The sequence below is a fragment of the Lepus europaeus genome, chromosome 17, assembly GCF_033115175.1.
Source record: "Lepus europaeus isolate LE1 chromosome 17, mLepTim1.pri, whole genome shotgun sequence".
Classification (NCBI taxonomy): domain Eukaryota; kingdom Metazoa; phylum Chordata; class Mammalia; order Lagomorpha; family Leporidae; genus Lepus; species Lepus europaeus.
The window spans coordinates 83,737,367-83,809,455 of NC_084843.1; the positions used below are offsets into that span (position 1 = coordinate 83,737,367).

Consider the following 72,089-nt stretch of genomic DNA (forward strand, 5'->3'; position numbering starts at 1 on the left):
TGTTTCAGTTGCTACAACAGCTAATATAGCCGAGGCAGCCAATCCAGTCAAGGGGCGGTTTACGCCCTAACCAATCACCGCCTGTTGCCATGCGGGCTCCCTTGCCAGGCGGTTTCCGAAGCCATTCCTGAGGCTCCATTGCCCGGTGGTTTCCCGGGGGGTTTCGGAAGCCATTCTGAGTAACTGACTTGCTTGCCAGTGGCTGTCTTGGCAAGGCCTTCTCATTCCAGCACACGCACCCGAGTTACAGTTTCCCGAGAGTTTCCTGGAGTCCACGCCTTTTCTTTACCCGCGTGGATTAAGTTTCTGTTGGGTTATCTGAGTTTTTTAATACTGATTTCAAGACTTCATTAACGTTTCTTTGTCTCATTTCTCTCATTGATATTCATTTCTTCGTTGATATTTTATGCTTTAAAATTATTCCATTTCTTGGTACTACACACTAACACCCTTAATTATATAGATTGCTCTTGTACCCAGTGATCTTGCTTAATCCTCCTATGAGTCTGTATTTGTTTTTATGTATATATATAATCATATATGATGGTGTCATCCACATATATCGACAGTTTTCTGGCTTAAAAATTGAGCCTTCTCCCTGATATTACCTATTTCCTGTTTAGTTTTCCTGACTACACCTCCAGAACAATTTTGAAGAGACAGTGAGAAGAGGGAACCTTGTCCAGGTCTACTCCCAGGGAAATATGTATTTCAATGTTCTGTGTTTATTATGCTGTTATGAGTTTATTGCAGGTGACTTTAACATAATAATGAAATTTCTCCTTTTTATTATTCTGCAAAAAAATTAAATTGATGCTAAATGCCGAATTTTATTAAATGCATTGTAACATTTAATCAAACATTATCATGTGATTTTCTTCTTGTGGTTTTCACCCACATGAATGATTTACATGATTTAAGTAATTTTTGCATCTTTTAGTATATGCTGCTTGTTGTATATGTAGATTATATATATGGCTAAACAAAACTATTTTGCTTAAAATATTTGTGTCTGTATAAAAAGAGATTTTTTTTTAATGTTCCTTTGTATTCCATGTCCTGATCTGACCATGTCATCTATGGAATGCTTAATTCAGAAAATAAAGTCAACATATTTCCTGCTTATTGTCACTGTGAGTAAATCTGGGGAATTGAGAAAGATTTTTTTTTTCCCCGAAAGTTTGGAAGGTTCTGTAAGTCTGGACCTGAAATTTTGCTTGTGGAATTTCACTGTTTATTTCTTATTTTGATGCAAACATTGACTTATTACTTGCACACTTTATAATGGTTTAGTAGAATTATACAAACACATTTTACCCATCCACAATATTCAAAAAAAGAGCTTGCATTTCTATACCTTATAGAAAAAAATGTTTATGTTCCATTATATAAAAGAGCATATTTTTCTGGTTTGAAGTAGTATGATGTACACACTTTTCTAGCAGTTTTTCTTGTTTCTTTTTTACAGCATCATCTTTGCTGTACTTTTGCTGATGGCTGCTAGATTTTAATTTATTTGCTTCCCTATTTGATAACATTAGTGATTCTGATTTCAGCTTTTCATTTGTTTTGCTTTTGTTTTTTCCTCATGTAACATTAGTAAAGGATTCAGGAATATGACACAAAGGTGGATTAAACATTAATTTTGTGTGTTATTTCTGGTTTTTTTGGTTTTTGTAACTACAAAGCTTTGCTACAAATTTATGAATTTCATTCAAATCAATGATCTATATATGATTTCCTAAACATAACTGTGGATTATTTAAAAAGTAGCATCATAATTACATTCCTAACTAGAATTAGTATGTCTGTTTTTATATCTTTATGCTGTATTTTAACACTTTGTAGTATTTAGATTATTTTGCTAGGAAAAAAATGGCTCAAGTATAAAAGTAGTTCCTTTCATGTTAAGACAGTATACAAAACTATAAATAAAATGTATACAGTGAATTATCTTTTAAAAAAACATTGATTCAGCTTATTTAGTTCATATAGAAGTTTCCTATCATGCAGTATGTGGGTTTCATAAATGGATTTCCAAAATTTGGTGGCTTTTGGTCTCTTTTTTTGAAATCTTACCCTTAGGTATTTCAGAAAATCTTCTCTTTAAAAAAAAAAAAGATTATTTATTTGAAAGTCAGAGTTACACAGAGCGAGGAGAAGCAGAGAGAGACAGAGAGAGAGAGGGAGGTCTTCCATCCAATGGTTCAATTCCCAACTGGCCACAATGGCCGGAGCAGCGCCAATTCGAAGCCAAGAGCCAGGAGCTTCTTCCAGATCTCCCACGTGGGTGCAGGGGCCCAAGGACTTGGGCCATCTTCTACTGCTTTCCCGGGCCATAGCAGAGAGCTGGATCGGAAGTGGAGCAGCCAAGTCTCAAACCAGCGCCCATATGGGATGCCGACACTTCAGGCCAGGGCATTAACATACCACACTATAGCACCGGCCCCAGAAAATCTTACTATCTGCGAAAAAAAAATTCTCTTTGACTTCTGAAATGGTAATTGGTGTTACATTTTTCTTTAAAGGATTTTTTTATTTTTTTAATTAAATTTTTAAATAACTTTTTTCCTTATTTGTTTCTGTTGAAGATTTTACTACTACAACCTTACCACAGATATTTCCTTAATGCCTGTCTCTATTTTTCCTTGCCATGATTGAATGTTTTACTGGGTAGCACGTTTTTGTTCTTAAGAAGGGAGCCAGAATGATTGTTTTTCAGTCTTCTCACATATTCACTTAAGACTATGAATTTCCTCTAAGAATTGACTTATATAACATCTCCTATTTCCAAATCCTGTACCTGCAGGCCTTGTCTGATTCCCAGTGTCCACAGTCCCACATTCCAGTAGCTATGAGTGGCTTTGTGTATCTCTAATCTTGTTCTTGGAACTCATGTTATCTGTAGTTTCAACATCTCATGAGGCTGGGACCCATGTTTGTCTTTGTATGATTTTCATGTTAAAAGTCTTTTTCATCAGGCCAACACTTAAAAGCCACTATTCCTTGTTCCAGAAGCTTGTACCAGCTGCATGAGTCTCCATCCATTTTATCTACAGCACTTCTTTCCTCAAGGGCCTCTTTTCCAGTGCCTACATCCCATGCCAATCCTCATGTATCTCCAGGCCCTATGCATGTAGCCATGACCTGCCTCCCTGGTCCATACAGTATATGTCAGGACTTCTGTGTTACCAATCCTTCTGTCTACAGAGTGACTTTGGTCCTACTCTGGATTAACTTAATACCCGGTTTCTAGCTTTTGGAAGCCTTTGAGTGCCACTGTGCCCTTTGCCTAAAGCTGTGGCTTCCTTCAGGTGCCTCTAAGCCATTTACCTATAGACAGTGTCTTCCTTTGTCTCTGGAAACTGCATGATCCAGCCCCTCCCTTTTCTCTTGTATCTTGATGTCCACAGTCTGCACCCTAAGGGGCTTATGTGTTATCCCTGTTGAGCTTAAGCGTCCCCACTTTGTGACAGTTTGGTTTTCTGTTCACCAAGGACATTTGATTTCAGACAAGTGAAAGCCATTATGAATAAAATTGCCACACATATCTTCATGCTGAATGGTGTGTAGGTATTTGTTTTCACATCAGCTATGTAAATAGATATAGAGATCTTTTCTGCATTTTATGGTGATACTGTTGTAGTGTTTGCAATAACATCTCCAGATGCCTTGTAAGTACCACTATGCACTCTGACCAATAGTGAATGAGATTTTTGGCTATTCTGTATCCTTGCCAATTTTTGGCACTGCCGTGTTTATCTGTTTATTATACCCATCTTAAAAATGTGTAGTTGTCGGGGCCAGACTGTGGTGTAGTAGATAAAGCCGCCGTCTGCAGTGCCGGCATCCCATATGGCGCTGGTTCAAGACCTGGCTGCTCCACTTCCAATCCAGCTCTCTGCTATGGCCTGGGAAAGCAGCATAAGATGGCCCAAGTCCTTGGGCCCCTGTAACCACGTGGAAGGCCCAAGGAAAGCTCCTGGCTCCTGGCTTCGGATCAGCGCAGCTCTGGCCATTGCCGCCAATTGGGGAGGGAACCATCGGATGCAAGACCTCTCTCTCTGCCTCTGTGTAACTCTTGACTTTCAAATAAAATAAATACATCTTGTTTTAAAGAAAAGATGGGCTGGCGCCACACCGCACTAGGCTAATCTTCTGCCTGCGGCGCCAGCACTCTGGGTTCTAGTCTCTGTTGGGGCACCGTTACTGTCCCGGTTACTCCTCTTCCAGTCCAGCTCTCTGCTTGGGCCAGTGGAGGATGGCCCAAGTGCTTGGGCCCTGCACCCGCATAGGACACCAGGAGGAAGCACCTGGCTCCTGGCTTTGGATCAGCACATCGCGCCAGCCGCAGCAGCCATTTGGGGGTTGAACCAACAGAGGGAAGACCTTTCTCTCTCTCTCTTTCTCTCTCTCATTAACTCTGCCTGTTTAAAAAAAAAAAAAAAAAGATGTGTAGTTGTCTGTTATTTCTAACTTGCATTTTCTTAATAAAAAATTTGTTCCATTATCTCATAATTGTTTAAAGTTCAGCATATTATGTTCTTGTTTCTAACATGTATATATTACATGTAAAGATAACACTTCATTCATTTGCTCAATTTGAATAGGAGAATTATCATCATATTGTTGAGTTTTAAAAGTTCTTTATGCATTGTGCTTTCAACCCTTAAAGATATACATTTTGCAAATATTATCTTCCAGCATATGATGTATCTTCCAATGTTTGAACAGGGTCTTTTGAACAGAAGGCATTTTTAATTTAGCGCAGTCCACGTTATTTTTTTTTTTATGGTTCAGCATTTATTGTTGTATGTAAAGCTAATCACTAAACTGAATTCTTAGAAATTTTCTCCTATGGTTTCTATTGTAATTCATTTATTTTTTTCATTGAACATAAATTTTTTTTAAAAGATTTATTTTGTTTATTTGAAAGACAGAGTTACAGAGAGAGGTAGAGACAGAGAGAGAGGTCTTCCATCCGCTGGTTCGCTCTTCAGATTGCTGCATCGTTGGAGCTGTGCTGATCCAAAGCCAGGAGCCAGGAAGAGTTTATTGACAAACATGAAATTTTTGTAGTTAAGTTTTACACATACACCTAGGTATGTAAATTAACTTATCATGACCTTCATATCCATATTGTTGAAGAATAAAATAGAGGGTCAAGAATGGTAGAAGAAAGATTTCAAGACTGTCATATTTCTTCTTTTTTCTTTTTGCCACTATGCAAATACTGACACTTATATAGGGAAATTTCTAGAAGGTTGCTTTGTGGAAAATTGTCTTCTCAATAAAGGGAAATCAAATCTAAGAGAATTTTGGCACAAATATTGCACACATATACTGCCACACATGCTCACTTTAACAAACGTACTCACAGGCTCATGCACATGATGAAGACATAATAATAGGCTAGGTGTACCCTGATGCTGTGGGTTAGGTGATTGTATTTGGGAGTGAATACTTAAAAAGCTATTTTTTGTCATAGGTGTTTGTAGTTAAGGCATGCAGGGTGACTGTATGGATTCATGAAACAGGATTATGAATGTATGTTTGCTGGGCACTGGAGTGTAGAGGGATTATTGGAAAGGATTGGGTTTATTGTTGGATCCAAAGAGCGTGTTTTTAGAGAAGCAGTTAACAGGATTTTGAATACATGGACTTGACAATGTGGATGTGTTAGATTGTATTATTGAGATTGAGCTCATGAAGTCTGTTTAGAGATATACAGGAAAGCATTTTCATATGCTTTCTTGTGACATGAGGTATATATTTTGACAAAATGTCCAAGTTCTTCAAAGCATGTGTGGGGTAGGGGGTGGCATTGTGATGCAGCAGGTTCAAACATCACTTGAAATGTTTGCATCCCATGTCAGAGTGACAATTCAACTCCAGCTACTCTGCTTCTGATTCATTTCCTGCTAATGCATCCTGAAAGGCAGTAGTTGATGGCTGCTTGGGCTTCTGCTACCCGACTAACAGATGTGGATTGGATGGGATTCTAGGAACCTTACTTGATCTTTCCCAGCCCTGAATATATTTGGGTATTTGGAAATTGAGCTAGTGGGTGAGAGATTTCTTCCTGTTCCTCTCTGTCTTTCAAATAACCAAAATAATAGTTTTATTGTGGTCTAACATAAGTGTTCAAAAAGTCCACAAAAAATGCACATTAAGAAAGAACTATTCATGGATTTTAAAATTTTTTATCCCCACATGTCTTTGAAATATTTATTTTTTGAAAGAGAAAAAGATCTCTCAACTGCTTGTTCACTTCACAAAAAAGCACAATATCTGGGGTTGAGTCTGAGCAAAGTAGAACTTGAGCTACCACCTATTGCCTCCTAGGCTCCCATCCAGAAGCTAAAATGGTAAGTAGAGCCAAGATTTAGACCAGGTATTCTGATACGGATGCAGCTTTCCAAAATGGTGTCTTAACTGCTAGGCCAACAGCCTGCCATAAAACTGTCGTTTATTTCCATTTTGCATTAACTTTTCAAAGTGCCATCATACATCATTTTGGGGGCCTCTGATATACACAAGTTGAGATTAGACCTTATAGTGGAAATCTCAAGTGAATCTTTAGGCATTGGCACCATAGAGATACTAAGACAAAACTGAAGCAATTGAGTCAGTACCTGAGAATGCCAAGATGACATACAATCAAAGAGAACCAGAGCTTGGATGACTCTTGCCCTATGGCAGTAATATTGATTGAGGGGACCTTGCAAATGACACTAGGAAGTGGTGACTAGATTAATTAAAGAACTGAGATGGGGTGCCAGCATTTTGGTGTAGCAGATTAAGCCACTGCCTGCGAAGCCAGCATCCCATATTGAGCATGGGTTTGAGTACTGACTGCTCCATTTCTGATCCAGCTCCCTGCTAACATGCCTGGAAAGGCAGAAGAGGATGATCCAAGTGTTTGGGACCCTGCCACCCTCATGAGAGATCCAGAGGAAGTTCCTGCCTTCATTCTTTCTGTTTAGTAAAAATGAAGCAATATGATGAAACCAAAATATGTAGGGAAAGGTTTGAAATATTTATGCAGCATATATAATTGTTGTGGCTATCTAAATATAATATTTATAATATTTATTAATATCACTTAGAGAATACTGAATCAAATTTGGGAAGTGAACTATCAGTTAAAAAACCTTTCTCTGTCTCTCTAGCACTCTGTCCTTTAAGTAAATCAGTACATCTTAAAAAATGAATCTGTGAATCTTCCAACATACCTAATTACAAACTAGATTCCATAGTTGCCCAGGCAGAAATTCAAATACAAGGTGGTGGGAAAAAGATTGGGATCAGATTGAGGAACCAACATCCAAACCCCCAGTATGGAAAACCAGGCTTACTGAGATCAACATCCTTCAAAAGGTAAGAACACAACTCAGTGTGTGATGGGTCCAAGGCTGCAGTTCTAAGATGGATGATGGAGGGAAAATGACAGTACACGAACCCAAGAATAATGAAATCTAAAAACAGAGTAATTTCTTGGATCACTGTCCACATGTGACATTTTTCAGATTGTTCTAGGTTTGGGGTTAAAGGGATATGGTTAATAATATATTTGAAAAGTAAGATAATTTACATAGAAAATTATAGTTTTTATTATGTAACCTGGGGATATGAATGTACCCTTTATAAGTAGTAGTAAAAAAAAAAAAAGCCCTTCTGAGTTTTGACATAGAGGAGGTTGGGGGTTCCCTCCGTTTACTCCTTGGAGCACTCTGCATGTGCATGTGGATTGGGTTGGGGGCCCCATTTAAGAGCTGGTTTGGGGATTCATGCCTGGTACGCATGGGAACCATGGAAAGACAGGGCCTCAGGTCGTTAACCTCCTTGCTCAGCTCTGCCTGCTGAATGCTCAGGCAGTCTCTGAGAGAGAGTGAGGAAGAGGAGGTCGCTGAGTTCTTGGCTATGAAACATCAGAAATTAGAGACCTGTTCATTTCCTACATTTGCTGACAGACGGCATGTTTCTAATCTTGGCAGGAAGCTTGCAGTGCACTCAAGACATGTTCAAAGATACGAGTTCCCGTTCATTTTCTCAGGAATCTGTGATACTTAGTGAGTCACAGACGGAGTCACACTCAAAATCCCAACATTGACACTGATTCATCCTAAGCAATGTAACTTTTCTTGAACACAGAATACAGCATTTGTCTTTTTCTCCTCTAGATCCATTTTGGAGGGGGAGGATACTTAAACAAATGATCTAGTCAGTGACTGTGATAGGCTGAAGAATGTGACTCTGCAGGATTCAGAGGGCCAAAGATGGACACCTATACTTCTGTATGTCTGTGCCAAACAGGCAATGATCAACTATTTTTCCCATTTTAAAGGTAGCAAGTTTTGATTTTCTAAAAACACCATAATGATAAATTAGCCTTTGCACTAATGTCATGAACAAAGTCTTGTAGTAAAATTTATTCTAATTAGACACCAGAAAAATTTGAGAATGCTTTCCAGAGAATGTGTCTACATATGTGAACTGTAGGGTACAGAGATCATTTTTGAAACACTAGAAAATCTGAACCCATCAAGAGCCTTCAGTTAAAGTGTGAACAGAGACATAGGATAAAGATCCTGAAGAGATGACAAGAAATGATATTGTGAGGTCCCACAGAAAGCAAGAGGAAAAGGCAGTCCAATAACATAAGAACAGTGCGGCGATCACCTCCCCTCACTATAGCAGTTCTGGAGCCACTGGCTTGTGCTGTTACCACATCCAAGTTCTTTGGAGATGAGAAGCCTCACTTATGATCCCAAATGTGGATGAAGCTGTTCAGGCCTGGATAGCGATGAACAGTGCTTCAAGGTGATGACATTTGATGAAGACTACATCTATCACTTGTATTTATTGAATCCTATAATATTCTACAAAATTAAAAAATTATTTTACAAATGAGAAAAGTGAAGTTGAGGCAAATTAATATTTATTAATTGTCACATTTGCTAAAAAGCAGGTAATGGTTATTGTTTGCCTATTGATTTTGTTTGCCTATTGATGAGTTTTTGGAAATTCATGGGAGATTTTAGTTATGAAATAAATCCCAAGTAAAAATTTTAAAACCACCTCTCAGGAAATCAGAAATATTTTAATAGATTAGGACCAGGTAAAATCAAACCATCACTCATGAGATTTCCTATGTAATTGGAACTACTTTGTGTTCAGAGTATGTGCAAGAGTGTCAACATGTATGAAAGGCAGCGTCTAAGGCAAGAGACAAACAGTTGTCTGGAATCTCAGACACAGGGGCAGATTTCAACACAAACTCTACCATCTCCAGTGCTGGCAGGTCTACTGAAATCTTCTGTGTATTGGTAGGGAAGGTTCTGTTCAAAGCAGAATGTCTGATGTTTCAGAAATCAATGACCTTTATGTATATGGCTGTAGACTTCACCTAAGAAGAATGGGCCTTACTACTCACATCCCAGGGTAATGTGTGCACACCACTGTGATGCGGGACATCTTCAGTCATCTTTGTGTTGGTGGGTGAGCTTGTTAACATGGATTGATTTGTTTGAATAGTACCCAAAGTAGCCTGTCTATATCCAGTTTATTCTCTGTCCAGATTCGTATTTTTATAGCACTTACAACTGCCTCACTGTGAATTTTCATTCAGTTACTCATGTCTGGAGCTGGCACTGTGGCATAATGAGTGAAGCCACCACCTGCGTGACAGCATCCCATATGGGTGCTGATTCAAGTCCCAGCTACTCCACTTCTGATCTAGCTCTCTGCTAATGTGTCCAAGAAAGCAGTAGAGGATTGGCTCAAGTACTTGGGCCCCTGCACCCATGTAGGAGACCCAGTTGAAGCTCCTGGCTCCTGGCTTTGGCCTGGCCCAGCCCTTTCTGTTGTGGCCATTGAGGAATGAACCAGCAGATCTCACTCATTTCTGGTGTGAGACCCATTAAGATGCAGCCTCTGGATCATGACCTTGTGTCTCCTGGTGACCTATCCCTTACACTAAGAACAGAGCTTGATGGGCAATGAACTTTTGTTGAATGAATAAAACAAGTTGTTCAGCAAATACTTTTATGGAGCTCATGCTTAATTGCTCAGTTTTCAAAATAAAGTTCAACCACCTGGGAAGCACATTACATGTGAAACACTGACGATCCTACAGTCTGTTTTGCATTTGTACCTGAGCATTAGCAGCCAGAATTCCTTTCTGTACTGTGAAGAATAATAAGAGTTCTTTCTGCCCTGTTTAAAGAACCCTATTGTTCTCAGCGTTCACAGATTCTCTTTTAGTGACCTTCTACTACACCTGGTTTCTCCTTGTATCCATCACTGGACCTGAAGGATATAGTTTCCAGCTCAAAAATCAAAACAGTTGTACTGGGTTATGCTCGAGTTTTCCTTTTGCATTCTTCCTTAAGCAAAAATTTGACAATGGGTAGATTAACATCTACATATGAGATTCTTTTCTCAAGGTATTGATTTCTATTTTTATTTCATTGCATTTAGGAAAGATACTCTGTATGAGTCTAATTTTCTTAAATTTGTGAACATCTAATTTCTGAAGAGGTGATCCCACCTGGAGAATTAGCAATTAAGAGTATTGTGCTGCTGTTATGTGGAATGTTCTCTGAATGACCTAATGTGTCCAAATCTGCTGTCTTATTGATTTTTTGTATGGATAGTCTCTTTTCTTTTTTGTTAAGATTTACTTATTTATATGAAAGATAGAATTACAGAGAGGCAGAGGCAGAGAGAGAGAGAGATGTTTTCCAACCGCTGGTTCACTCCCCAAGTGGCTGCAATGGCCAGAGCTGGGATGATATGAAGCCAGGAACCAGGAGCTTCTTCTAGGTCATCCATGTGGATGCAGGGGCCCAAGGGCTTGGGCCATCTTCCACTGCTTTCCCAGACCATAGCAGAGAGCTAGATCAGAAGTAGAGCAGCCAGGAGCTGAACCGGTGTCCATATAGGATGCCATTACTGCATGTGGAGGCTTTATCCACTACTCCACAGCACCAGCCCCAATGAATGCTCTCTTTTCTGGGAGGTGAGGTTTTGACAGTTCCTGCTACTTAATCCACTGCTGTCTGATGGCCTTTCTTGTGTGTGAATATTCTCATTGAGTATTTTTCAAACGGCCGAGTTCACTATAGCTGAGGTTCGGAAGGAATGTCTCTAAAGATGAATTTGTATAGAAAATGAAGTCTGTACACATAGTGGGATGTTATATAGCCACAGAAAATAGGGAATTCCTGTGATATGAACTTTGAAGACATCATGATATGCAAATAAGCCAGTCAAACAAAAATTCTATAAGATTCCACCAATATAAAGTATTTAAAGCAGTCAAAATCCTAGAAAGTAGGGAATAGCATTTTGGTATAGCAGGTAAAATTGCTATCTGTGACACTAGCATGCCATGTGGGCACTGGTTGTCACCAGCTTCTCCACTTCTGATCCAGCTCCCTGCTAATGGCCTGGGAAAAGTAGTGGAGAATGGTCCACATTCTTGGGCTTCTGCCACCCATATGGCAGATCCAGATGAATCTCCTGGCTCCTGGCTTTGGCCTGGCCCAGTCCTGGCCATTGCAGCCATCTGGGGAGTGAACTAGTGGATGTAAGCTGTCTCTCCCTCTCTCTGTTATATATATATATATATATATATATATATATATATATATATATGTATATATATATATAAAAGAAATTGACACCCAGAAAGTAGAAAGGTGGTTATTGATGGCAGGAGGGGATGAAGAGGCTCTAGAGATCTGTTGCACTGCAGTGTTTATCTGTGTGTTTATAACTCCTGAACTGTACATGTAGATGTTATGGATATAAAGTTAATATCATGTGCTTTTACCATGATAATAAAGGCATGGTTTTCCTTGTGAGATGCAGTATCTACATTCTTTTCTACCTGACCCTAGAAGAAATGACTCCCTTTGTGCTCTTAAGTTACTCTACAAGTACACATAGGTATGGCTGGCCACAGGTCACTCCCAGGTGAATATTTGCAGATTCATCACTGGTCTATGTAGGAATATTGGGAGACTCTGATTCCATTTCTCCTGTTGCTTTCCCAGTTTTCCTCTACTTATTTATCAAATTCTCCTTTGGTGAGGATCCAGGAAGACAGAGAAGTGTCTTAGCAATGCAGCAGCAGTGGAGTAGGGACTTGCTTTAACAAATGGAACCCCACTGAAAGTAAATGGGAGGGGCCGGCACTGTGGTGTAGCAGGTAGAGCCGCCGACTGCAGTGCTGGCATCCCATGTGGGTGCCAGTTCAAGTCCCAGCTGCCCCACTTCTGATCCAGCTCTCTGCTATGGCCTGGGAAAGCAGCACAAGATGGCCCAAGTCCTTGGGACCCTGCACCCACGTGGGATACCTGGAGGAGGCTCCTGGCTCCTGACTTTGGACCAGTGTAGCTCTGGCCATTGTGGCCATTTGGGGAGTGAATCAGCAGATGGAAGACCTCTCTCTGCCTCTGCTTCTCTGTAACTCTGACTTTCAAGTAAACAAAGTCTGTAAAGAATAAAAAAATAGAAAGAAAGTAAATGGGAAATTTCCTGAACTAGAACTTCTAAGTGCACCCAGAAATACTAGTTCTAGTTCTATGTCACTAAGGCTCTGGTAGATGTAGAGCAGGCCAGGGAATAATCAAGAAATGATACACTGGCCAGTGTGGTTGATCAGTGGGTTAAGCCACTGCCTGTGATGCTAGCATCCCATATGATGCTCTGGTTTGAGTACTGGCTATTCCACTTCTAATCTGGCTCCCACAGCCTGAGTATGCAGTGGATAATAAATTCCAAGCTCCTGGCTTTTTTTTTTTTTTTGACAGGCAGAGTGGACAGTGAGAGAGAGAGACAGAAAGAAAGGTCTTCCTTTTTCCGTTGGTTCACCCCCCAATGGCCGCTGCAGCCTGCGCACCGCGCTGATCCGAAGCCAGGAGCCAGGTGCTTCTCCTGATCTCCCATGGGGTGCAGGGCCCAAGGACTTGGGCCATCCTCCAATTTACTCCCTGGCCACAGCAGAGAGCTGGCCTGGAAGAGGGGCAACCGGGACAGAATCCGGCACCCTGACCGGGACTAGAACCCCGTGTGCCGGCGCCACAAGGTGGAGGATTAGCCTATTGAGCCGCGGCGCCGGCTTAAGCTCCTGGCTTTAAAAGGCCTTACCCAATCCAGGCAGTTGTGGCCATTGGGAGAATGAATCACAGGATGGAAGACCTCTCTGACTTTCCCTCTCTCTAAAACTCTGCTTTTCAAATAAATCATAAAGTGTTTTTTTTTTTTTTTTTAATGATATCCTGGGTCTGGCAGGTTAAAATCCTGGCCTGCAGTGTTTGGCATCCCATATGGGCACCAGTTGAAGTCCCAGCTGCTCTACTTCCAATCCAGCTCCTTGCTAATGCTCCTGGGAAAGCAGCTGAGGATGGCCCAAGTTCTTGGGCCTCTTCACCTATGATGGAAACCCGAAAGAAGCTCCTGGCTCCTGGTTTCAGATCGATCCTGCTGTGGCCATTGCAGCCACTTGTGGAGTGAAACAGTGGATGGAAGCCCTCTCTCTTTCTGTCTCTATCTCTCTCTGTAGTTATTTCAAATAAATAAAATAAATCTTTAAAAATTGATATACTTCCCCACATTTATACTAACATTTCATTCTCCATTAAGGCTGTTCTTAAAGAGAAGGAACATGAGAGACTATGATTCTTTCCCTCTATCTCATGGCACTGGTAAGGAAATAATCCCCTCAGTGACCATGGCAGTGACTTCAGTGGGTGTAGTGTATGGTGAACAGCACAGACAGAGCTGAGTGGGAGCAGAAGTTCATTATGCAGTGGGGAGGTGGATGCTCTTCAGTGAGTTAAATCAACCCAGTGTTAGAGGTGTGGGGAGAGGGCTGGGCAGAACTGAATACAGAGAAATGAGAGGGTTAAACTAAGGAAAAGGAAATCACATATTTATGTCCATTGATTTTAAAATTGTAAACATTTTATAAGGGATATAATGGAACATTTTGTTTAATTCTTAGAAAAACAAATTTACCTTATCTCCCTTGTACTCAACAAACCAAATTTCCTCTTACTAATTAGTGTTTGTTACGATTTTAATTCATTTTACTTATTTGAGAGGCAGAGAGCAGGAGCTCCCATAATTCACTAGTTCGCTCCCCAGATGTCTGTAATCACCAGGACTGAGCCAATACTGAAACTGGGAGCCAGGAACTCACATGGGTGGCAAGATCCCAGTTACCTGAGCTATAATGTCTGCCTGCTAGAATATGCATTAGCAGGAAGCTGAAGTCAGGGGCTGTAGGCAGGTATCAACCCCAGGCATTCTGGTGAAGGATTAAGGAATCTTAACTACTAGGTCAAATGTTTGCCCCGCGTTATCCAATTTTTTATAATACATGCAAGTGGGCTGGTGCTGTGGCACAGCAGGTAAAAAACTGCCATCTACAGCACCGGCATCCCATGTGGGTGCTGGTTCAGGTTCTGGCCATTCCACTTCTGATCCTGCTCTCTGCTGATGCACCTGGGAGGACAGCGGAAGAAGGCCCCAGTCCTTGGGCTCTGCACCCACACGGGAGACCCAGAAAGGCTCCTGGCTCCTGACTTTGGACTGCTCCAGCTCCAGCTGTTGTGGCCATTTGGGGAGTGAACTAGCAGATGGAAGATCTCATTCTGTCTCTCCTTCTCTCTCTGTAACTCTGCTGCTAAAATAAATCATTAAAAAAAAAAGCATGCAGTTTATGGAAAATAGTATAGTTGTTGATGGGCATTTAGGAAGTAATAGAAAATTGGGGTTATGTGACAATAGTTGAATGATTAGTGAGGTGACATTGACAGCTCTCTATAACCCATTTAGCAGCTAGATTAAGGTATAAGGGGGATAAAGATAACATATTTGGAACCACAGGGACGGATAAGAATGGGAGGCCTCAGCATTTCTAAACCAGTCTCTGGGGTCCAGGTCTGTCTTCTGAAATGCACCTTGTTTAGTATTACCAGGGTGGTGTAGAGATGAAGGAAGCTGGATCGGCTGCTCCCTGTGTTCTATATTTACACTGCTCAACCTGCAGAACACTGGACACTGCTTCATTATCCTCTGTCATCTTAACAAAAGTAGACAATGCTTGGGATGCCACCATGCCATATTGGAGTGCCAGTTTGAGAGCCAGCTTCCTGCTAATACGCCTGGTAGGGCACCAGATAAAGGCTCAAGTGCTTGGTACTTACTACACACGTGGAAGACCCACTAGGTGTCCCTGGCTTCTGGCTTGAACCTGGCCCAGCTATGGCTGTTGCAATCATCTGTAGAGTGAACTAGCAGATGGAGGATCTAGCCCTCTCTTTCTGCCTTTCAAATAAATGAAACTAAGCAAATAAACACTAAAAACTAAAACTATGCTCTTGAGATTTTTCTTATTCTGGAGAGCTTACTTTGTGCCTAGTCCAGACCTTCTTGTTAGTTTACAGCAGCTGGAATAGGCACTAAAAGACTCTCTGGATGTTTTTCAATTCAGTTTTCAGACAAGTTTTCCATTAGAACCTTAATGGCCCCTGTTTACTTTTTTAAGACTTATTTATTTGAAAAGAAACATTAGAGAGAGAGTGAGAGAGTGAGGGAAAGAGAGGTCTTCTATGCACTTGTTCACTCCCCAGATGCCTGCAATTGCTGAGGCTGGGTCAGGCTGAAGCCAGGAGTCAGAAGCTTCTTCCAGGTCTCTCATATGGGTGCAGGGGCCCAAGGACTTGGGCCATCTTCCATTACTTTCCCAGGCCATTAGGAGTTGGATTGCAAGTGAAACAGCTGGGATTTGAACTGGTGCCCATACGGATGCCAATGCTGCAGGTGGGAGCTTAATTCTATGCCGTAATACTGGCCCCCAACCTTGTTTAAATGAACCAGAGTGTTTGTGTCAGATGTAGCGTTTCCTTGGGTAATGCTTTTACACATATGTTGCACACTTATATATACATTCATTTATATACTCCTGTTTGGGAGATTTAAAAGCTGTGTTTATCCATATAATTTAGTTGTAACGTATAGCTCTACACATGTAAATGTACCTATATAAAATAATCTGCACTGTGGTATCCTACATGGTATAACAAATCACCCACAGATGGAGAAACATGTTTTTGAATAAACTGTATGCATTTCATAGATCCTCCATATATTTTCATTGTAATGTTTACATATATGTTACCTTCATTTATGCATACTAATATATGAACACATACATATTTGTGTTGTTGTTACTTATTAATTTACAGTTGCTTGTGTGTGAGTTTATTTACCTAAGAGGAAATTTTTGAGGGAGAAACCCATTAAGATCCTTTACCAACACTGAAGCCCTGAGTGTTACCTGGAAGCTTCCTAGGGCTGAGAGCCCAAGGGTCTCTGACCGGCCTGAGTCCTCTTTGCCTTTAGGACACACATCAACATCCCAGTACCACACCTTTAAATACTTGGGCCTGAACCTCTTGGCCTGAAAATGGAAGCCCTCATTACCTATACTCTTCATCCATCTACTTTTGAATGGGGAGCTCTAACATTCTGATTTAAACCCACTGATGTTGCTCCCTCCAAAGTCTCACTAAACAGACATCTGATCTATCCTTGGGTCTGTAGAGTACATGGAAAAGGAGTCCTCAAGGCACATCAAAGCTGTGTGCACATCATCAGCACACAAAGCTGATTCCCAGCTTTGTCCAGTCTAGATAATGAGCAGGCAACCTCCCATCCAAGAGCAGGGGGGCCTGTGGGAGACCATGTCTGCATCCATGTGGACATGGAAAGAAATTACTGGACAAACAACGTTAAGTCTCCAGAGTTAGCGACTCTTTTTTTTTTTGACAGGCAGAGTGGATAGTGAGAGAGAGACAGAGAGAAAGGTCTTCCTTTTTGCCGTTGGTTCACCCTCCAGTGGCCGCTGCGGCTGGTGCATCGTGCTGATCCAAAGCCAGGAGCCAGGTGCTTCTCCTGGTCTCCCATGCGGGTGCAGGGCCCAAGGACTTGGGCCATCCTCCACTGCCTTCCCGGGCCATAGCAGAGAGCTGGCCTGGAAGAGGGGCAACCGGGATAGAATCCGGCGCCCCAACCGGGAGTAGAACCCGGTGTGCCGGCGCCGCAAGGCAGAGGATTAGCCTGTTAAGCCACGGCGCCAGCCAAGAGTTAGCGACTCTTACCCTGGCTCTGGGATACTTCCAAAGTTCCATAGATATCTGAAACCCTGGTAAGCTTGTGCGCTTACTTGAAGCCCTCTTCATTGCTGTGTATTCCCAGTGCCTCCAGGGCAACCTGAGAACTCACAGCAAGTTCTCCTCAAGGTAGAACCTGAGCTCCATCCTCAGCATTGTGAGGCTACACTGCAAATCCTATTACCTGTTCAAAATATGGCTTCTTATCCTCCTGCAGCTATGTGTAAAGGAAGCCAGCATCATACTGGGAATGTTTTAATCTTAGCTAGGTCTGGTTGAAGGGCCAGGCTCCAAGTGTTTATGTCAGCCAGAGGTCAGCTGGAATGAACAGCAAATTCTCCTGGAATGTTTTCTGGCAAATATTTTACCAATAGAGGAAAAGAAGGCTCACTGGCCTCTCTCTGAAATAAGCAAACATGGTTGTTTCACATTTTGTTTGTTTCTTTGTACTAGGTTTCATTTTCTTTGTATACTGATTATCCATTCTGTAGATTTGACTGTCTATTTTCTTTCTATTCTTATGTTTAGAAAATACATTTCTTTATATCCATGTAATTTATTTCAAAGGAATTTATGTGTTTATTCAGGTATAAACATACACATATATATTTATGGCCTTCCTATATCCCCTATGGTGAAATCCCATGAATTTTAATCCTTAGGAGTACAAGCATCTAGTTACATATATGAGACATAAATGTTTTACTATATTAAATCCATACACACACCATAAATATACAACAGAAACATTGCCCAAAGGGACTCACAAGATAGCAAACACACACACACACACATTCATTCATTCATTCATTAAAGAGATGGACCGGTGAGGCTCTCTTGATCTTTCCTGGCAGCCAGCAGGGGAAAATATCCAGGGAGACCATTCACTTGGAGTTCTAGCTGGCTCCCATCTGCAAGGAAATGCTACAGCCTGGCCTCCTGTACCTCTGCCCAGCCAGAGGTACAACATTCTTAGTGAGATGATGGCTTCCCTGAGGTTTATTTACATCAGCATAAGAACATATCTTTTGAACAACCAATAGAATTGGGGATTTTGTCTTAAAGTGCCAATTTGGCTGGAGCTAAGACTCTACCCTGAAGAAAACCCCAGCCAATTCTGAGTTCTTAGAACCCCCTGAAAAAGTTGTAGATACACGGAAGGGCAGATGGCACCAGGGTGCTTTCACTGGCTGATGCCCCACGTGGATCAAGATTTGACTGTGGCTCCTAAAAGCACCTGATGCTCTCCAAAGCTGTCTTCAACTTTTCAGCCACATTGCAGGAAGATACGAAATCCACAGCGCCTGGGAATGGATCAGATCCTACTGCAAAAGAAAAGACTGCAGACAGTCAAAAAGTATCTAAAGGTCACCTTTTGCTTCATGTTAATACTAAGGTCTCCATTCCAGAAAAACTACGCCTCACTGCTCTAACGTACCATATATGTTGGGACATGCTGCTGAGCTGTATCTGCATGTTCTTGTACACACCTATGTGATGCCAAAAACTTCCCCACTAATATATTCATTCCCTGCCCCCAAGAATTAATGCTACCAATTTTCCTGGCTCATGGAATCATGACTTCAGAAATTACTTACCATGGTCTTATTTGCACAAGTTACTTTGCATGACAACTCCCAGTGCATTGCTAAGAACTCACTAGGAAATAGGACCAAATTTTGAGTGGCCCAGATGGGACCTCACCCCTCAGCGCTGTTGGCCTTCTAACTCCCCAGTTTTTAATGAACAGAGCAGAGGACAAGGCAGAGCACCTAGGCTAGCTTGTTCATGCTATTGGAACTTGGGGATCAGGCCCCATTGTGTTGGTTCTCTCCACAGTGCTTGAGCTCCAGCATCAGTGCCCCTCAGGATGCCCATGGGCTGCACTGAGCATTTTTGCTTGGAGGAAGTCTCAGCAGACTCCCATTGTATCGGTATAAGAGTTATATCTTTGAGTAGTCTAGCAATATCTGTGTAGCCCCTGGCTTCTGAACTCTGAAGATCCCACAAACTAGGTAAAGGGACACCCTCATAGAGCAGGTTAGAGTCCCTTTAACACATTTAACCAGTGACAAAGCAAGGGTTTGAATAGCTCCAAAGTCACCAAGATACATTGGGGGCTGGTGTTGTAGCATAGAGGGTAAAGCTGTTGCTTGTGACACTGACATTCCTCATGGGTACCAGTTCAAGTCCTGAGTACTCCTCTTCCAATCTAGCTCCCTAATGTGCCTGGGGAAGCAGCCAAAGATGGCTCAAATCCTTGGGCCCCTGCACCCACATGGGGAACCAGAACAGTTCCTGGCTCCTGGCTTCAGCTTGGCCCAGTAACTGGGCCCTAGTCATTGCGGCCATTTGGAAAGTGAACCAGCAAATGGAAGGTCTTTCTCTCTTTTTCTCTCTCTGCCCTTCAAATAAATAAATTAAAAAAAAAATCTTAAAACAAAGTCATCAAGATACTTACCGTCATCTCTGGTTTGGAAAGTTGTTGTGGATGCTTGACACTTTTTCCTTGTCTTTTTTTATTTTTTCAGGCTGGCCTCTCAGGCAAGGTCTCATACTTTCCGTGTTTCTTTCTTGGTACTCTGATGGAACATGGCAATCTGCCACTTTCACTTCCTCATACGCTGGCTCTAGTGTTTGCCCCCTACCATATTCTGTGTCTCCACTTGCCCAATTCGCTATCTCATTTTGAGGATGTTGTTTGTCACACTCATGAATGGTGTAGTCAGAAAAGAACGGCACAGAGGGTTGCCTTTCCAGAAACGCATAAAGAATTACAACTACCTTCCTCCTCTTTTTTTTTTAAGTCAAAGTCACAGGGAGGCTGTCCTTCTGAGTTGCTCTGTCCCAGAACTGATTGCTGACTTTAACTTCTGGAAGTGCCTGGCTACTTGAGAGAAATGCAAGCACCAAATAGACTTCTTATTTTTATATTTCAGGGACTGGAGTGACCAGTTCTGTGTAAAGGATCAGGTCAGTATCCATATTCAGAAAAAATCTGGCATCGGGACAGCAAGATTCATAATTTGATTTTGGCAAAATCTTGTCATATGTGTATAACGTTTAAAAGTTGCCCTCAGGGGACAGGCATCATGGTGCAACAGATAAGGTACTGCCGGAGATGTATACATCCCAAATTGCAGTGTCATGCAAGCCCTGGTTATTCCACTTCCAATTCAGGTCTCAGGGAGCATGTCCAGGAAGCAATGTACTTGGGTCTCTGTGAATAATGTGGAAGACCCAGAAGTGCCAGGCCCATGGGTTCTGCCTGGCCCAGTCCTTGCAGTTGTCACCTCCTGGGCAATAAAACAGCAAGTGGACCACATCTCCCTCTCTCTGTCTATTAAATAAATAAATAAATAAATCTTTTTCACGGGAAATTAAAAATAATCTCTGAGTAAGAATTCTAGAATAGAGGTGGCTGAGTCTCAGGATGAAGAGAGTATGTTGGACTGCATCCTCCAGAATTTGAAGACCTTTGGATAATCCCATTGACAGGGAAGCAGATGATCTTTCTCTGTAACATGGCCTGACTGCAGTGTTCATTAGAAGGTAGAAAAAGACGGGCAGAAATGGCACTCTACAATTTAACAGCACATTATAATTGGACTTATGCTGTGAAAAGACTAAGGGTGGGAAGAAATCCCCCATGTGCAGAGCTTTATGGCATTCTATCAGCATGAGGGATTGCAGAGAAAATGTAAAATTTATGAACTGAAGGTTGAACCTCAGATTTTGAAAATGTTCCCCATAGTACAAACACTTTAGATGGAAAGAATTGCCCTCCAGGCTGCAAAGCATGGGATTAAGAGAAGCTTACATGAGGGTAGTCCATGCTCAGACTTCAGCTTCAGCTCCTTCACAGCTGGTCCAATGCCCACAACATGCCCTTGATAGTGCAGGAGGTCAGGGACCCAAAATTTCTAACCCCAGTGGACTTGGGGTCAAATCTGCTCTCTTCATCAGGTAGTCTCTTGGCTATAAGTTCAGCCATCCCCAAACCCTTTACCCTTCCCTGCCGGACAGTGCCACTAGACTAGGAACCAACTACTAGCTTGGGATGCCACCTCTGAGGCAGGTGCTAGTGGTAGAGGTAACCTGCTAATGCCCATGTGCCCTTTTCCATAAATGATTCATGTAATTGAAAGACACACACCAGAGGGTGGAGAACTGAGCCGGAGGAATTTATTAATCAACAGAATGGATTTTCTCTATATACCATCTAACTTAGCAGACATCAAAGTCTGTTGACTCCTCTCCCTTCTGAGAAGTTGGCTGTTCTGCGGAAAGCCAGAGAACAGATAAATACCAGCCAGAATAAGGGTTTAGGAGATCCAATAAAGAGGTTGTGTCAGGCCCAAGGGTCCCTGCCACCCATTTAGGAGACCCAGTGCTGGCCGTTGCAGTCATCTGAACCAGCAGATGGAAGATCTCTCTTTCTCTCTGTAACTCCGACTTTCAAATATATAAATAAATCTTAAAAAAAAAAAAAAAAAAAAAGGTTGTGCCAGAGACCTGTCTTAAATGGGATTCAATTGACCCTGAGGAACAAGAGAAATCCCGAAACATTAGAAGCCTCTCACTGAAGGCAATGTGGCTGGTCAGTCACCCTCCCAACAATTGAACTCTTGAGAGGTGCAGCAGGACCATGGGAAAATCTCATCATGTTTTTGCAATGGTTGCAGGACTGCCTCAGACAATATGCAAAGCAGGAGTCTGATGCCCAGAGCAGTGCACTGTTTTTGAAAAGATTTATTTAAAAAAAGATTTATTTATTAATGCAAGAGGCAGAGAGAGAGAGACAGACAGACAGAAATCTCTAATACACTGTCATTCTAATTCTAATTCTCCAAATGACATTAGCCTGGGTCACATCAGGCCCAACCTAGGAGGCTGGAACTTGACCCAGGTCTCCCACGTGGGTGGCAGGGACATAAGTATTTAGTCCATTTTCTACTGTTTTCCTAGGCACATTAGCAGGGAGCTGGATCAGAAGCAGAGGAGCCAGGACTTGAACCAGCATTCCAATACGGGAAGCAGCAGCTTAATCCATTGTGCACAACTCTGGCCCCAGGGCAGTGTTTCTAAATACCTACTGCACATCCAAGAGTACCCAACACAACTGGAGAAAGCCTCAATCATTGATGTTACACCCTGATGCTAAACCTACTCATTCGAGATGCCCTTTAGTATTTAACAACTGAGATGTGACTAGTAAGAAAAAGAAGGCAAAAAAGATGCAGAGACAAGCTGCCCTATTAGCTGCGGCCCTTCAGTCTGCTGAAAGTGATGTTATGGAAGAATGACAATGGCCTCCACCAAGGAACCAGAAAGAAAGCCACCAACACAGCTGGAGGATAATCGGTGTGCTTACTGCAAACAGGAAGGCCGCTGGAAGCAGAAATGCTTGAACTGTCCCCAGAGAGGTGAGGAATCAGACAGGACTGGGCCAAGCCAACTTCCTTTGTCTGAAAAGAAATATGTCAGGGCCATGGGGCTTCCCAATTGGCTCCAGACTCCAGATTACCAGATCTTGATTTCCCCTGAGGACCCCAAGTAACCTTAGTTGGAGGCAAAGTTACACTTATGATTAAGACTAGAGATACATCATCTGTGTTAAATATCCAAAATGAAGATCTTTCTGATAAAAGATGTAATATAGAAGTTGATGTTGTGATACAGCAGCATAAGCTGCTACCTACATTGCCAACATTCCATATATACACTGGTTTGTGTCCTGGCTACTCTACTTCTGATACAATTCCCCACTAATGTGCCTGAGAAATCAGTAGAAGATGGCCTAAATGCTTGGGCCCCTGACACCCATGTGGGAGACCTGGATGAAGCTACCGGCTCCTGGCTTCAGCCTGGCCCAGCCCTGGACATTGTGGCTACTTAGGGAATGAACCAGCAGATAGAAAATCTCTGTGTGTGTGTGTGTGTAATGCTGACTTTCAAATAATAAATAAATCATTTTCTTAAAAGATATAATAATAAAAGAATATCAGGAAAAAGACTAAGATTTCTAGAGCCTTCAGTCTATGAAATAGGGGTAAAAAATGTTAATGCATTCCCTTATGCTTATATCAGAATGCCCTGTTCCCCTTTGGGAAGAGACACTATCTAAATTAGGAGCCTCATAAACTGGGAATAAGTGAACATTTAGATCCAAGTCCCTCAAAGTTGAGGGTTTCTGCTCAAACTTACTACAAATACACCAGTGCCTGAACAAGAACAAATTCCTAGAAAGGTTGTAAGCTGAATTAATCTGTACAAGTGGGCACAAGACTCAGTGGGATCAGTGACCACTGCCAGTCCAGTAAGAGTAGAATTAAACAGGTGAATCACTGGTCCTGGGTAAACCAGTGTCCCTTGACAGCAGAATCTATAAAAGAAATCCTTGCTGTAATCAATATTCCCATGCAATACTCCCATTCTACCTGTTAAAAAGCCAAGACAACAGATGGGCCTTTGGCATAGTGACTAAGATGCTGTTTGGGGTGGGCGGGCGCTGTGGCACAGTGGCCTAAGCCTTTGTCTGAGTCTCCAGAATCCCATATGGGTGCCGATTTGTGTCCTGGATGCTCTCTTCTGATCCAGCTCTCTGCTATGGCGTAGGAAAGCAGTGGAAGATGGCTCAAGTGCTTACGCCCTGCACCGGTGTGGGAGACCTGGAAGAAGCTCATGGCTTTGAATCAGCTCAGCTCTGGCCATTGCGGCCAACTGGGGAGTGAATAAGTGGATGAAAGACCTTTGTCTCTGTCTCTCCCTCTCTCTGTCTGTAACTCTACCTCTCAAATAAATATATAAAATCTTTAAAAAAAAAAAAAAGATGCAGTTTGGAAGCCAGCATTCCATATGGGAGTGCCTTGGTTCGTGTTCCAGTTCTGCCTCTGATTCCAGATTCCTACTCCTGTGCACGCTGGGAGGCACCATGTTTCAAGTAGGTACCTGCCACTCACATGGGCGATGAAGATTGAATTTCCAGTTCCTAGACCCAGCTGTTGTGGGCATTTGGGGAGTGAGCCGGCAAATGGAAGAACTAACTGTCTTTTTTTTTGCCTTTCAAAGAAAAATAAATAAAACCCGTTTTTAAAAGTCATTCAAGAATGAAAGACTGTAGATGTGTTCATGATCTTGGTACTTTCAGTAATACAGTCCAGGCATACATCCTACATACACCCTATAATATCTAATCCTTACACCCTACTGGCTAGCCCACCCATGGACAGCAAGTTTTATACAGTGCTGGATTTAAGATAACTTTTCTACTTCCTTTTTCTTTCTGAATCCCAAGATATTTGCTTTTGAATGGGAGGAACCATTCTCTCACCAGAAGTAATAATACTGCTGGATTGCTGGTTTGAAAATTCTCCTCCTATCTTCAAGGAAACCCAGGGTTGGTATTTAAAGGAATGAAAGTGTACAGAACTATACTGCAGTATGCAGATAATATCCTGATCGCTGCACCTACTAAGGAAATCCCTGATGAGAACACGATAGTCATGTGCAACTTCAGAGCCAGTAAGAATATAAATTGTCTAAAGAAATGGCACAAATATCTAGAGAAACTATAATGTATTGTTTATTTTAAAACATTTCAAAGACTTATTTATTTATTTAAAAAACAGAGTTATATATATAAAGAGAAAGACAAAGAGATTCATGTACTGGTTCACTTTTCAAATGGGTAAAATGCCAGGGCTGGGCCAGGCTGAAGAGAAGAGCCAGGAGCTTCATCTGGGTCACACACATGGGTGCAGGGGCACAAGTACTTCAGTCACCTTCTGCTGCTTTCCCTGGTGTATTAGCAGGGAGCTGGGTCAGGAATGGAGTAGCTGGGACTCAAAAGCACTCATATAGGATCTCAGTGTCACAGGCAGTGGCTTAACACACTGTTCCACAATGCCAGTCCGAGGATTTATTTTTCTGTGGACAATACAGCCTTTTTCACTAGGAAAAAAAAATGCTAAGTTGCTATTTCAAAAATTCACTAGAAGGGCCTCTGCTATAGTGCAGAGGGTTAAAGCCCCGGTCTGCAGTGTCGGCATCCCATATGGGCGCCAGTTCAAGTCCCAGCTGCTCCACTTCAAATCTAACTCTCTGCTGTGGCCTGGGAAAGCAGTAGAAGATGGCCCAAGCCCATGGGCTCCTGAACCTGTGACAGAGACCCGGAGGAGGCACCTGGCTCCTGGCTTCGGATTGGTACGGCACCAGGCATTGTGGCCATCTGGGGAGCCTGTGCCTCTCTGTAACTCTGCCTTTCAAATAAATAAATAAACCTTTAACAAAATTCACTGGAAACTGAGGATTCTTGAGGATGGCTGTCTTTTGCTAAATTTAGATCCCTAATCTGGTCTTGTTAAACCTGAGTATGGTACACTACAGTGCCGAAAAATGGATGCTTTTCAATTGAATTGGCTGAGTGATCAAGCATTCAGTACTCTATTTTTTTTAGATTTATTTTATCTGAAAGGCAGTGTTACAAGGAGAGAGAAGAAGAGATAGAGAGAGGTCTTCCATCTGCTGATTTATTACCCAAATGGCTGCAATGGCTGGGGCTCAGCCCGGCCAAAGCCAGGAGCCAGGAGCTTCATCCAGGTTTTCCACATAGGTGCAGGGCCCCAAGCACTTGGACTTTCCTCTGTTGCCATCCTGGGCACATTAGCAGAGAGCTGGATCAGAAGTGGAGCATTTGGGACTAGAATTGGTGCCCAGGTGGAGGCCCGTGCTGCAGGACTGTAACACAATGATGGTTCCTCAATATTCTATATTTTTTAAGATTCATTTTATTTATTTGAAAGGCAGAGTTACAGAGGGAGAGAGAGAGGGAGAAAAAGAGAGAGAGAGAGAGAGAGAGAGAGAGAGAGAGAGAGAGAGAGAGAGATTCTTCCATCTGCTGGTTCAATCCCCAGATGGCTGCAGTGGCTGGAGCTGGGCTGATCCGAAGCCAGGAGCTTCGTCCAGGTTTCTCATGTGGATATAGGGGCACAAGAACTTGGGTGATCTGCTGCTGCTTTCCCAGGTGCTTTGGCAAGGAGCTGGATTAGCTGGGACTCGAATGGGCACCCATGTGGATGCCATCATTGCAAGCAGTGACTTAAACTGCTATGCAACAATGCTGGTCCCTCGATATTCTTAAAAGCCTGTTTTTGGAGCACTTGTATTAGCAGTAATTAGCAGGAATTCAATAAACTGATTTTTACACGTGTGAGAAACAAGAAAGAAATGGCTGCACAGGTATTAAAGCAAATGTTGGGACCTCTAAAAAGAGTGGTATCCTCCTTCTCAAAGCAGTCAAGACTACAGGGCAAATGCATGGCCTTCATGTTTGTCACTTATATCTTATAGTAGAGAAGCTGACTATGGGCAATTTAAGAAGATAACAATCCTCCATCACATTTCCAGTCCACTAGAGATTAACAGATTATCATTGACTATTCCAACATGAGGATTACAAAGGCCAGCCATGCTGATAGACTCCTCCCAGGGTAGTCCTGCCTGAATTCAATGGGTGCATTACCTATGTGTTCCAAGAGGTGATTGACCAAAGCTACAGGAACATCTTGAGTTTACCATTACACAATGCCAAGAATATATTGTTTTTGGATGGTATACTGGACACTGAAGAGCACATTAGGCAATAGTGTCCTGTATTCTACTGTAGAAGCCAAGGGATTCACAAAAAGCACCCTATCTCAAAAAGCAGAAAAACTGTATTAAGTGGAGCTTAAGAATAGGAAATAGGAAAAACAAAAATAATATATACAGTGTCTAAGTATGATTTCTGTCATCCCTGCTCATGCGCCTTTGGGAAACATAGAGGCTTCTAATCAGCAGCAGTGAAGAAATTTAAAATGGACAAGAAATGGCAACAACAGCATGGTCTGGGCTGGGCCAAAGCCAGGAGCCAGGAACTCCATCCAGCTCTCCCACACACTTGGGCCATCTTTCAAAGCTGGATCAGAAACAAGAATAGTTGATACTTGAGGGGGCTGGTGCTGTGGCGCAGCTAGTTAACGCCCTGGCCTGAAGTGCCGGCATCCCATATGTGTGCCAGTTCGAGTCCTGGCTGCTCCACTTCCAATCCAGCTCTCTGTTGTGGCCTGGGAAAGCAGTGGAAGATGGCCCAAGTCCTTTGGCCCCTGCACCCACGTGGGAGACCTGGAGGAAGCTCCTGGCTCCTGGTTTCTGATCGGCGCAGCTCCAGCAGTTGTGGCCAATTGAGGAGTGAACCATCGGATGGAAGACCTCTCTCTCTCTCTCTCTCTCTCTCTCTGCCTCTTCTCTTTCTGTGTAACTCTGACTTGCAAATAAATAAATAAATCTTAAAAAAAGAAAAAAAGAATACTTGATACGTGAACCAGCACTCTATTATGGGATGCTAGCAATGTAAGCATGAGTAAAACCTACTGTGCCACATTACCAGCTCAAAAGTATTTCCATTTAAGCCTGCGCCACGGCTCAACAGGCTAATCCTCCGCCTTGCGGCGCCGGCACACCGGGTTCTAGTCCCGGTCAGGGCACCGGATTCTATCCCGGTTGCCCCTCTTCCAGGCCAGCTCTCTGCTGTGGCCAGGGAGTGCAGTGGAGGATGGCCCAAGTGCTTGGGCCCTGCACCCCATGGGAGACCAGGAGAAGCACCTGGCTCCTGCCATCGGATCAGCGCAGTGCACCAGCCGCAGCGCGCCTACCGCGGCGGCCATTGGAGGGTGAACCAACGGCAAAGGAAGACCTTTCATTCTGTCTCTCTCTCACTGTCCACTCTGCCTGTCAAAAAAAAAAAAAAAAAAAAAAAAAAAAAAAAAAAAAAAAGGACAATGTAGAAAAGTACTTCCATTTAAAATGAAAGGTTCAACATCTAAGGTAACAGCTGAGATTCACTTGAAATTTGAACAATGTTTTTTACAAAGCAACTATCCTGGTCTGGATATAGTTTCATCACCCTGGAAATAAGTAATGAAGGACAGCTTGCTCACACTTTACTACCCCCTCCATTTTCTGTTCTTATTTCTAGTCTGTCCTGTACATACATTTAGAAGACAGGAGTGAAAAAATAATAGCATATGTCCTCAGGTGGACATCATGGATGTAGTCTGGCTATATAAGAGCTCTTCAGGGATTTAAAATGGAAGAAATCACACACAACGTTTAGATCTCTAGATATGTGTCCTAGCATCTCCAATGTCAAGCTGATTCACTATTTAATGTTGCCACTTTATTTTCTTTGAGGGAGAAACTGAAAAATAGATGGATGAAGTGAGGTAATCCTGAGTATGATAAAAAATGACATTGAGTTAAAAACTGAACTGGGGCCAGTGCTGTGGCATAGCCCCCGCCTGCAGCACTGGCACCCCACATGGGCAGCTGGTCAAAGCCCAGCTGCTCCCCCTCTGATTCAGCTCCCTGCTATTGAACATGGGAAAGTAGCAGAAGATGGTCCAAGTGCTTGGGCCCCTGCACCGACGTGGGACAACCAGGAGAAGCTCTAGACTCCTGGCTTTGGATTGGTCCAGCTCTGGCCAATGGGGCCATTTGGGGAGTAAGCCAGCAGATCAAAGATCTGTCTGTCTGTCTGTCTGTCTGTAACTCTGCCTTTCAAATAAACAAATCTTTTTTTAAAAAAATAATTTGTTTATCTGAAAGGAGAGAGAGGGAAAGAGACAGATCTTGCATCTGCTGGCTCACTCCCCAAATACAGAGCAGGACTTCAAGTTCAATACATCTGTAGCAAGCTAATGTTTAAGCTGATAACTTTGTATGGTCCAAAAATGATGCTATAAATAACCAAAGGGGGCAGCGCCACAGCTCACTTGGCTAATCCTCCGCCTGCGGCACCGGCACCCAGGGTTCTAGTCCTGGTTGGGGCACCGGATTCTGTCCCGGTTGCTCCTCTTCCAGTCCAGCTCTCTGCTGTGGCCTGGGAAGGCAGTGGAGGATGGCCCAAGTGCTTGGGCCCTGCACCCTCATGGGAGACCAGGAGGAAGCACCTGGCTCCTGGCTTCAGATTGGCGCAGCGTGTTGGCCGTGGCGGCCATTTGGGGGGTGAACCAATGGAAGGAAGACCTTTCTCTCTGTCTCTCTCTCTCACTCTCACTGTCTAACTCTGCCTGTCAAAACACACACACACACACACACACACAAAGGGTCCTTGGCAGGAAGAAAAGGTTCACTATCTCTTTGAAGCTGGCCAAGGAAGGGAATAGATTCCCCTGTAGAATCTCTAGGATGAAATGTGGCCATGCTCACATCCTGATTTTAAACACATGGTAACTCTATTGGGCTCCTATATAACCATAAGGAAATAAATATGTTGTTTTGAGGTACTCAGTTTGTAATAATTGGTGACAGCAACAATAAGAAACTCATTGAAGGCAGGACTCTCCTGAGCACTATTTGATAATGAGCTTCTAGTGCCAGGAGTGCACCCCAGTTATAGCCATAACTGAAAAGGCCCTTCAGATTTGCAATTCCTTCAAGGTGGTACAACACCAACCCCAGCTGAGACTCACAACATTCATGAACAGTGACTTGTCAGAAAACTGAAAATTAAGTCATCAGACTTTAAGAAATTAAAATATTTTGACTCACATTAAAAAGCATCTTTGAGGGACCGGTGTTGTGGCACATTGGGTTAAGCTCTCACCTGTAAAGCCAACATCCAATATGAGCACTATTTCAAGCCTCAGGTGCTCCACATTCAATCCACCTCCCTGGTAATGTGCTTGGGAAAGCAACAGATGCCCACCTACTTTGTCCCCTGCCACCCACATGGGACATCAGATGGAGCTCCAGGCTGCTAATTTCTGCCTGGCCAGGCCCAGCTGTTGTGGCCAGTTATAGTAAACCAATGGATAGAAGATCTTTCTATCTTTGTAACTCTGCCTGTTAAATAAATAAATCTTTTTAAAAAGCACCTTTGATACATTTGCAGGCCTTATTTCATTTATTTAAATCACAAATAAAATTGCAAGTCAAAATAATTTCACATGGGGCCGGCGCTGTGGCGTAGTAGGTTAAACCTCCACGTGTGGTATTGGCATCCCATATGGCTGCTCCACTACTGACCCAATTCCCTGCTAATCGCCTGGGAAAGCAGTGGAGGATGGCTCAGGTACTTGGGCCCCTGCACCCACATGGGAGACTTGGAATAAGCTCCAGGCTCCTGGCTTTAGCTCAGCCCAGCTCTGGCCATTGTGGCCATTTAGGGAGTGAACCAGTGGATAGATCTCTGTCTCCCTCTCTCTGTAATTCTGCCTCTCAAATAAGTGAATCTAAATAATAATTTCACATGATATAATTTACATCTTTTTAATGAAAACTGTAGGGTAAGCAATTTTATTTCTAACTTTCTCAACAGTATCAATTTCTTTTTTAAAAAATTATTTATTTTATTAAAAGTCAGAGTTACAGATAGAGAGGAAGAGACAGAGAGGTCTTCCATCACGGGTTTACTCTGCAAATGACAGCAATGGCCAGAGCTGAGCTAGACCAAAGCCAGGAACCAGGAGCCTCTTCCAGGTCTTGAATGTGGGTGCAGGAGCCCAAGCACTTGGGTCATCCTCTGCTGCTTTCCCAGGCACATTAGCAGGAAGCAGAATTGGAAGCAGAACAGTTGGGGATCAAACCAGAGCCCATTTGGGATATGGCGCTGCAGGCGATGGCTTAACCTGCTATGCCACAGTGCCAGTCCCAACAAAACCAGTTTCTTTACCAGGACATCCATTCATAACTTATCACTAGAAGGGAATTTAATGCAGGACAAAACAGGGTGAGATATATTTTTCACTATAAAGAAATAGAAAAAGTGGTACAGCAGGTTAAACCACCACGTGGGACACCTGTCTCCCACACTGGTGTGATGGCTCCAGTCTCAGCTTCTCCGCTTCTGATCCAGATTTCTGCTGATGTACTTTACAGGTGACAGATGTTGGCTGAAGTTCTTGTTCCCTTATCACCCATGTGAAACCCAGATGGAATTCCAAGCTCCCAGCTATGGCCTGACTCAGCACAGCAGTTGCAGGCTTTGTACACTGAACATGTAGTTGGAAAATTCCTTTCGGTCACTCTGACATTCAAGGAGACAAAAATAAATAAACTATTTTACAAAGGAAATATAAATACCAATTTAAGATTATCTAAAAATAAATTCACCATGTTTAACTTCATAATTAACAGCTCAATAGTGTTGTAATTCTTTTTTTTTTAGAAGGCCTTTTTTAAATTTTATTTTTTATTTGACAGAGTTAGTGAGAGAGAGAGAGAGAGGTCTTCTTTCCGTTGGTTCACCCCCCCAAATGGCCACCACGGCCGAAGCGCTGCACCGATCCGCGCTGCACTGATCCGAAGCCAGGAGCCAGGTGCTTCCTCCTGGTCTCCCATGAGGGTGCAGGGCCCAAGCATTAGGACCATCCTCCACTGCCCTCCTTGGCCACAGCAGAGAGCTGGACTGGAAGAGGAGCATCTGGGACTAGAACCTCACGCCCATATGGATGCCAGCACCGCAGCCGGAGGGTTAACCAAGTGATCCACGGCACCAGCCCCGTAGCATACTTATTTTCACTCATGACTACATGATAACATTCAACTTGAAAATTCTGCAGATATCCCTACTTGAGCCCTGTGCCCAAAAGTGTACTTTAAATGACCTGGGCTGGGATGCTGGGCCTTTAAAACTACCTTCCTGTGTGATTTTACTGTAAAACAACAGCTATGAACCACAGTTTACTAAAAAAAATTAGAGAATAAACATCCAGGACATTCACAAAAATAGCATGCAAAGTAGATGTGTGCAGCCTGAACCTCAATTTCACTCAGGCCTAAGTAGTAGGGGCAGAGAGGTGTTCCCGTGTGTTTTGTCTCTGAAGCAAGTTTTTTTTTTTTTTTTTTTTTTTAAGATTTCCTACCATTCTTTTTTTTTAAAGAATTATTTTATTTATTTGAAAGAATTATAGAGATAGGTAGAGCCAGAAAGAGAGAAGTCTTCCATTTGGCTGATTCACTCCCCAAATGACCGCAACGGTCAGAGCTGAGCTGGTCTGAAGCTAGAAGCCGGGAGCTTCTTCCAGGTCTCCCACGTGGGTGCAGGGGCCAAAGGAGTTGGGCCAACTTCTACTGCTTCCCCAGGCCATAGCAGAGAGCTGGATCAGAGGTGGAGCAGCCAGGACTTGAACCAGCGCCCATATAGGATGCCAGTGCTACAGGCTGGGGCTTTAACCCACTGTGCCACAGTGCCGGCCCTGAAGCAAGTTCTAACTCTGTGAATACTATTTTTGAAATGGGCTCAGAAAACACATCATAATATGCACAAATACGGTTCTATGATTAGCAATGTCTTCCATGGGATAGTAGAGTGGGAAATTATGTTAATCGTTTCATGAATTTGTCACCTTTGGGACCAATGTTGTGCAGCAGGTTAACCTGCCACCTGAGACACCAGCATTGCATACCAAAGCACCAGCTGGAGTCTCTGGAGACAGCTGCTCTGTCTTCTATCCTGCCCTTGCTAATGTTCACAGGAGAGCAGAGGAAGATGGCCCAAGTGCTTAGGTTCCTGCCACCCACGTGGGAGAACTAGATGGCGTTCCACAGGTTTCTGGTTTTAGCCGGGCTTGGCCATGGCTGTTATAATCATTTGGGGAGAGAACCAGCAAACAAGATCTCTTTTTTTTTCTGTTTCTCCCTCTCTATCACTCTGCCTTTCAAAAATAAATCTTTGAGAAAAAATAATTTGTCATTCTGACCTACACAATCATTCTTTAATTTCTCACTATTTTTATTCTTGTTGATGGCTTGCCTACTCTGAAAGTAATGTATAACTTGCCTCCATCACTGACACCATCACAGTACCTTTTTTAAATACATCCATTTAATGTGCAGAATAGGGGAAAAAGGACTTCTTGACAATAAGCATATTCCACACTTTCTAAATCTATGAAAAATCACAAATAATAACACCCAAGTTGCTCCTTCTCTACATGAAAGAGAAACTCCAAAATCTGTTCTTTAGGAATACATGGAGAGAAAGCAATACCTTAAGAGCAACACTAACTACCATTTCTCCCCTTCCCTTGTACGATCTAAGGATATGGAACATTTGACACCTGTGAGAGTGAATGAGTAATTAAATACTACATAGAAGGCAGATTTCAAAACTAACTGAAGTATGAGAAAATTGGCATAAACTCCAATAGTAAGTATAAATTTCACCATAGGGTATGCTCCATACTTGCTTATCTATTCCAGTGGCATCTACTTTTTTTGTCCAAGGTCTTCTGCTGGACTCCAAAATAGTTAAACATCACCAGGGCCTTGGTGATGGAAAAGATTTACTTTGTAAACAAAAACAGCTTTCTTCTTTACTGAAGATCAAAACTGTCTTCTTTGCTACTTGCTTTTTTTTTTTTTTTTTTTTAAATAATTTATTTGAAAGGCTGGGTTACAGAAATGCAAAGGCAGAGAGAGAGAGGATTCCATCTGCTGGTTCACTCCTCAAATGGCCACAGCAGTGTGAGCTGGGCCGATCTGAAGCTAGGAGCCTGGAGCTTTTTCTGGGTCTCCCATGTGTGTTCAGGGGACACTTGGGCCATCTTCCACTGCTTTCCCAGGCACATTAGCAGGGAGCTGGATCAGATGTGGAGCAGCCAGGACTCAAACTGGCACCCATATAGGATGCCAGCACTGCAGGCGGTGCTCTCCCCACTACTCCACAGACCAGCCCCACTACTTGCTTTTTAAAAAGATATCAATTTCCTCACGTATGAAGAGTCACCAGGCAAGAGGAAGCACTGATGACTGACGCACAGTGTAGCGAGTGGTTAACAAAGGAGTCACCTGCTTAACCCCTGTCTCAGCTACAGAATAGGCCAAAAGGATCAAGGTTATAAACAAGAACTCATGACCAACATACAACTTCACAAATGTTTTTGACTGGCAATAAGTTCACGTACTCATTTATGTGCTATTATTGAACCAAGAATCCCTTCCCACCTGTAAGAGGCCTCTAAGGAAAAGATCTTCAAGGTAGTACAGAGATCTCTCAGGAGACTGCATCAAAAAAGAAGATGTGGAATACAATTAGGTGAACAAAATCTAGTAAGACATGATTGGTTTGGACAATCATTGGGGTAAGTCCTTTACCACTCTTTTTGACAGGTTCTTTCATCTTAACAATGAGAACGAGAACTTAACATAGCTTCACTTTTTTGCTTTCCTTTTCCACACTACCTGTAGCGTTCCGTACCTTTCTGGCATTCTGGACCAGGAATACAAACCCTCCCTAAAATCACTAGTTCCATCTCTGCCAACATTTTCAAGTTCATCAAACAGAGTCAATGTCTGAGTTTGGCCTGAACAATTTTTTGCTTTTCTAATTCTGCAAGAAGGGCCTCCTTAGTACGTAACTCATTCTTATACTTTTGCTGTAACTTTTCAGTTTCTTGTTGGAGAAGCTGGATTTCTCTTCTTTTCTTTTTTTAAAGATTGCTTATTTATTTGAAAGTCAGAGTTACATGGAGAGAGAAGGAGAGGCAGAGAGAAAGAGAGAGGTCTTCCATCCACTGGTTCATTTCCCGAGTTGGCCACAATGGCCAGAACTGGGCCAATCTGAAGCCAGGAGCCAAGAGATTCCTCTGGGTCTCCCACGCAGGTGCAGGGGCCCAAGGACTTGGACCATCTTCCACTGCTTTCCCAGGCCATAGCAGAGAGCTGGGTCAGAAGTGCCACAGGCAGGACTCCAACTGGCGCCCATATGGGATGCCGCAGCACCACAGGCGGTGGCTTTACCCACTATGCCACAGCCCTGGCCTCTACATGCTGGATTTCTTCCTCACTAAAAGGATGCATCTCTAGAAACTCATCTTCAGGAAGTAAGATGTTTAGGGAATACACAAAATCAGCTGCAAAAACAGCTGCTCCATTTTGCAAAAAAGGTTATCAAAACGTCCTTTCATGAAGCAAAGATATTTCTCTTGTGATAAGGCTCAGAAAAATCAAATCACGTTACTGCAACATAACCTGGGCTTCACCAACGTTCCTCCAGTTGTGGGCCAAGCCCCATGTTGTGAGCTTTGGCTTAGGCTCCAGAAGGTGTTTTTGTTTGGGTCTGTTCCAGGAAATGTCTTCTGTAAACGTGCCTGCCGCTTGCTGAAGAAAACAGCTGAAGACATTGTATTAAACAAGATACAGTTTAAAGGCCTGGACCTTAAGCAACCGTTATTTTTCCCTTCTGTAAAATGCTTACAGCTGCATTGGATAGGGAAAGGGAGGGTAGGATTTGGAACCTGATTGGCTAGCAGGTCCAGGACATGGGCCGTGGAAATAAGCCATGCAGGATGTGATTTGAGAGCTTTTTTAAAAACCTTCCCCTGCTCTCAGCAGCATGGCAGTCTCCCAGATTCCAATGGGAACCGTCATCGCCAGGCCTGGTTTCTAATAAAGACTCTTCTTATTTTATCTCTGTGCCGGGGTATCTCTAGCACTCTGTTCCACTCTGTGCATTTACCAATCTGGACTGGGCTGATCTCACAGCCTGGGATTCCATTAAGCTTCTTCAAAATAACCTGTTTCACAGCCTACGTTACTCCAAACAGGTAATCTCAAAATGCAATGTAAATCCTAAGTATGCATGTCTGTGGAGTGAACCCAGAGAAACTGGGCCTCATCGGTCACTGGATCGAGAGCCATCTCTGCTTATTTTGCTGTTATTTTTGATTGTTAACTATTGTTGTGACCTGCAGAGCAATGAGGTCCATGGTACAACACCTTCCCACCACTTCCTTTAAACTACTGGTTGCTGTTGGAGATGAGCAGCGGTGAGTGCTGCTCCAAATGCTGACTGTTATGCGACTCCAATAACCAAAGCCCAAATGTCTTTTAAAAACTCTTCCTGGCTTATTTTTCAACCACTCTGCATAAATGGCAACACTTAAGTTCGGTTTGCAGAAGTGGCTGCTTAAAATCATTTCCATAGCCAGTACTATCTACAGTTAATGTAAAGTAGTCATCCAGTTATTCAGTTACTTTACCCTCATTCAAGAACCTGAAGTGCTTGTTGCCAGAAATATTCCTCTTTATTACCACTCTGTATAAAAGAGCTCTCTCAGGTTGTTGAGAATCTGTCTTGTTCACCTCTACAGGCCTCAGAAGGCTTCAGCACAGGAAAAACACTAGACAGATGCTTTGGGGCTGGTGCTGTGTTGTAGCAGATTAAGCCTCCATTTGCCCCACCTGCATCCTATACAGGCTCCAGTTTGATTCCCAGCTGCTCCACTTCTGATCCAGCTCCCTGCTGATGGCATGGGAAAGCCGTGGAAGATGGTTAAGTGCTTGGGCCCCTGCACCCGCGTGGGAGACCAAGAGGAGGCTCCTGGTTCCTGGCTTCAGCTCAGCTCAGCTCTGGATGTTGTGGCCATTTGGGGAATGAATCAGAGGACGGAAGACCTCTCTCTTTCTCTCCCTCTCCCTCTCCCTCTTTCTGTAACTTTGCCTCTCAAATAAATAATTCTTTAAAAAAAAGTATCAAATCAATGAATTAACAAATAAATAATGCTTTCTTAAGATTTATTTTATTTATTTGAGAGGTATAGTTAGAGAGGGAGAGAGAAAGGTCTTCCAATTAGTGATTCACGCCCCAAATGGTCACAATGGCTAGAGCTGGGCTGAGCAAAAGCCAGGAGCCAGGAGCCAGGAGCCAGGAGCTTTTTCCACATCTCCCACCCAGTTACAGAGGCCCAAGCACTTGGGCGTCTTCCACTGCTTTCCCAAGTAATGGCAAAGAGCTAGATGGGAAGAGGAACAGCCAGGACATGAACCAGTGTCCATATGGATGCCGGTGCTGCTTAGCCTACTACGCCACAATGCCAGCCTTCTAAATAATGCTTTTCAAAGAATTCTTGTAAGAGGGCCCTCCAAAATACTGAAGTACAGTTCTTCATTAAGGGACCCTTCCCTTGCCGAAAAAGGAACTAATTCCTTCAACCCTGTTGTAATCATTAACCACTCACAAGTTGTTTATTGAGAGGAAAGTTGCTGTTTCTTTCAAAAGGTAATTCCTCAGGACAGAAGCATGCAAGACCTGCCAATGGAAAGATATGTGATACTGAAGATCACAAGAGCAGATCACCTGAGAACTGGCAGAGGCACAGCAAGAACAGAGGTGCACCAAGGCCATTCCCCAAAGCCCAAGCTCTCGCCTGAATTTATCCAAGCTTCTGTTTCTGTACCTATGGTAAGCCCTTTGTGAGTTGGAGGCAGAGAGGTAATTTGGAGCACTGGCCCCTACCTCCTATGCTGGCCACACAAATAAATTCTTTTTACAAAAGTTGCTGTCTCTTATTTTGGCTCACAAAGACAATAGGTGACAGATGTCCTTTATTCAGTACAATACTAACTCTGACACTGAATATTGGTAAGATGGATAACTTTAAAAATCATTTTCTCTTAAATAATGTAATTTGTGATTTATTATAAATGCCCTAAAATGAATTAGGTCTCTTGGCAAAGAAACATCTTTGCAAAGTTTTCCTGATATGAACTTCTAATTTATTGAGATATTATGTGAGAATACTAACAAGTAAGATGTGCTGAGTTGAGCTGCTAATTTTTATATTTGGGATCACAGACCTACTGTAATTTCTTCTCAAATGCTTAATTTTTTTAAAAAAAATTAATTTATTTCAAAGGCAGAATTAGAGAGAGGCAGAGATAGAGAAGTCTCCATCTGCTGGTTCACTCCCCAAATGGCTGCAATGGCCGGACCTGGGCCAATCCAAAGCCAGAAGCCAGCTTTTCCCAGGTCTCCCACAAGGGTGCAAGGGCTCAAGGACTTGGGCTATCTTCTGCTGCTTTCACAGGCTATACCAGAGAGCTGGGTTGGAAGTGGAGTAGCCAGGACTCAAACCAGTGCCCATATGGGATGCCAGCACTGCAGGCGGCAGCTTTACCTGCTACGCCATGGTACTATTCCCTCAAATGCTTAATTTTTAAACACTTAAAATTAATAATTTTATGAAAGAGAAGACTAATGCTATAAAATAGGTTATTTAAGAATGTTGTCTTTGTATATTTTTGGAAATATAAACAAAATGCAATTAGATAATGTTGACACCTGGTAAAATCAGAAATATTGTATTTAACCTCATGTTCAGTAATTATATAAATCTCAAATTACTAAACTCCTCATGATTTTTTCTTTTTTCTTTTTACTTTATTATTATTATTATTTTTTTTTTTGACAGGCAGAGTGGACAGTGAGAGAGAGAGACAGAGAGAAAGGTCTTCCTTTGCCGTTGGTTCACCCTCCAATGGCCGCCGTGGCTGGCGCGCTGCGGCCGGCGCACCGCGCTGATCCGATGGCAGGAGCCAGGTGCTTCTCCTGGTCTCCCATGGGGTGCAGGGCCCAAGCACTTGAGCCATCCTCCACTGCACTCCCTGGCCACAGCAGAGAGCTGGCCTGGAAGAGGGGCAGCCGGGACAGAATCCGGCGCCCTGACCGGAACTAGAACCCGGTGTGCCGGCGCCGCAAAGCAGAGGATTAGCCTACTGAGCCGCGGCGCCGGCCAACCTCATGATTTTTTCTAAATCCTTGTAGTCTTTTGACCAGATCAGGAATCATAAACCAGATACAATGTTACTTAGGATATGAATAAATATTAAAAATTTATTGTATTATGACTTTGATTTAAAACAGTTCCTTCTTTAATATTGTTTCTGAAAGACAGAATGACAGAGACCAAGCAAGAGATCTTTTATCTGCTAGCTCAATCCCCAAATGATCACAATAGCTAGGGCAGGGTCAGTTTAAAGTCTCTCAATCCAGCCACACCCCACAGGGTTTTGTTTTGTTTTTGTTTTTTAGATTTATTTATTCATTTATTTGAAAAGCAGAGTTATAGAGAGGCAGAGGTAGAGAGAGACAGTTCTTCCATCTGCTGGTTCACTCCCCAAATGGCCACAATGGCCAGAGAAGGCTGATCCAATGCCAGGTGCCAGGAGCTTCTTCTGGGTCTCCCATATGGATGCAGGGGCCCAAGGACTTGAGCCATCTTCTGCTGCTTTCCCAGTCTACAGCAGAGAGCAGGCTTGGAAGTGGAGCAGCCCGGACTTGAACTGGCACCTATATGGGATGTCGGCACTGCAGGTGGTGGTTTTACCCACTACGCCACAGTGCTGGCCCCCCAACAGTTTCTCTCTTTACTTGAGTCTTTCCTATTCATACCTGCCCCATTTCTAGATTTTTCTGATTTCTCTGAGACAGCCACACTATGTGTTGTGAATACAAACTTTATACCAAATGCAAAGAAGACCCAGACCAAATTCACTTGCTTTTGTCCACCCACCTCTTGCCAGACCTGTTTGGCTTGCAGCATAAAGAAATGGACACCATTTAGACCAAGTGCAGTTGTAAGCAGAGAGCATGTATGGATCCTCTGGATGCTGGTAGTATATTTGAGACCTAGATCAGACAAAGGGCTATGCTATTCACTGCTAAACACACAATTTCTTCATCAGCCAAATGTTCCCCACCTCTTCTCTGGAGACCCAGGGTCTATGTAAGGTAGCTAGATGGACACTATATGAGGTGGTGGGCAAGGGAGACAAGAAACCCAGAACCCCAGTCTAATCCCATGATCCCAGAAAGCAGCAGCAGCAGTAAGTAAGGTCTTTTCCAACCATCATTGGTGGTCCCTGCACCTGTTGGGATGCTCAGGTGACCAGGAAATGAAACTGCTCCATGCCAGGAGACAGGCAAGACTGCAACATGGACAGGATGTGTGGAGCCTGGTCTAAGCCCTACTCTGTAAGCCAGACTGCATGTGCAGTGGGTCATATCATCCCGTCACTCCCTCTATCTCCCTGACCTAATTTTTGAGGCCTGCAGGCCCAGGAAGGAGGCTATGCAGTCACCCCTCAGCTGTAAGCCTGGCTCCAGCTGTGCCCAAATGTCTACCTCCCTCCAACCCACTGCTGGTCTCCCTTGGAGCCCAAGTCTTTTCCCAACTGCCTGAAAGAAACTCTAGGGGAAGTGAAGAGTTACCGTAGCTTACAAGGCACTTACCTATTGGAAAGGAGCTCTGGGATGAGACCAGGAATAGGTCTGCAGGATGGATGGCCCTGCAGTTCCTGGGCTCTAAAAAGCTCCCATGTGCTACTTTAGCTCAGAAGTTAATTTCTGCTGTACTCTGTCATTTGTTCTTTAGAATCACATTTTCCTGGCTCGGTGGAAAGCATCAATGAGAGGCAATATTTGGGACATTCTAGTTTGAATGCTAGTGAACTAGTAACTAAGATTTCCGTGTCCATCTCCACTTTTATTTTCTATGTGCCTTTTCTCTATTTGCTCGCCATATTTCACTTCTGAACCCAATGGAGAGAGGTGACAAGGTCTCCAACTATGATGTGTCTACTCCCTTATACTGATTAACTTTCACTTTGTGTATGCTAAGGCTGAGTTGGAGGAAACATAGAAATTTAGAACTGTTTGATCAACTGGAGTAATTAAATATTTTACTGCTTCAGATTTTTCCCATTCTCTAAAACTTTTGCCCTTAAGACAACTCTGTCTAGAAAAAGAATAGCAACTTTATGTTTGTGTTATTTAATTTTATGTAAAATATACATAAGCATTTATTTACCCTATAATCTGTGTTCTTTGTTGTATTTGAGATCTGCATCTCATGATTAATATTTGGGAGATCCCCAGGGTACATAACTAAGCTAATGGGTTTTCCCCTATGGGTAGCAGTGGAGGTGGGAGGAGTGATTTCCAGGCCTGTCCTCAGGATGGGAAGTAGGAAGAATGACTGCAGCTAGAGCAGCTAGAGCATCTTTCACCACATCTGTACCCTGGAAAGGTAATGTAGACCAGGCTCCACACATCCTGTCCATGTTGCAGTCTTGCCTGTCTCCTGGCATGGAGCAGTTTCATTTCCTGGTCACCTGAGCATCCCAACAGGTGCAGGGACCACCAATGATGGTTGGAAAAGACCTTACTTACTGCTGCTGCTGCTTTCTGGGATCATGGGATTAGACTGGGGTTCTGGGTTTCTTGTCTCCCTTGCCCACCACCTCATATAGTGTCCATCTAGCTACCTTACATAGACCCTGGGTCTCCAGAGAAGAGGGAAAGGCCATGCAACGTGGGTGGCCTGTCCATCATGAGTGGGAATGTGCTGAGATCTGAGCTAAATTCAAATCCAACCAGAATTTAAAAAGAGCTTTGTGGATGGGAAATAGCATTTCAAAGAGATTTTAAACAAATCTGATGATCAAAATGAAGGGGGAGAATGAAACCAAAAAGATTAAAAGTAATGTGAAGCTACTAGAATTTTAGACACTATCATATTTATATAGAAGGGTTTCCAAATAGTGCAACAAAAGTGAAGATAGGTCAGACATAGGCCATATGAATTTAATCAAGTCAGGATTCAATGACAGACAGCAGTAATCTACCTCAAGAGAGTGTACACAAAGACGGCGCCATGGCTCACTAGGCTAATCCTCTACCTGCGGCGCCAGCACCCCGGATTCTAGTCCCGGTTGGGGCGCCGGAGTCTGTCCCGGTTGCTCCTCTTCCAGTCCAGCTCTCTGCTGTGGCCCGGAATGCAGTGGAGGATGGCCCAAGTGCTTGGGCCCTGCACACGCATGGGAGACCAGGAGAAGCACCTGGCTCCTGGCTTCAGTTTGACGCAGCGCGCAGGCCGTAGTGACCATTTGGGGGTTGAACCAACAGAAGGAAGACCTTTCTCTCTGTCTCTTATGCATGACAGCCTATCATGGAGAACATAGAGTAGCTGTGTGTGGTTCAAGTTCTCAGGACTGGGACCTCAGAAAGAAATGGGGGATGGTGCTGTGGCATAGCAGGTAAAGCCGCCATCTACAGTGCCAGCATCCCATATGGGTGCGAGTTCAAGTCCCGGCTACTCTACTTCCAATTAGGCTCTTGCACCTGGGTGCAAGTCCTTGGGCTCTTGCACCTGTGTGGGAGACCTGGAGGAAGCTCCCAGCTCCTGGCTTTGGACTGGCCCAGCTCTGCCTGTCATGGCCAACTGGGGAGTGAACCAGTGGATGGAAGATCTCATTCTCTCTCTCTTTCTCTCTGCCTCTCTCTCTCTGTTTAACTCTGACTTTCAAATAAATAAATAAATCTTTAAAAAAGAAAAAGAAAGAAACAAATCATAAGAAGAGCTTAATACATCTGCTTATCTCTCCTTGTTCCAGCCTTCCTGCTTACAATGGGCTGACTGACCTCGGAGTCTCTGGTTTAGGATTCTTCTACAAACCACAGCTCTGCTTCTTGCTCCAACTTAAAGATTACCTCAAGGTTAGTAATGCAGAAACCTGTTAAGAGAAATAATGTGTGGGCTGGCATTGTGGCATAATGAGTTAAGCTACCACCTGCAAAGCTGCCAACCCATAGGGGCACTAGCTCGAGTCTCAGCTGCTCCACTTCCAATACAGCTTCTTACCAATGCACCTGGGAAAGCAGTGGAAGACGGCTCAAGCCCTTGTGCTTCTACACCCATGTGGGAGACCCTAATGAAGCTTCTTGCTCCTGGCTTTGACTTGGCCCAGCCCTGTCACTGCAGCCACTAAGGGAGTGAACCAGTGGATGGAAGATCTCTCTCTCTCTCTCTGTAACTCTATTTTTCAGATAAAATATTTTTTTAAAAAACAGAGAATGTAGCATTTGTCAAATCCCTAAGTCCAGTTCTAGAAAGACAACAGCTTGGCTTCAGGAACTGTGTAACAAAACAACAAGTATAAATCCTTTGCTGGAGGGTGGATTACTCACATTCTGCATGGACTCAAATCCTATGCTTAAATAGAATCATACCTTATAAAGTATCCACTTGTTTAACAAATGGGAAGAAAGCTTCACTGGGGAGTTCCACTCACCTAAGGACAGTAGGCTGCGGTAGGTCATCCCTGTATAGCATCCTCTGAGCACTGTCCAAGTCGTATCAGTCATCCTGGGAGAAGTCCACAACCAGGTCTTCAAATGACACCAACATGTGTAACATCACATTTCTCCTCACCATATCAGCTCTGTTCACAAAACAGGAAGACAGGGTGTGCAATCTCTGTGTGTCTTATATGTCTTACAGAAGATGAAGCTTATTTTGTACTCCATATGTCAACAACAACAAAAAATTACAAGGAAAATTCCTTGCTTCTGTAGCCATTTTGTAGTCGCAAAACTACTATGACAGTTTCCCTTATATATCCACAACTGACCTTCCTGGTAAGGTTAGGAAGGATGGACTTCTGATTCTGTAAGATCACAGTGTAGTCTGTACACATCAGTATTAACACATAACTGAAATCACATATTAGATCTATTGAGACAAACTCATCCTAGATTTAAATGCAAAGTGTTTCATCAGGTCACACTTCACTGAAAAGCTGAAGATGGTTCTCAGTGTGTGCTCATGAATGTGAGAATACAGACGTCACATTGCAAAAGCACAAGAACAGAGACCAAGTGAAATGGAACTACAAACATCACCTCTAGTGAGTGCTCCTGGCTGTAAGGAGATGAGGCAGTAAACATGCTCCAGGAACTGACAACTTAATGATTCTTTACTTACAGAGTTGGCCTGATTCCAACAATAAAAATGTGCTCCGCTAAGTAATTGTGAAAACTGCTTATAAAGTGTTCTTAAGCATCCATATATTGCCTTCAAAAACCAACACAATTGCTAATGTTCCCATGAAAACGATTGCCTGCTTCATAAAACCCAAGGCATAAATTATGATAAATCAATAAAAACTAGAAGCTATTTAGCAATTTGCATTTTTAAGTTATACCCCAGAGGAAGAATGAGAAAGAACCAGAGGGACAGAGGGGAAGAAGTTAGAGTAGGACTTGACCACTGACCATCAGGACACAGAGCAATAATACTGATGAAGACATTCATTGTGAAAAAGAAAAAAGTAAAAGAAAAAGCAAGAACAAAATTCATTTCTAATTTGTTGTGTACAGGGTAGACAGTGGAATTTAATTTGATACTATGTGCATGAGGTGTAGGTAGACACAGGTACTATAAACTGTAACTGAAAAAAAGGAAAAAGAGTATGATGAGATGAAGCGAGACTGATGGTGGACACAATGTGTTTGAAATTTCAAATATGTGGCTATGTCCAGTCATATAAACTAGAGCTCAGAGAGAGCTGTAAACTGCAGATAAAGATTTTGGAAGTAGCAGAACTTCTGTTAAGCCTTAAGCCAACAGAGTGAATGTAGTAAGAAGAGCTAAGAGATAGAAGGCAGAAAAGGAATGGGTGCAGAATCCGAGGAAACACTACCATTTACTGCAAGAGGAAGGGAAGGAAATCCTAGTAGAACCAGACAAAGCAGAATGAATTTCAAAGTATTCCAGGAATAAGAAAAAGCTCAAGATTACAAAATCTATTAATATAAGTATCTATGAGTTCAAAATTTCCAACACCAAAATGAACTTATATTTTAATTCTATGCCCCACAACCTTCTTAAATTACTTTAGTATATTTCATCATAGTCATGGGACGATGGAAAGAAAATTCTGTGATAATCCAGACATTGCAAAAGTATATTTTAAAATATTTGCAATTATAAAACAGATTCTCAGTTAGAGATATAAGTATATTCTTCTTACAATTAAATTCATTTTTAACCATTTCTAAGTCAGAATAGCAGGGAGAGAGAAAGATTTTACATACACTGCTTCACTCCCCAGATGGCTGCAACAGCAAGGTTCTATGCCAGGCAAAAGCCAGGAATCCAAGCATTTGAACCATCATCTGATACTTCCCAGGATGCATTGGGAGGGCACTGGATCAGAAGCACAGTAGCTAGGGTTCAAGCCAGGCATTCTGATAATAGATGTGGGAATCCCAAGCACCAGTTTAAGCCATTGCACCACAATGACTGCCCTTAATACATTCTTTGATGCATTATAAACTATATACATTTTAGCCTAAAGGTAGAAACAGAGTTAAAGGGGAAACACTGGAAGATAAGGATGCTCCATCATCACAATTAAGATAAGAGGTGCTAGTCAATTCAAGAGAAAAGTAGATGAAAATGAGTATTATTTGCTTATAAATTATAGCTACATGACCCAGACGATCTACTGAAAATGACTCTGATTATGATGATTTAGCAATAAAAATAACATAAAAGTAATCAGATAGGAGTGGGCATTTAGCATAGCAACTAAAATGCCCATATTGCACATTAAAGTGCCCAGGGTTTTATTCCCACACTGGGGCCTTGACTCTAGCTTCCTGCTGCTACTGCAGGCAGGGTTGATGACGCCAGTGTTGGCCAAGCAGAGGTGATACAGATCAACTTTCTGGCTCCAGGCTGTTCCAGCAAAGTCCCAACCTCTGCAGGCATTTTGGGAGCGAGTCAGCTGATAGCAGCTCTTTCTGTCTTCTTCTTTTAATATCTAAAAAAGAAAATAAATAAACATTTTAAAGACTACTTATTTGATTGGCAGTTAGAGAGAGAGAGATTTTCCATCCACTGTTTCACTCCCTAAAGGACCACAATGGCCAGGGCTGGGTCAAGCTGCAGTCAGGAGCCAAGAACTCCATCCAAGTCTCCCACATGGGTAGCAGGAGTGTAACCACTTCGGCTGTCTTCTGCTGCTTTCCCAGGTGCATTAACAGGCAGCTAGATCAGAAGCAGAGTAACTGGCATTTGAGCGGTGCTTTATGGGAATGCCAGCAGTGCATGTGGTGGATAAACCCACTATACCACAATACCAGCCCCACCAATACATTTTTTAAAAATTTATTTATTTGTATTTGAAAGTCAGAGTTACAGAGAGGAATAGACAGAGAAAGATCTTGCATCTACCAGTTCACTCCCCAGATGGCCACAATGGCCAGGGATGAGCCAAGCCAAAGCCAAGAGCTTCATCCAAGACTCCCACACGGGTGGCAGGGACCCAAACACTTGAAAGTCATCTTCCACTGCTCTTTTCCCAGGCCATTGGCATAGAACTGGATCAGAAGTGTAGCAGCCAGGACACGAACCAGTGCCCATATGGGAAGACAGCATCACTGATGGCAACTTTTTTCTTAAGATTTTTGTTTATTTGAAAGGCAGACTTAGAGATCTTCCCTCTGCTGGTTTATTCCCCAGATGGCCATAACAGCCCCATATCAGAGCCAGGCCAAAGTCAGAAACCAAGAGTTTCTTCCAGGTCTCCCATGTGGGTAGCAGGGGCCCACACACTTTTGGAAAAAACTTTGGAAAAAAATTATAGCACAACTGTTTGGGGAACTGGAGAGCAATCAAAATAAAAGGCAGGCCGGGTTCTAGTCCCGGTTGCTCCTCTTCCAGTCCAGCTCTCTGCTGTGGCCCGGGAAGGCAGTAGAGGATGGCCCAAGTGCTTGGGCGCCTGCACCCACGTGGGAAGAAGCACCTGGCTCCTGCCTTCAGATTGGCACAGCTCCGGCCGTAGTGGCCACTTGGAGAGTGAACCAACGGAAGCAAGACCTTTCTCTCTGTCTCTTCTCTCACTGTCTATAACTCTACCTGTCAAATAAATAAAAAATTAAATTAAATTAAATTTAAAAAAATAAAAGGCAGAAACTAGATTGAGGAAACCAATAAAGGGGAAACTCATACATTTTGTTTATTTGACCAGAGGACATTCTCCTGTTTACATACAAATTATGGAAGTAAAAGCTGCCGTTTTACTTGCTCAAGATGTAATAGAGTAAATTTCAGGGCTTAGAAGACAATCAAAAATAGGAGAAGAGAAAATTAAGTCCTGTAAAGAAAGCTAAAGAAGTGTCTAAATTTGTAAGCGTAATTGACCAAAATTACTGGCTGACTACTATGCTACTTGTAAAAATTTCAGAGGAATCAATAAAAAGCAGCCAATGAAAACTAAAAGAAATAGTTACTAATCACTGCAAAAATAAAAAGCATGGGATTGGAATGAAGCTAGTTAACAGCTTTGGAGAACAGAAATCATTCTCCTAAAGAACTTAATAGTATCTGCAAATTCTGCATCACATGACTTACAATGTTGAGGATAAAATTCGGAATCACTACACATGTGGTGACTCATACTCACAAGAGAAAAGTCTTTAGAAAGAAACTTAGATTTAGTCAGATATTGCAAGAAGCTAACAAAACACCTAAAGTATCTCTAAATAGCTTTCAGTATTTAAAGGAGGATATAAAAATAATAGAAAGGATGATAGAGACAAGATTACCAAAAGAAGACTAGGAAAAAACTTCAATTTCATGTCTATAGCTATAAAATAGAGTAAGAATAACAAAAGTCTACTTATAGGCTAAACAGTTTGGAAAAGGAACAAAAAACATAATGGGGGGTCAGCGCTGTGGCATGGCGGGTTAACGCCCTTCCCTGAAGCGCCCAAATCCCATATGGGCGCCAGTTCTAGTCCCAGCTGCTCCTCTTCCTATCCAGCTCTCTGCTATGGCCTGGGAAAGCAGTAAGAAGATGGCCCCTGCACCCATGTGGGAGACCTGGAGGAAGCTCCTGGCTCCTGGCTTCAGATTGGTGCAGCTCCAGCCAGTGCAGCCATCTGGGGAGTGAACCAGCGGAAGGAAGACCTCTCTCTGTAGCTCTGTGTTTCAAATAAATAAAATAAATCTTTTAAAAAAAACATAATGGAGGGGCCAGTGCTGTGGGGTAGTGGGTTAAGCCACCAACTGCAGTGCTGGCATCCCATATGGGCACCAGTTCAAGTCTTAGCTGCTCCACTTCCAGTCCCTGATAATGCACCTGGGAAAGTAGAGGAGGATGGTTCAAGTCACTGGGCCCTGAACTCAAATGGGAGACCTGGAAGAAGCTCCTGGCTCCTGGTTTCGGCCTGGCCCAGCTCTGGTCATTGCAGCCAATTGAGGAGTAAACCAATGCATGTGGAGGAAGATCTCTCTCTCTCTCTCTCTCTCTCTCTCTCTCTCTCTCTCTCCAACTGTGGTTTTCAAATACAATAAATAAATCTTTAAAACACACACACACACACAATAGAATTTGAAATATGGTCTGGCTTTGATGCGCCTCCCAAGAGCATGTGTTGGAAACTTAATCTCCAAGACAATAATTTCACCAGTTTTAAAAGGGCCTGAGGCTATGAGATTTATCTCTTACTCTCTCACCGTGTAATGACTTCTGTCATGTTAGGATGCAGGACATGGCCCTCTCCAGATGGGGATTCTTGGCCTTGAACTTCCCAGCCTTCAGACTGCAAGAGATTATTTTTAAAATTTTTTTCTTTATATTCTAACCATTTTATAACATTTTTATATCAGCATAAAATAGATAAAACAGATCAATATATATTTTCTAATTTTTTAAAGTGCTATTTGTTCATTGGAGAGGTAGGGTTATAGACAGAGAGGGAGAGACAGAGAGAAAGGTCTTCCATCCACTGGCTCACTCCCCATATGGCTCTAATGGCCGGAGCTGAGCCAATCTGAAGCCAGGAGTCAGGAGCTTCTTCCATGTCTCCCACATGCAGGGGCCCAAGGACTTGGGTCATCTTCTACTGCTTTCCCAGGCCACAGCAGAGAGCTGGATCAGAAGTGGAGGAGTCGGGACTAGAACCAGCACGCATTTGGGGTGCTGGCACCACAGGCAGTGGCTTTACCTGCTATGCCACAGCACCAGCCCTTTGCTAATAATTTAAAAAATGAGTTAATTATTCATTTTAAAAGGCAGAGTGATAGAGAGAGATCTTTCATCAATTGGTTCACTCCCAAAATGGCCACAATGGCCAGGGCTGATGTAGGCAAACCAGGAGCCTAAAACTCCACCTAGGTCTTCCAAGCATGGATGACAGGGGCCCAAGCATGTGGGCAGTCATCTGCTGCTTCCAAGTGTGTCAGCAGGGAGATGGATGGGAAGAGGAGGAGCCAGATGTAGACCAGCACTTAAGCCAGCACTCTGATATGAAATGCCAGCATTGCAGTTGATGGTTAAACCTACTGTGCCTCACAGGCCCTAATATTTTCTAACATTTGTGAAAGAGAGAAGGAAAATGAAGAAGGCTTTCAAAAGCTGCTAAGGGAAGTTCTCCAGGCTGAAAGGAAAAAGTGCAAGGTTCTAATATGGATTTACAGGAAAGAATCAAGATCACTAAAAATGGTAAGCATGTGGGGGTTGAGCAAGCATTGTGTTGCACCAGCATAAACCACCCCGGAAAATGCCAGCATCCCCTATGAGCATGGGTTCAAGTCCTGGTTGCTCTACATCTGATCCAGGTCTGTGCTAATGCACCTGGGAAAAGCAACAGAAGATGTCCTGAGTACCTGGGCCACTACCACCCATGTGGAAGACCTGGATGAAATTCTAGGCTCCTGGCTTTGGCCTTGCCAAGCCCAGCCCCTGTTGTTGTTACCTCTTCCTCCCTATCTCTGTAACTCTGCCTTTCTTTTTTCTTTCTTTTTTTTTTTTCTTTTTTTTGACAGGCAGAGTGGATAGTGAGAGAGAGAGACAGAGAGAAAGGTCTTCCTTTTTGTCGTTGGTTCACCCTCCAATGGCTGCCGCGGCTGGCGCATCTCACCAATCCGAAGCCAGGAGCCAGGTGCCTCTCCTGGTCTCCCATGCAGATGCAGGGCCCAAGGACTTGGGCCATCCTCCACTGCACTCCCGGGCCATAGCAGAGAGCTGGCCTGGAAGAGGGGCAACCGGGATAGAATCCGGCGCCCCAACCGGGACTAGAACCCGGTGTGCTGGCGCTGCAAGGCGGAGGATTAGCCTGTTAAGCCACGGCGCCGGCCCAACTCTGCCTTTCAAATAAAAATAATAATAAAAAAATTGTGTGGTAAAAATAGAAAGCTATATGCCTGTTTACTTAATTTTGTCAAAAGAGGTATGATTATTTGAAGAAAAACCAAAAGTAGTAAAATGTACAGGTGTCAAAAATAGAACTTACAGGGGCTGGCACTGTGGAATAGGAGGTAAAGCCGCTGCCTGCAGTTTTGGCATCTCACATGGGCATCAGTTCAAGTCCCAGCTGCTCCACTGCTGAGCCAGCTCTCTGCTGTGGCCTGGGAAAGCAGTAGAAGGTGGCCCAACTCCTCGGGCACCTGCACCTGTGTGGCAAGCCTGGAAGAAGCTCTTGGCTCCTATCTTCGGATTAGCGCAGCTTTAGCTGTTGCGGCCATCTCAGGAGTGAACTGAGGGATGGAGGACCTTTCTCTCTCTTTCTGCCTCTGCCTCTCTGGAACTTTGCCTTTCAAATAAATAAATAAATTTTTTTTAAAAAGGAGATTATCTAATAACAGTTCCTATATTGTATATGAAGTAGTACAGTATAATTATGAGAATATTGTGATAAGTTCCTCAAAGTTTAAATCTTTGGAGTAATTAATAGCAAATTCATACATAATCAGAAAGTTAATGAAACAAAGCAGTGTATGTGTTTGGTAGCACTGCCACAATGCAGTACTATAGACTGGTGGCGTAAGCAACAGAACATCACTTTTTCATAGTTCTGGAGGATGAAGTTCAAAGAACAAGCTGCCTCCAGGGTTGGTTTCTACTTTCCTACTGATGCCTTTCTCTTTGGTTTGAAGGTGGCCAAATTCTCACTGTGACCTCATCTGTTCTTTCCTGTGTGCTCTCTTCTCTCATGTATCTTACAAAGTCACAACTTGGTCTGGATTAGGATCCACCCATAGTCTTCAGTTGACCTTAATTGCCTATTTGAAGGACTTGGGCTAAGAGATCAGTTCAAATGCCTTCACACTACACGGGAGTCCTGGGCTTGATATCTGGTTCTGCCTTCTGACTCCAGATTACAGGATGGGTAAATTCTATGCAGTAATGATGGTTCAAGTAATTGAGTTCCAGACACCCATGTGGAAGACCTAAATTGAATTCCTAGCACTTTACTTCAGCCTAGCCCAGTTCCAGCTATTTCATGCATTTGGAGAGTAAATTAGTAGATGGAAGCACTCTCTGTCTTTGAAATAAATTTTAAAAATTTAAATAATTAAAAAATATTTGATGAGGCAAAAGTAAGGTGATAAAGAAAAAAGAGGTAGAAATCAGATGAGACAAGTAAAAAGCAAGTATCTGTACTATCATAAATATGACTGATAAGGGTTCCATTTCAGACTTCATGTTCTACAAGAATTTAGCTTATTTTCATCTAAGTTTTAATTTGAATCATATAACATATGTCTTTTTCGTGTGGTATCAGAAAGAATAGAAATCAATTTGTATTCAAATTGGACAGCTCTAATGTCTTGTAAGCATGCAACTTTACCTTGTTTATGTATATTCTCTGATGCTGAATTATATCTATTATTGTGTTTTTATTTTAAGTAATAAACCCCCTTGGGGCTGGCATTGTGGTGTCACACAGACTAATCTGCTGCCTGTGATGACAGTATCCCATATAGGCACAGGGTCACACCCTGGCTACTCCACTTCTAATCCAGCTTCCTGCTAATGTACCTGGAAAATCAGCAGAGATGGCCTAAATATGTGGACCCCTGTCACCCACGTGAAAAGCCTGGGTGGAGTGCCAGGTTCCTGGCTCCAGCCTGGCCCAACACCAGTCATTGTGGCCTAATTTAGGAAGTGAACCAGGTAGAAAATTTCCCTTTCTCTCTATCTCCCTCTTTCTCTGTAACTCTGCCTTTCAAATAAATAAATCAAATAAATAAATAAAATCTTTAAAAAAAATTAATAAAACTTCATAAATTTCCTAAAATACAGGGCTGAAACAAGCTGAGGAATAATTAAGGAATCAACTTACTGGAGACACATTCGTTTTCTCTTGTCTTAGAAACACGTAGAGGTCTCTGTAATAGTACCTGGAAGAGAAGGTGAATGGAGCAAGTTCTGAGTGAAGTGGTTGAGGTTGCTTTGAGATCCTACTGTGCAAAGCAAGATCATAATACAATCAAATTGAGAATAATAAAAACATTAGATAAAAAAACAAAAACAATCAGATTCCCAAGGGGAATTACATCCTTTTAAATGAGAAGGGGAAGAAAACGCTCCCTGAAAGAGCACTCACAATTCTATTAATTGGTAAAGATTAAACTACAAGTTACCAAAGGTTAATGAAAAGATTTATTTGCTATTGATTTTGTAAGATTAATACTGTTGCAAAGAAGTGTAATAATTTGGAAGATTCAAATAAATTGTAGTATAAGTTGGAAAGAAACACCATGGTGTGGCTAAAATTTATACTACAGAAAATACTGAGTAGAATTAGATATTTTTCTATCAATATAGGTGTTCCACAAAGGATTCTACATTTGTATTTCCCCCAGAACTTCTCTTGCTTTTACATATCTAATATTCCATAGAAAGTTTGACTCTTACAACCTGATTTTTTTTTTGCCCAACAATGATATAGGAAATTAGAGATAATATATACTTACGTTAATATACTTTTCAAGTAATTGATCTAAATAGAATGCCTTTTTGTATTCAAGCCTTTGTGTATTCCTTCCCCACAGTGACTATTGATTTTGTTATTTTCCTTACATTAGCACATAGCAAAACAGGAAATATGATGCAAAATGTTAACCAGAATTTGCCAACTGGGGTTTCCCTTATTGGACACAATTATTTTGTGAAGATGCTTGGTACTTGCCTGTTGGAGACACAGGGCCTAGCCAAAGGCCAGTGCCAATCACTAGACAAATGAGTGATGCCATTAGCAAGGCACCAGCTTCAGGACAGGCCCCAGCTGACTACACCCTCATCTGTGATCCCAGAAAACATCCACTCAGGAAATGACTAGCTGACCCATCTTAAAATGCTGAATCAGGATTACAAATAAAGTGCCTGATTTTAGCCCTGCACGTTTTTTGCTTTTTTGTTACATACCAAATGCTGATATGTATTGGTTGGTAGGAGAGAAAAAGCTGAATTACATGCCCAATACAATTATCAGATCTTCAATCACACACAACATTTATGAGCATGATATATGGCAATCTGATGGATGTCAGCAAGGTCACTGACCACATAGTAACTGGAGATCATAAGACAATTCTTCAATTTTTACATGTATTTTGCATTGTATGACATTTCATTTGTATTTATCAAAACAATTAGTAAGAAGTGATTCCCATTTTAAATGTTTGAAAAAAGGCTAATACTAACTTTCTATAAACTTCATGATTATCAACAATTGATAATTAACATTACAAAATTTTGGGCTCACACGATCCATCTAGAGTATGAGAGAGAAATGATAGTCCTGGTCAAGGCAAAGTCCCCTAAAATAGTGCTTGTTTTAGATTGTGGTTCCTAAAATACATCTCAAAACTAACTGTGAGTTTTGAATTGTGGCAAGAAAGACAGCACTACTCAAAGTCAAGTGTGCTTTGGATTGGCGTTGTGGCACACTGAGTAAAGCTGCCACCAGCATCCTTCTATGAGTGTTGGTTCATGTCTGGGTTGCTCCACTTCTGAATGAGCTCCCTGCTAATGGCCTATGAAAAACAATGGAATATAGCCCGATACTTGGGCCCCTAATACCCACATGGGAGACCTGGAAGAAGCTCCTGGCTCCTGGTTTCAGCCTGACCAAGATTCAGCCATTGTGGCCATCTGGGGAGGGAACCGGTGAAGGGAAGACCTCTCTGATTCTTTGCAACTCTGACTGCCAAATAAAGCAATGAATCTAAAAAAAAAAAAAAAAAAAAAAGCCAGTGTGCCTGACATCCACAAATCATGTGACGCTGGTCAACTCACATATCTCCTAAAATCTACTTTGTTTCATCTCTCTTCAGGCAAACAGGTCCTTGTAACCCTTTTTGTACTGCCAGGAAGAACTCTCAGGATAGAGAGAGCATCATCACCTCTCTGGGTACCAACTGTGACAAACTAGGTTTCAGAGAGCTCCAATTCTGGAAATAATGGGGGTAGAATGAAGGAATGGGAGTGGATTAGGGAGTAATGTAGATACACTCCCGGAAAGGATGGGTTCCCCTTCCACTGAAGGCCACACCTTTCAGACCAATGAGTAATATTTTCTAAGGCTTTGCTTCTCATAGATCATACGAAGTTTCCAATATCACCCAGTCTTTAGTAGCTTATCCATGAGATAAAATAACATCACTCCAGGCTGGCACTGTGGTGTAGTGGGGAAAGCCACCACCTGCAGTGTTGGCACCCCATAAGGACCCCAGTTCGAGTCCTGGCTGCTCCACTTCTGATCCAACTCTCTGCTATGGCCTGGGAAAGCAGTAGAAGATGGCCCAAGTCCTTAGGCCCCTTCACCCATGTGGGAGACCTGGAAGAAGCTCCTGGCTTTGGATCGGCAGAGCTCCAGCCATTGCAGCCATCTAGGGAGTGAACCAGCAGATGGAAGACCTCTCTGTCTCTCTCTGTCTCTGCCTCTAACTCTGCCTTTCAAATAAATAAATAAATCTTTAAAAAAAAATCAATCAAATCTCCATCTCTCTGAGCAGCAGGATCAACAGTTGCCTCAGCCATACAATACTATGATCTTGACCTTTAAAAGGGATTCATTTGTTCCACTATGAAAGCATCATGCAGAAGGTATGAGCCAAAGGGTTATTCTTTCACATGGATTCCTATTCATGGAATCCACTCTTCCTCACAGCAAACTACTGTGTTCTAACTAGGATTGATGCCAGCATTGTGGCATAGCAGGTAAAGCTGTTGCCTGTAGCACCAGCATCCCATATGAGTACTGGTTCAAGATCTGGCTGCTCCACTTCTGATCACCTCCTTGCTAATGTGGCTGGGAATGCAGCAGAAGATGGCCCAAGTGCTTGAGTTCCTGCACCCAGAGGGGAGACCCGAAAAAAGCTCCTGGCTCCTGGCTTCAGATGGGCCTAGCTCCAGCCATTACAGCCATTTAGGGAATGAACTAATGGATAGAAAAATTCTCTCTCTCTCTCTCTCTCTCTGTAAACTCTGCCTTTCAAATAAACAAATAACTTTTTTTTTTTTGACAGGCAGAGTGGACAGTGAGAGAGAGAGAGACAGAGAGAAAGGTCTTCCTTTGCCGTTCGTTCACCCTCCAATGGCCGCCATGGCCGGTGCACCACGCTGATCTGATGGCAGGAGCCAGGGGCTTATCCTGGTCTCCCATGGGGTGCAGGGCCCAAGCACTTGGGCCATCCTCCACTGCACTCCCTGGCCACAGCAGAGAGCTGGCCTCGAAGAGGAGCAACCAGGACAGAATCCGGAGCCCCACCGGGACTAGAACCCGGTGTGCCGGCGCCACAAGGCGGAGGATTAGCCTGTTGAGCCACGGCGCCGGCCCAAATAACTATTTTTTAAAAATAAGAAAGAGAATAGGATCATCCTTCAGTACTCTTAATTTCCCTCAGAGTTCCAGTATTCTTGGAAACTAGAATTTGTGTAAGTGTCTATACACTCAAACAATTTAAACAACATACTTGGCAGGATACACAGTGCAGCATGGGGCAGGAAGTTCCACTTGCTGAGGAGACACAACAAACCCCACAAACACAGCTACACTGTTGTAAACAGCCTGTACATGGGCTGACAGTGATTTCTCTGGGAAATTAGGAATATGTCACTGGTACTGGGAATGCCTTCAGGTTACAGATGGATAAACCAATGCCACAGAGGTCAGTAACAGGATCCTCTCGTGGCTGAGCTGGAACTAGACTCACTCCAAACACCTCCCGGCTCATACAATCTGCAGGTGCTCCTTGCCCCACTGCCATCTTGGATTGACCACATCATTGTGGAATATGTGACATCAGCTTCTGCATGATGGAAGGACACAGGTGCTCTAGCAAAGCACCCACCTCCAGCAGAGTATTCACTCAAAGCTCAGCCCATGGTGGGCTTCCTCACCCTCAGACCTTAGGTTCTAATGACTGTGCTGTTCCCCACAGGCCCAGAGCTGTGGCAAGCAACTCCCTATCAGGCCTCACCCACTCAAGAACCACGGATGCTTCTGCTCCCAACAAGAGAACAAACGTTCCACTCCCCCAGGATCCCTGTGGTCTGTGGGCCCCATCTTTCCCTCTGGCACTTACCTTCAGGGACACAGAATACATTCAGTGTCTTTAAATCAGCATCAGGACAGTTGCAGGGCCTAGAACTTCAGGGAAGAAGAGGACGGGAGTGAGCAACATGACCCACACTGAGAAAGACCTGAAAAATCCCTTCCCATGGATCTCTGCTGGTGCTGTCATGGAAGGGAGCGACTTCATTTCCCCTAGGCCTCTGCACCCCTTCACAAAGAAACAAGAAAATGATGTGTCTATGTCCTGGGCCTCAGCCCTGCTACCTTGAGACCAGATGTGATGCATCAGAATTGGCCTCTATAGAATTCCAATTTCTAAATTATGGCTTAACAAACTCATATTTGAAAGGAATGTGTTAGGAACACAGAAATGTGGACATGGATGATCACTGTCATTACACTTACTTTTCAGTTCTGACAATTGTACTGTGTTTATAGAACACATATGTATTTATTGCAGATCTTCCATAAAGCATGGGGAAAACTGCAATGACTATTCTAAGATACTTGAACAAGAAACTGATATTACTATGGCAACTCATGTCTAGCCTTTAAAAAGAGGCTTGCTGTCATCTACTAATGTAACTTGTGAGGCATCCATGAATCATATTCCAGAGTTGGGAAAACTCTTCTAGTGCATACACTGGAATAAAATAGTGGGCCCTAAGGTGGGTGCATCCCAAATTAATTGCATAAATACAAAAATATCAATGCCTGGTAACTAGTTGCCTAGGAACTCCTGAAATCCCTCTGTCCATCTGTGTCACAAATTCCCCCTCTCCCCTTATTCTATTGAGAGCGGGATCTCATCTATCCCTGCCATTTGCTGCTTTCCACCACCAACTAGGCAAGTAGCTCAATAAGTAAGGGCTTCACGGAGCTCCCACTGCTATAGCAGCTCCTCTCCAAATGGGGATAGGCATGGTTCCTGTTGTGTACTTGAATGGAAGTGAGATGTGCTATCTCTTAGCTCACAAACTATCCATGGTTTTCTCTAAACCTAAGATAAGATTTGCTTTGTTCAAATTCCTGTCTTCCCTGATTCTGCCCTTGCCCTGCAGTGACTTTATTCTGCAAATTAAGGAAGCTCAGTCTCAAACTTCTAAGCCTAGGTACCTCCATCTTGGACAAGAGAAGCAACTGTGCCATGAATACGTAGGTTTCAAAGTTATACTCCTTGATATAGAAAATAAACGTCCAGGGGTCAAAGAACTAGACTGCACCAAAGAGTATTTGGTCTTCATGTCCTTTCCTAGGAATGGTTCCTCCTAAATAGGTAGTCACATACTTCTGCCAGCAGGAGCTGCTAACACTAGGATTGAAGGTATGGATTTTGGGGGCCAGCACCATGGCTCACTTGGTTAATCCTCTGCCTGCAGCACCAGCATCCTATATGGGTGCCGGGTTCTAGTCCCAGTTGCTCCTCTTCCAGTCTAACTCTCTGCTATGGCCCAGGAGGGCAGTGGAGGATAGCCCAAGTGCTTGGGGCCCTGCACCCACATGGGAGACCAGGAAGAAGTTCCTCGATCCTGGCTTCGGATCGGCACAGCGCCACCCGTGGCAGCCATTTGGGGAGTGAACCAACAGAAGGAAGACCTTTCTCTCTGTCTCTCTGTCTCTCTCTCTCGCTGTCTATAACTCTACCTGTCAAATAAATAAAAAATAAATAAAAATTTAAAAAAAGAAAGTATGGATTTTGAGAGGATTCCTGAAAGTAGAAAAAATAGTAAGACCATATTCACTGCAAGTTTGCTGTCTGTAAGCAGTCATTTTCTCTGTCTCCCAGCTACATCCTCCATGTGTGATTGGACTTCACAATTTGGAGCAGTCAGTGTCAAGGTTTCTAATAGTTGCTTTTAACTGAATGCAGAATGAATAGCTCCTGTTGTTAAGATAAAGGGAGTTATCATCAGAGAGTGAGGTTGACTAACTCAGAATCCAACAGATTAAGAGAGCTGAGGTCAGTCTTTTCTGATTGCCACTACTAAAAATAGTTAGTCATGTACCTGTGTTATCTGGTCATGTTTGATATGGTATTAATTTATTTCACAAATATATTCTTAAAAAGATACTCAAATAAAGTTAATATCACCTTTCCTCACAATCTGTTGCCCCGAATCAATCACTGAGATGTACAAGATACACCATACTGTCACTTTGTTATATTTATATCCACATCTCTATAGAAATGTGCAGTGTAGCCTACAGAAGGAAAGAAAGATTTCATGTGGAATACTACAATATAAAACATTACACAAAACTCTGAAATAATCCAATATGTCCTCTTAAAAATTGTCAGAAATCATATAACTTTCTTAAATAGTATAACTGAATTATGAATATAGCTCACTCACCATCCAATTCACCCACCGAAAGTACACATACAATTCATTCCTTTTCAGTTCTGGGTAACCATATCTGCTGCTGGACTGGGACATATTATCACCTCTAAAAGAAAGGAGGCAGAGCATTTGGCCTAGTGGTTAACACTCTCCTGGGGACACCCATATCTCAGAATGCCTGGGTTTGAGTGCCAGTTCCACTCCTGACTGAATTCCAGCTTCCCATTAACGACACCCTGAGGACACATCATCCAGCAGGCAATGGTTCAAATGGCTGGGACTCTTAAGCCATTTGGAAACCTGCCTCTCAGCTTTTTAAAAGTTGTCTCAAAATAATCAACTTCTTTAAAAACACTTAAAGACAGAGAAAGAGGGGAGAGATACAGTCCACCCACTAGTTCACTCCCTAAATGCCTGCTACATCCACAGATCGGTCAGGCTGAGGCCAGAAATCTTGGGGTTCAATATGGGCTTCCATGCAGGCTGTAGGGATCCAAGTACTCAAACCAATCACCTACTACCTCCCAGAGGGTGTACTGGCAAGAATATGGAATCAGAAGAACAAAGTTCATACCCAGGTACTCTCGGATATGAAATGAGGACATCCCCCAAAATTTAACCTCTTCACCAATCACCCACCTCGGCATAATTACTTTTTATACTGGAGTACAGGTAGATATTCTCAGCTTTAAATACTTACAAACAGAAAACCATCCTTTAAATTTTTATTGGGTTTTCCATGGAAAATAACAACAAAAATACTGAATGAATGAACTGCATCACAAGAGAAAACAGCTCTTGTGCTGTGAGTTTCAGGGTAGAAGTTGGCATCCAGCTACTTGGGGAGATCTCTGCACATTTATGGGTTTGTTGCCAGACTTAGTGCTCTGGATTGGAAATGATTTATCCCCTCTGAAACTCATGGGGAAATTTAATCCCAGTTGTGAGATATTAAAAAGTGGGTCCAGGTCAGACTTCAGAAGAGGTGATTAGGATAAATCCACTCACGTGATTAATGGGTTAATGGCTGATCTCCGGGGGTCTTCCATGAAATCCACTTTAATTGGCCTCTCTCTCCCACCCTGTATTTGTCCCCCAGCCACCTCAGGCCTCTGCCAACAAAAGGACACCGCCAGGCGCTGGTCAACCTCGGACCAAAACCTTGAGCCAAATAAACCGCTTCTACCGCTCACCCGGCGTGGGACGCTGTGCTCAGGTAACAGGACAAGGACGCAGTGCCCCAGGAAGAGCTACTCCGAGAGAACCCGGCGGTGTACCTGAGACTCCACTCCCCGTGGAGTTAGAACACTCAGGGCACTCAGGGCACCCTGGGCAGAGAGAGGGGCAGGAGGACCCGCAGACCACAGCTCCTCCCCACAGTGCAGTCCACGGTCCCCCTGAGGACCGTCCCGCCCTAACTGCACAAACAGGGCAGACCTGGGGCTGCGGTCCCTGGGCTGAGCCCGCACGGGCAGAAGCCCGGGTCCTGGCCACCAGCGCAGCTCCCACCCGGTGGGCCCCACACTCACCATTTCCTCGCTTCGCTTCCGAGGCATTCTGGGGTCCTCGGGCGGCTCCTGCGGTGCAGGAAGTTCACACAGCGCAGCCCCTGAGGCACCTGCGCCCGCTCAGCAGCAGCACCGGGGACCCCTCCCAGCGCTGCCACAAAGAAAGGTCCCGCGGGGCTCCGCAGCGTCGCCCTGACGTGCCTGATTGGACCGTGGCCGCAGCCGGCCCGCGCGACGTCACAGAAGGTGCAGCCAATCAGCATCCCCTAGGCTGGGGCGGTTCCTTGGGGCGGGGCCTGGTAACAGGGGAGGTGGGGCTCAGACTGGAGCCGCCGTCTTCTCCGGCCCGGGTGCTCCGGCAGCAGGGGGCGCTGTCCCAGCTCTGGTGACCTCAGCTTCTGGGCGCCCTCAGCTGTCTGCGACCCTGCTGGATCCTGTGAGCCCAAGCTTGGCTTCTTGTTGCTAGCTCACGTGAGGGTTTGTAAAGCTGTTTATCTGATTGTACTTAAAGCTATCACATGGACTATTTTATCTTTGATTTCTCTTACAGGGATTTGTTTGCTAGTCTCTTTAAATTTTCTTTAAGATTGATGTATTTATTTGAAAGTTACAGAGAAGAGAAGGTAGAGGCAGAGAGAGAGAGCTTTCATTTTCTGATGTCACTCCCTAAGTGGCCACAGTATCAGGGGCTTGGCCAGGCCAAAGGCGGAGCCAGGTGCTTCAACCAGATGCCCCATCTGGGTGCAGGGGCCCAAGTACTCAGGCCGTCTTCTGCTGCTTTCCCAGGTGCATCAGCAGGGACCTAGATCAGGAGTGAAGCAGCTGGAAGTCGAACTGGCACCTATAGAAGATTGCGGTGCTGCACACAATGGCTTTACCCACTATGCCACAGTGCTGACCCCTTTCTTTAAATTTTCTCTATTTGTTGCTTGCTGGTTACATAGCAAACCACTGATGGCATAAGTTAACCTTCTGTCCAGTAATCTTAATTTTTGTATCACTTTTTATCAGTTATGGAATTATATTGGATTATCTGTGCATAATACTACTATCTACATGTATTGAGTTTTGTTGCTTACAAGTTGATTCTTATACCTAGCATTTCCTTTTTATTAATTTCTATGACTACACCTCAACCACAACGTTGAAGAGAAATAGAACAGGCAGCTTGTCTAGGTCTGTTCCCAGGGAAAAAGCTTTCAATCCTCTGTGTTTTCTTTTTGTTTTTAAGAAAACTTTTATTTAATAAATATAAATTTCAAAAGTACAACTTTTGGATTATAGTGGTTTTTACCCCCATAACCACCCTCCCACCCGCAAACCATCCCATCACCTACTCCCTCTCCCATCCCATTCTTAAGATTCATTTTTAATTATATTTATATACAGAAGATCAACTTAGTATATACTAAGATTTCAACAGATTGCACCCACACAGATCACAAAGTATAAAGTACTGTTTGAATGCTAGTTTTACCATTAATTCTCATAGAACAATACATTAAGGACAGAGATCCTACATGGGGAGTAAGTGCACATAGACTCCTGTTGCTGATTTAACAATTGACACTCTTATTTATGACGTCAATAATTATCCGAGGCTCTTGTCATGTGCTGCCAAGGCTATGGAAACCTCTTGAGTTCACAAACTCCGATCTTATTTAGAAAAGGCAATAATCAAAGTGGAAGTTCTCTCCTCCCTTCAGAGAAAGGTACCTCCTTCTTTGATGGCCCGTTCTTTCCACTGGGATCTCACTCACAGAGATCTTTCATTTAGGTCATTTTTGTTGCCACAATCCTCTGTGTTCATTATGCTACTTTAATAATTTCACTGTAGTAGATAATCTTAATTGGAATAATGAAATTGCTATTATTAATTATTCTAAAAGCTTCTTTTTTTGTTTATTTGTTTGAAAGTCAGAGTTACACACAGAAGGAGAGAGAGAGAGAGAGAGAGAGATCTTCCATCCACTGGTTTACTCCCCAGTTGGTCACAATGGCCTGAGCCACACAGATCCGAAGCCAGGAGCTAGGCGCTTCCAGCAGGTCTCTCACACAGGTGAAAGGGCCCGAAGACTTGGGCTGTCTTCCAAAGCTTTCCCAGGCCATAGCAGAGAGCCCGATTGGAAGTGGAGCAGCCAGGACTTGAACCAGCACCCATCTGGCAGGCAGTGGCTTTACCCACTATGTCACAGCGCTGGCCCAGCTGCTTATTTTTGACAGCTAAATCTTATTAAACACTTTTTAAACATTTAATCTAAATGTGTAATGCTTTCTTATTTTTTTGCTCACATTGATGATTGACATTTATTTTGGATTGTTAACCAACTCTGCATTTTTTGTATATCTTGCTTGTTTTTAAAATATTATTTGATAAATTGTTTAATGTAATATTTTAACTAGAATATTTATAGCTTTTTCACCAAATTTTCCTTAAATTCATTGTTATTTCATTTCCTTTTCTGTGCCTTCAATGCAATGTTGAATTCACAAAAAATTCAAGATATTTCCACTTGGGGGAAATGTGGGGAATTTGGGAGTTTTTTCCTTCTTGAAAAGTTTTCAGATGTTTTCTAATTCTGGGCTTGAAATTCTGCTTATGGAAAATTTGGATGGTTTGATTTTTTAGATGTTGATTCAATTATTTAGTTTATGTAGAAATTTCCTATTTTGTGTTACATGTGTGTTTTGCTAATATGGCTTCAAAAATTCATGAACTTTGGTCTGTTTCAAAAATCTTATACCTGGTATTTCAGAAAACCTTCCTGGTATCTTTTTAAGGTCTAGACATTCTATGAGAAATAATTCAGTTTTTATTTCTGAAATTGGTCATTTGTTATTTTATTTTCCTTGATCACATTTCCTAATTTATTAATTGTATTAATAAGGCTTAGAGGGGCTGGCGCCATGGCTCACTTAGTTAATCCTCTGCCTGGGGCACGGGCACCCCATATGGGCTCTGGGTTCTAGTCCCGGTTGTTCCTCTTCCAGTCCAGCTCTCTGCTGTGGCCTGGGAGAACAATGGAGGATGGCCTAAGTGCTTGGGCCCTGCACCCGCATGGGAGACCAGGAAGAAGCACCTGGGTCCTGGCTTCATATCAACACAGATCCGGCCGTTGTGGCCATCTGGAGAATGAACCAATGGAAGGAAGATCTTTCTCTCTGTCTCTCTCTCTCTCTCACTGTCTGTAACTCTACCTGTCAAATAAAATAAAAATCTTTAAAATAAGGCTTAGAACTCTTTTCCCCTTGGTTATTTGTTGCTGTTGTACATTTTTATCACAAGTATTTCATTGATATATGCTGCTATCTTATTTCTTGCCTTTTTTCTTTATACTTTCAGGTTGTTCAGTTCTTAAGAAGGAATCCTAAACAATAGCTTTTTAGTCCTATAGTCCGACATATTCACTTAAGGCTATAAGTTTCATTTAAGCACTGACTTGTATGACATCCTTCCTAGGTTCCAAATACTGTTCTTGCAGGCTCTCTCTGCCTCCCAGTGTTTCTCTCTCCATGTGTCTGTAGCTACTCTGGGACTTGTATATCTCCCATCTTGTGACTGAAACCCATATTTTCTCTCAAGTTCACCACCTCACATGACTGTAATCTGCTGCGCCCACAGCTGTTGTAACACCTGCGTAGCAAACTTTTGTTACGTCAGGGGTTCACGCTGCAGGGACAAGGCGAGAACCCTGTGGGGTGTGGCCTCGGTGGCTTCTGTGTAGCCCAGGGTTGTAAAGACTTTCGGCTACGTAACAAGAAGTGGAAGACCTAATTACTGCTGGTTAATAAAGCAATGTGTCTCAACATTAATAGTGATTTTGTATTTAGTAGTTATGCCACGTAGTGCGTCAGGACAAGTGCACCATGATTAGAGACAAAGGAGTCAAGTAGTGCCAATAAGCATTTCACAAAAATCAACAAAAAGCACTTTAGACTTTGGCCCACCAGTCATTAGGGCAATTTACGAGGAGGCATTAAACACTGACAAAAAACAGCACACCCTAGACAAGATAAAACAAAGGGAGCTGAGGTGTTAGCTTTAGAGAGCTGAGGTGTGATTTAGGTTCTGGGTTATCAAGTTTAAGCAGCATGGGGATGAGAAAGCTACATTCAATCTTACATAGGTGATATATGAAACTTGGGCTAACAAGCACCACCATCTGATAACTCCCCTGTCCCAGGTTCTCCTAATGAGAGGTTAACTAGTAACCTGACCTTTACCTTTTCTTAAAAGTAGGACTGCGAATCATCACCACAATGTCTCCCTGTGTCTCTTGTAAAGTTAATCATGTAACCCCATTAGCCTTAACAAGTTTTTGTAATCTTGAAATTTCTTTTGTCTTCAGCAATGTAAGCTTCCCTATATAAACTCTGGTTTTCCCGCCAATAAACTGCAGGCAGACAACTGCAGGCAGACAACTGCAGCAACAGCATACTCAAAAAGTGTGTGTGTCTGTCTGTCATTCCCCTAGCCGATTTCTGTTCCTCCTGTGCTTTCGTCCCCCGTTCTCCCTCGGGTCTGGTGTCTACGCGAGAGCCGGTCCGCGGCAGGTGGCGCCCGAACAGGGACGTGAAGGACAGGTAATCTTTTTCTTTCTTTTCCTCAGGAATAGAAACGGCTTTTACCAGGATTCTGCAGATCCGCCAGTGAAGGCTTACTGGTTAAGTGTAAATAATCATTGTAAAGGGGAATCATGGGGCATGCTTTAACCAAAAATGAAAAAATGCTAATTGTCATGCTACAGAAAATGCTAATTCTTTTGTGTCAGGATTTAATTCGGCCTATTAGAAAGACAGGAACTATTCAAGATTATGTAAAAGCATGTTTAGATGCCTCACCAGCTATAGTCCAGGAAATGGCCTATGCTGCAGCTATGAAAGGTCAGAAGTTTAGTGCATATGTTAAGAAAACATACGGAGCAGGCGCCAAATCATCATCCATGGATGTTTGCTATAATTGTGGCCAACCAGGGCATATGCAGAGGGAATGCAAACATTCAAAAGAAGGCTCAAAAAAGCAAGGGCCGCCGGGGCTGTGTCCTCGGTGTAAGAAGGGAAAACATTGGAAAAATGAGTGTAAATCCAAGTTCCATAAAGATGGGACTCCTTTAAATAAGGAAAAAGAGAAACAGGAGGAAGCAAAAAACTAGATGAGGGGCGGTCTCCTAGCCCCACTCCAAAGGGAGAGGAGTCAGCAGGGCAGAAACATCAATTAAACCCTAAAGCCCCGGAATTTACGGTGCATGATTTGCCTAGGGCAACACCGGGTAGTGCAGGGCTGGATTTAGCTAGCTCAAAAGACATTATAGTGTCTAAGTGGGACGGAGTAACTTTAGTGCCCACTAATGTAAAAGGAACTTTGTTGCCTCAGACAGTCGGATTAATAATTGGCAGAAGTTCAAATTATGCAAAAAATTTTAAAGTGCTTCCTGGTGTCTTAGACGCGGACACTGAAGCAGACATAAAGATAATGATCAGACCTTTAAAAGAGACAATTCAAATTCACAAAGGACAAAGGATAGCTCAATTATTATTATTACCTTATATAAACCTGCCAAACAGAATTTTACAAGAAAACAGGGGCCAAGGCCAGTTTGGCAGCACTGATGAGGGTGTATTTTTAATGCAAGATCTTGGCCAGCGTCCATTCAAAGTTGTGTCTCTCAATGGCAAAAGATTTAAAGGGCTCCTTGACACCGGAGCAGATAGAACATGTATAGCTTCCTCGGATTGGCCTTCAGCTTGGCCAGTGCAACAGACAGGTTCCTCACTGTTGGGACTGGGGACAGCTAATGGTGTCCTGCAAAGTTCAGCAATGTTAAAATGGACTTGTGAAGGTAAGGAAGGTTATATACAGCCTTATGTTCTTCCCTCTTTACCATTTACACTATGGGGAAGAGATTTCTTGGACGCAATGGAAGTTAGGTTGGTAACAGCAGATAATTTGAATGAACAGCATTTTTCATAGGGGCCACTGCAGAAAATCTTTTTGCAGATAAAATTCAGTGGCTGACTCAAGAACCTGTGTGGGTGAGTCAGTGGCCCCTTATGGAAGAGAAAATACAGGCTCTTGAGCAGCTAGTACAAGAACAACTAGAAAAAGGGCATTTAGTAGAATCAAAAAGTCCTTGGAATACACCAGTATTTGTTATAAAGAAAAAATCAGGTAAATGGAGGCTCTTACAAGATTTAAGAGCCATTAATGCAGTTATGAAGGACATGGGTTCGCTGCAACCTGGACTGCCATCTCCGGTTGCTGTTCCTAAAGGATGGAAAGTCATTGTTATAGATCTACAAGATTGTTTCTTTACCATAAAATTGGATCCTGCAGATTGTGAGCATTTTGCTTTCAGTGTGCCATCATCAAATTTTAAGCAACCTTATAGAAGGTATCAGTGGGTCACTTTACCACAAGGGATGAAAAATTCTCCTACATTATGTCAAAAATTTGTAGACAAAGCTATGCAAGTTATAAGAAAAAAAAATATGCTACTGCATATATAATTCATTATATGGATGATATATTATTGGCTCATAAAAATTCTACTATATTAGATAATTTGTTGTATGATACTATTCAAACTTTAACTGCTCATGGCTTGGTTATTGCTCCTGATAAAGTGCAGAGAGATCGACCTCTAAATTATTTGGGTCAAATTATAAAGGATGATTATATTATTTCACAAAAAGTTACAATAAGAAGGGATAGGTTAAAGACATTAAATGATTATCAAAAATTATTAGGAGACATTAATTGGTTAAGACCTCATTTAAGAATAACCACAGGGGAACTGAGTCCCTTATATTCTATCTTGCATGGGGATTCAGATCCAAAGTCACTTAGAATTATGACCCTGGAAGCTTTACAGGCTTTACAGTTAGTTGAAGAGGCATTATCAAAAGCAAGAGTGCATCAGGTAAATTATACTAAGCCATGGAGTCTGTTAATATTTTCCACAGCTTATACGCCTACAGCTTGCCTATGGCAGGAGGGAGTCTTGGAATGGCTTCACTTGCCTCATACACAGACAAAAATGCTTGCAGATTATCCTTATTTATGTGCTTTACTAATTACCAAAGGTAGAGCTCGCTCTAAAGAATTGTTTGGCAAGGAGCCAGCCATTATTGTCACACCATACAATAAAAGTCAAGTAGAGGAGCTAATGCAAAATAATGAAGATTGGGTCATAGCGCTACAAAACTATACAGGGCAGATAAAATATCATTATCCAAAACATCCTATTATAGAATTTGCAAGGCATGTGGAATTGGTATTTCCAGTCTGGTTTTCGCCACAACCCTTGGCTAAAGCTCAAAATATTTTTACAGATGGGTCATCTTCAGGTTGTGCTGTGGTTTATTCTAAAGAGCACGGTGTGTATGTTGAGAGTGGTGAAAAAACCTCTGCCCAACAGGCGGAAATTAAAGCAGTCATTTTGGCCTTTACAAAATTTTCACAACCATTTAACCTTTATTCAGATTCTAAATATGTGGTTAATTTATTTCCGGCTCTAGAGACAGCTCTCTTATCAGGAAAATCACCCATTCTTACTTTATTAAGACAATTACAAAAGTTAATCAGGGAAAGAATGGCAAAGTTTTACATAGGGCATATAAGGGGCCATAGTAAATTGCCAGGGCCTCTGGCAGAAGGAAATGCCATAGCAGATATGCATACCCAGTCTATTGTAGCTACAGTGCAGGAGGCATTAGAGAGTCATAACATTCATCACCAAAACGCAGCCTCTTTGCGAAAAATGTTCTCTATTACTAGAGAACAGGCAAGACAAATTGTAAAACAATGTACTCATTGTCCCCCCGTATATCATCCTCCAAAGATGGGTGTAAATCCCCAAGGTTTAAAAGCTAACATTATTTGGCAGATGGATGTAACTCATGTGTCTTCTTTTGGTAAGTTGGGATATGTGCATGTGACTGTTGACACTTTTTCTCATTTTGTGCATGCTTCTGCTAGAACGGGAGAAGCAGTAAAAGATGTTATTCAACATCTAATTCAGTGTTTTCAAATTATGGGCATTCCTTCTCAAATAAAAACTGATAATGGACCAGCTTATATTTCTAAAGCATTTGCAAATTTTTGTGCCCAATGGCACATAACTCATATTACAGGAATTCCTTATAATCCTCAAGGACAGGCAATCATTGAAAGAGCTCATCAAACATTAAAATTACAATTGGAGCGTCTTCAAACTGCAAATTCTTATTTCTCACCTCATCATGTACTGTCTCATTCATTGTTTGTTTTAAATCATTTAAATGCTGATGAAAAGGGCCTTACAGCAGCCCTACGACACTGGGACAGGGAGGTTTATAAGACCCCCCTGCCCAAAGTTCTCTGGAAAGACCTCTTAACAGAAATGTGGAAAGGTCCGGATGTGCTAATCACCTCGGGGCGAGGTTATGCTTGTGTTTTTCCACAGGATGCCGACTCTCCTGTCTGGATCCCAGATAGGCTCATCAGGGAGGCCCCCGGCACAGCGCCGCAAGCAGCGACGCTGGAAGAAGCAAAAAAAAACGCATAAAACATCAGATGAAGAAATTGGAAATAGTCCAACAGAGGCAGAAAATCACTTGGACGATGATCCGTCGCCTAGCTCGAAAGGCAAAGAAACTTCTCGCTGAACAAAAGAAGCCTCGTACAACCTCTTATCTTTTTGTGGCTTTTCTTGCTTTGATTTCAACTCCAAAAACTGAGGGGACTTCATATTGGGCTTATGTTCCTAATCCTCCCATTGTACAGCCTGTGGGGTGGTTGGATAGGGAACCCGTAAAAGTGTTAACAAATGATTCATTGCGATTAGGCGGCATACAGGACTCTAACGCAAGAGTCTCCTCCTCCTCTATAATTTCCTTTGAAGGGAGAGCAGACTCATTGCCAATTTGTCTTACGCTGCAAGGTAAAGCTACTAATGGTTGTCTCACCACGAGCTATAAAACTTTCCTAACTGACAGTCCAGACCACGACAATCCCGGTAAACGGTGGGTCTGGGAAACACAAATTCAAACATTAGGGGCTCAGGCTCCTTATTTCAATGACAACTTTACACATGTTTCAGAGATTGATCTGCCACTCACGCCATGTGTAAAAAAGTACCAAAACCCAGATAAGACATGGTTATCATCTTTAACTAAATTCCCAACCTGGTTATCTTGTGGATTTTCTGTTGCTGCTTGGTATCAACCTGAAGGTGGTGACATAACAATTTGGGACTTTTCTAATTCAAATCCTGGGAATGAAAATTATGAAAAGTACTTAAAAGAAAAGAGTAATAAATTTCATAATTATGCTTATCTTAAACCGGGAAAACCTTTACGGCGATGGTTTTCTCCTGGCTTTGTAGAACCTATTTGGTTTGCAACAAAGGATAATGTAACTCATAAACATACTGATTTATTTCGCTTAACAGCTGCTACAAATATGTTGTTAGAGAAACAACCCAATCAAACTTTTTCACAGCCTATTACGGTTAAAGCATGTGTAGCTTATCCTAGTGCTATCTTGTTAGCTCAAACTGAAGCTGTAAAAATAACAAAAGAAGGTCGCTCATATAAAATTACTTGTGCTACATGTAAAATGACAAATTGTATTACTTCTGCTGAGCCTAAAAATTTTACTACCATACTGTTGGTGCGTAGACCACCGTTTGTGCTGCTACCTGTTGAATTAGGAGAAGAGAATTGGTATGATAATTCTGCTTTACAAGTATTAGATCTGTTAAGTGGGCTTTTACGTCCAAAACGCTTTGTTGCTGCCTTGATCTTAGGAATTACTACTTTAAGTACTATTATCACTACTTTTGCGATTGCAACTACTGCTTTAGTTCAGGAAATTCAAACTGCTCACTATGTCAATACATTAAATAAAAATATTACCATGACATTAATTACACAAGAAGCAATAGATCAAAAATTAGAAGCAAAAATAAATGTGTTAGAAAAAGTAGTTTTGGCTTTGGGACAGGATGTTGCTAATCTGCAAACAATGTTTTCTGCTCGTTGTCATAGTAATTTTAAGTCAATCTGTGTTACTCCGCTACCATACAATACTTCAGAACCTTGGGAAAAAATAAAAGCACACTTACAGGGTGTATGGCATGATAATGAGGTTACACATGATTTACATGCTTTGCAAAAGGAGATAGCTGCCGTTAGTCAATCTAGGTTGCAAATAGGGGATTTACAGAGTATAGCTACAAGCTTAAAAGCAGGAATCAAAAACTTAAACCCCATAACTTGGAAAAACTACCTCATATATATAGGGATAGTGGCATTGGCAGTTTTGCTAATAATTCTTTTTCTTCCTGGAATCTTAAAGCTTCTATTTAGCTCATTGCAAGATGTCCAGCAGGAGGTCTTTGAACTTCGTCTTAAAAATTAAAAAAAGGGGGAGCTGCTGCGCCCACAGCTGTTGTAACACCTGCGTAGCAAACTTTTGTTACGTCAGGGGTTCACGCTGCAGGGACGAGGCGAGAACCCTGTGGGGTGTGGCCTCGGTGGCTTCTGTGTAGCCCAGGGTTGTAAAGACTTTCGGCTACGTAACAAGAAGTGGAAGACCTAATTACTGCTGGTTAATAAAGCAATGTGTCTCAACATTAATAGTGATTTTGTATTTAGTAGTTATGCCACGTAGTGCGTCAGGACAAGTGCACCATGATTAGAGACAAAGGAGTCAAGTAGTGCCAATAAGCATTTCACAAAAATCAACAAAAAGCACTTTAGACTTTGGCCCACCAGTCATTAGGGCAATTTACGAGGAGGCATTAAACACTGACAAAAAACAGCACACCCTAGACAAGATAAAACAAAGGGAGCTGAGGTGTTAGCTTTAGAGAGCTGAGGTGTGATTTAGGTTCTGGGTTATCAAGTTTAAGCAGCATGGGGATGAGAAAGCTACATTCAATCTTACATAGGTGATATATGAAACTTGGGCTAACAAGCACCACCATCTGATAACTCCCCTGTCCCAGGTTCTCCTAATGAGAGGTTAACTAGTAACCTGACCTTTACCTTTTCTTAAAAGTAGGACTGCGAATCATCACCACAATGTCTCCCTGTGTCTCTTGTAAAGTTAATCATGTAACCCCATTAGCCTTAACAAGTTTTTGTAATCTTGAAATTTCTTTTGTCTTCAGCAATGTAAGCTTCCCTATATAAACTCTGGTTTTCCCGCCAATAAACTGCAGGCAGACAACTGCAGGCAGACAACTGCAGCAACAGCATACTCAAAAAGTGTGTGTGTCTGTCTGTCATTCCCCTAGCCGATTTCTGTTCCTCCTGTGCTTTCATCCCCCGTTCTCCCTCGGGTCTGGTGTCTACGCGAGAGCCGGTCCGCGGCAGTAATCCATTTTTGTCCTTGTGTTTTTGTTATTTTAAAACTCTTGCCTGTCTATAATCCAGGTCAGTTCTTGAAAGTCTTTATTCTTGTAGCTGAAGCAGGTGTCAGCTATGTAAGTCTCCAACACTTGCATCTACACCGCATCTTTCCGTGACTGTCTCCTTCCCTTATGCCTGAGTCCCATGCCCATCCTCAGTGTCTCCAACCCTACTGCACATAGCCATGAGCTTCCCTTCCGTGTCTGCCTCCCTTGTCCAAGCAGACTGTCAGGACTCCTGTGTCTCCAGTCCTCCTGTCGGCAGAGTAACTTTACTCCTACCCTAGTATGATTTCTTCCCCTCATGCTTCCAGCTCCTGGAAGCCTCTGTGTCTCTGCCTTTTGCCTAAAGCCGTGGCTTCCCTCAGGTGTCTCCATGCCATGTACTTCTTATCTCTGGACCCCCTATGACTCCAGCCCATGCCTTTTCTCTTGTGTTCTCATTCCCAGCGTCTACACTCCAACGGTCTCATGTATTCTTATTCCCTATTCTGCTTCAAGGATCCCCACCTACTGTGACAGGCTGGTGAACGGCTCACCTACTGAAGGACTCTTGGTTTCATTTAGGTTTGGGTAACTGTGAATAAACCTGCTGTATAGCTGTGTATATGTTTATGCTCAGTTCTGTGTGGACATATATTTTCATAACAGTTCAGTAAATATGCAGGGATATC

General features: G+C 42.8%; 1 long non-coding RNA gene and 1 pseudogene across 7 annotated transcripts; both read right to left on the reverse strand.

The window, feature by feature from the left end:
- Positions 1-17,793: 17,793 nt before the first annotated feature.
- On the reverse strand, positions 17,794-60,224 carry LOC133776002 (uncharacterized). 7 transcript variants are annotated; one of them, XR_009868325.1, is made up of 9 exons: positions 60,041-60,224; positions 59,520-59,623; positions 58,524-58,617; positions 56,180-56,244; positions 51,931-51,988; positions 48,320-48,405; positions 45,286-45,620; positions 43,086-43,235; positions 17,794-18,514 (listed from the first exon to the last, which is right to left on the reverse strand). It is a non-coding gene; the product is annotated as an uncharacterized LOC133776002 (long non-coding RNA). The 7 variants fall into 7 exon arrangements; XR_009868324.1 differs by lacking the exon at positions 17,794-18,514 and adding an exon at positions 30,130-31,257; XR_009868327.1 differs by lacking the exons at positions 17,794-18,514; positions 43,086-43,235 and adding an exon at positions 50,098-50,397 and having other exon boundaries at positions 43,257-45,620.
- On the reverse strand, positions 34,281-35,873 carry LOC133776001 (protein MIS12 homolog; annotated as a pseudogene).
- Positions 60,225-72,089: the final 11,865 nt, after the last annotated feature.